Below are 72,089 nucleotides of genomic sequence, written 5' to 3' on the forward strand. Positions count from 1 at the left end.
AGAGTGGCTCGTGTGCTGGTGCTCGTTATCTCACAGCACTGCGAAAGACGGAGGTGGCTTGTGGAGACGAGTAGGTTAATTATGGCCGATGATAATTGAAAAAGGTGAAAAAAATTAGTACTGTACTTTATTTCAAGATGTAGAAGAAAAGTTCATTCAACCGACTTCATAAATTATATCCACCGCTTCCCATGCTTGGAAACATTGCTTACCTTCTAAAGTCCATTTAATTGTGCATGTGGGTATCCATGGCACTGTTTTTGAATGTATGCGAGCAATGTGTAAAACTTTTTTTTTAATTCTTACAATAAGCGGTTGATGCCATGGAAAACATTACTTCACCATGCTTCCATGTGGCACTACTTTGATAAAGGCCACGGGCATGGAAATGCACACGTAGACATTGCTTGAGTTGACGTACACACACCTACGTGGGAAACCAGCTCTTCGCCAAGAGTGGCGAAAACTGCGATTGGCAAACGTGATCTTTGGGAGAGAATTTTTTTACCCACGGACGAAGCATAACGGCAAAAAATAATGGGTGGAAAAAACCCGATTTTTCCAGCGGCAGGCATCGGGTTTTTTCTTTAATACAATTAAACCCGATTTCGGGGAATTAAAACCTGGTTTAATGAATACGAAACTGATAGGATTAGGCTGCTTCCTCGTCGGTGCTGCTATCGTACTCGGGGCCGTCGGGCACGGGGTAGTCGTAGAATGAGGGCAGGTTGGTCTTAATGAACACGAGCTTCTCCACAATCGTGGGCGCCAGTGAGTTCCTTAGCTTGGAGTGGATTAAGCCCATCGTTGAGAAGTTGGCGAAGTGCGGTTCTGCAATTAGAACCAATTAAACCGGATTTCTCCCAATCTCAGATGATCGGGTTTAATATAAAAAGACAATTAAACCCGATTGTAAAAAACCCGACTGTGCCACCCTTGCAAAAATTAGCAATCTCCCGCATGCTAGCGTGACCAATGTTTTTACAACCAGAGCACAAGTTTGGCAACACGGATACGGATAACTGTTTGGAAAGGCATCGCCGTGATCTCTGTAATTAAGCAAGCGAGCCCCCTGCGAAGATTATAATGAGAGCAGAGCTATACGCGTCGCTACCAAGAATAGCGGCCACATTAATGCGTTTCGCTCGTCAGCCCGCGGAGGCTGTTACTTTGAACCAAATTGTGTTCGCTACGATACAACGACTTGTCTCAGATTTTAAGTGGCATTTGCCTATTCCACCCCCCCCCCCCCGCAAAAAAAAGAATGCAGCAGCTTTGCAAACGCCGATAGTGAAATGTAATTGCGGCTCATGTCATCACTCTTGTTTCTTGTTTCAAAGGAAATGTACTGTTGTAAACGTTTAGTTAAATAACATGAATCTATTGTTAACGTTTATACACGTTTGGATGAGTTTAACTCTTTTACAGTGTGCATAAGTGTGCAAGGGTGGAATGGGAGGCCAATGATGTAATTTGGTTTGGTAAAAACATACAATACTGTACACCATTGCCACGTATTTTCTGTAAAGCACTGCCAGCAGATGTTTCCTTACCTTCCTGTATATTGTGAGTTACTGTACATCCATAACTTTCCAGTGGAATGAGTGTCCCACATGTGCCCGTTCGCCAGGAGGCCAACGTGCAAGCCCCTGCAACGAATTTCTCACGGCTGGTGAAAGAGCTTCCACTAGAGGTCGGTCTTGAGTACCCGTCTAGAGAGAATTTTGGTCGACTCCATCACGCTGGTCAGAAGTCTTCGAAAATGTGGTTAGGGGCCGTCCATAAATGACGTCACGCGATTTTGGACGATTTTTGACCCCCCCCCCCATCGTCACACGGCGTCACAAAAAGTGAGACCCCCCCCCCCCAAATATAACGTCACAAAGCTCTGCCCCCCCCCCCCAAAAAAAAAAAACATGCTTCAAATCGCTTTAAACTATTGTCATTGTAGTGCGTATTTGATGTGGCGCTGCACTCTGATGTTGTAGTAGAAAACGTGTATTAAAAAGTCTATTTAATTAAGTAGAACGTGCTATCTATATTTATTAAAAGTTGCGCATTTTGATGTGACGTCACATTTCTCAAACCCCTCCCCCCTCTCGTCACATATCGTCACAAATGTCTGACCCCCCCCCCAGGTGCGTGACGTCATTTATGGACGGCCCCTTACTTTGTCACACCGTAGGGCACAATTTGCCGATCGATTGTGGCTTACCCATGCACATATTGCTGTGTGGACAGAGTTGGGGGTACTGAAGGAACTTGCTCATTGTTCCAACTTCCGTGCGCGGAGTTCGACCCGGTTAATCTCCGGGTGTGCTCGCCATTAAACCACTGGCAGAATCCCAGTGTATGTATGTATATTCATATCGAGTGCAGTACCATTCATCTATTGTTTTATCCGTTTGTGTATGATGTGTTGCATGAAGTCTTGTAAATGCATGCTATACTGTTGTTGCCTTCTGTGTGAGCAATTTCCACCAACACAATCATACGTTGTAATGTACAATGCAAATCAATAATACAGAAGTGAAGAAGAAAATTGCTTGCAATTATTGTGTTATATGTTTCAGTGAGCAAATACAATTTTAATATAGTTTAAACTTATTTTAGCTTGATATATGTAAACAAATGCATAGTGAACGGGGCACGATCCTGGTTCTCATCTGTATTTCCAAATTGTGCCACTAAATTGCAAACATATCACGTGATCAAAAATGGCAACGCCCTTGCACAACTGCACATTAGAAGAGCAGCAATCTGCTTTTCATGTTTGTGTCCCCTGAGGGTATAACGACAATTCATACTTTATTTAAGAATCAACATGCAACATTTAAATAATCATGCGAACTGTGGAAACATTTACAAATGGGTGCAAATGGCTGCTTTGAGATAAAAACAAATGCATTGATTTCACACACAAACATAGTCAATGAGACACCACAGATACAATTCCTGTTTTCTTTATGACCTCACTCGTGTAATGTTTGACACCTGTTGACCACACACTTCTTGGTAATTGAACTTGTCATGGATTACTCAATCAACTCTGCACACACGAATCCGCACAGCCACTGATATGTGCTTAATTTCGACTTGTCCGTCATCTCAAATCATCCTGTCAACACAATGTTGAAGCTGAACCACCAACTGGCCTCCCACTTATTTTGTCATTGCAAACATGTTCACATGTGATTGCAGTCATTCCGCCCATTTGTAAGTGTGACCACAGTTTGTGCAGTGATCGCCCAAATCGCAGTGGACAAAAAACTAAGGAAATAATGTTCTTCCAATGTGTGGTTGTAATTCGGGCTCCACCACCATCTTTGATAACATGATACAATCTGCCATCTAAGTGACAAAATCTGAAAGAAAAAAAAATTGCAGGAGCAGGGTCATGCTCCATTCACCAACCATTTTTTCAAAACCAAAATTGCACTCACTTCGCATATAGAATATATTAAAAAAAATATATCTACCAATGAAAGCTCTATCAATGATTTGAAACCACATTATACTGAAAAATCACAGCACTGCGGGACTGCAATGCATAACTGCTTTTAAAATTATTCACAACATGCATTACAAATAGGTTGTGCGCCTCGAGTCTGGCTCGGAGTAATTGCAGCATTAAACAACGGATCATCTGGTGGCATCGCCATGCTGCCATTGACAGATAGAGTGCCCGTGTCCTCCTCCACTTCCCATTTATGAAAGTGTGCTCTCATTACTGTACGCTCAGCGATTCCTTGCGACGTGGCATGAATCAAGGGCTGCTTGTGGTTCGGGCAGGGCCTCGGGGATTCCTCTCGGGGGCAGCGCTAAGGCCTGAGTTGGCAGGCACCGGGGCCTCTCCCTTTGAGACTAATTTTAAACTCTGGCTTGAAAATGTATCCGTGTGTGCCCCGATCGAAAGATGACTGATGTCGTGGTAGCTGAAGGCTCCGTGAAACTCAGGGAAGGGAAAAAGGTTTGTTGCGTTCCTTTTTGTTATTACATTTCTTATTCCTTTTTTTTGTGAGTTCCAATTAATTTTTCAACAACGACACTCTCCCTCTCCCTCGGTAACTCTGTCTTGTTCGTCCAGTGGAAAACGCGATGGGTCGTGCTGAAGAAGCCCTCGCCCGTGGCCGGTAAGTCAGCTGCGCAGGGAAAGATAAATCCGCCTTGGGCTGTTGACGCTCGCCTGCTCGCGTCTGCGCCGTTACCGCTGCATCGCCTTCTTCTTTCCAAGGGTCGACGGGGATGCGACAACGTCGAACATTGTGTGCCGCGATTCAAGCCCGGTCCGCTTTGCTTTGGCCGGCGTTTCTTTCGCAGAGCCAGGATTTGCGACAAAATGTATTTCTCGCCGTGGAAAGTGCGCGGATTAGGAAGGCGGTTTTTTTGCACGCCGCAAACGCGCTTTCACATGCGCGAGACTGGGACTCGAGAGGCTGAATAGTGCTGTGTGAATGTGGTTTCTGCTGGTCAGGCAACTTACTTGCTGTAGGTTTGCTGAATATCATGTGTTTTTTTTCTTTTTAGCGCGCGCATGTACATAGATATACTTAACTATTTCACTGCGACTCAACTGAAGAAGAACACGTCGGAATGGGAAGGACACGGATAGCGCTGTATTAATAGCGTGAGAAAAGCATTATATAAGTGCGATATTTCTTTGCTATGATCGTTAAAACCTGATGATGTATGGCACAGCAAATAACATTTCTTTAAGTGACTTGTATGCTTGCCGGCCAATTAATGTTTTCACATTACATTATATAAACACACGCAAAATAACTGCCTTTATATATTCATGAAAATAAAATGTGTTTTTTGTGTATTCCCGAATCATCGTCATACAAATATATATAAAATTATTTAAGTGATAATTTACAGGTGAATAAATGTAATAAATGCACTAATGTTTTGTAACAACTCCTTTGTTAAAACAATAATACATGCGTGTACTATTTAATGTTTGAAAATGCACGGCAGAGCCGTGGAAATCTCTACCTGTTTACATGCCACGTGTGTTCATTGCGGATAGTTCTCGATTATATTCCAGCATGATTGATTGAACATGCCAACAGCTGGTCAAGCAGCATGACCGGTCGTACATGGCTTTAATGAACCACGAGCGCTGTTCACAAGAACAGATGAAATGCATTAACTGGAAATAGGGTTCATTTTCATAAAGGTGCCAGTATTTTGTTTGCCTGCTGTGCCACTAAAACATCATTCACATTGAAGTCCCGATGCGAAGAGAATATGCTCCTCACACTAAACTAGTAAAACATTGCAGCATGTTAACTATGTATAAGAAACCCCATTGCGAAGGCGTTCGTGGGTATGCTGTGTGCGAAGGGGGTGGCAGTGGTGCAGTAGTTTGCACTCTGTGCTATGAACCTGGCAATCTGAGTTTGATTCTCGTCCATGGCTAACATCAGCGGCGGGTTATATTGGAAACGGTCCTGGACCCCTCCTTTACCAACCCGCATTGAACATCGTGGTGAAATTATGGTCAAATAATACCCATGACACGGTGTTACAAAAAAAAAACATTTATATAGCAGGGGATTGACGGCAAAGCTATACCATGAACTATATACAAATGAATAAGTGGAAAACAGACATGTCAATTTTCGGCGGAAAGTACCTTAACATTTAAATTGTGTAACAATGGTGTAGATTTACAACACCTACCAATCAATACAGCGGCAAACACGATCAAAATATTTCGGAACATGAAATGTAATAAATAATGGCATGTTACTTTTAAATTTCTATACATCAGGAGAAAGGTATAGCAACAGTATTTTATATTAATGATGGATAATTCCCCCAGAATGTGGAATTATTTGTATGATACTGTATATATTTGTAACACATTATTGCGTATCATCCCATAAGATAATTGTTTTTTTACCCTTCTATCTGGCAACAAAACTGACACCTTTGCCAGATAGAAGGGTAAAAAACCAATTATCATATTTTTTACTGGCAAATGAGGTTCCAATGGTGTAAAATTCCATACTTTCACAGTACTATATGCCATATATATATCAAACTTCCAGGCTCATATACTTTTCCCCTCGTGTTCGATAGCTTTCTTAACTCGCACAAACTGTGTGTAATAAAATATTACTTTTAAAACGACCCGCCATGGAGATGGAACGATGAGATGAGCTCACGTGCGGGTGCAGATGGATCATCATATGGCAGGATTCTATGAAATGGGGGCGGCTTGGGAAGGCCTTCATCGAGCAGCGGATTTACTCTGGCTACTGATGATAATGATGATACTTCATTCCATGTCCCAAGATTAGAACAGAAAACAGCATACTCTTTGGTTTTATCAGTAAAGTCACGTAGGTAAGGACGCTTGTGTTGCGCCCGAAACGTCGTGATTTAATTTATTTTTTTCATTTTTCATTTATTTTAGATTTTTTACCTACGTGCCTTTTACCGAAAAAACCAAAGAGTATGGATCCTTGCAGTCACGAAAACTTCAAATCTAAAAAATATATAAAACAGCACGTTGTGAGATTAATCTTGGTTGCTGCGTAAGTTGCGCTTGAGAGTACGTAAGGTATTCCACGCGTTACCGAATGTAATTTTAAGACCCAAAATTGTGACATCGCCTCTCAACAGCCATGCACATGTATGCACACTGCAAGGGTTTATGTTGACGGAGGTACGTTTCAATGTGAACAAGGGTTTTCCTTTTTTCCAAGTGGTGTGGCTGCGTGATTAAAAGTGTGATGCCCTGGCCGCAGTCCACATTTCTCGGCCACGTGATTACAAAAAATCTCGCTGGAGCCAATGAGAGAGGTCCAGGAGTCCTGGGAGACGGTTCACAGGACTCTGCCGACGGGAAATTACGTAACATAATAATTGTTATTTAAAGTCGCAAGGTGCAGCGTGTGTTTTTGTAGCTGCATCTTAGTTTATTAATAGATAGGAAAAATACAAGAGGGGGGGGGAGATCTTACGTACTTGAAAAGACACGCGTGATGGTGACCGCTTCCATCGGACTATTTTCGTCTTATCAGCCCCAACACTTTGCTTGAGCTATCCGATATTAATTTACCCGATATCTATGTCGCTTGCATTCTCATTATAATTGGTTTATTATCAAGGGAAGAGAAAGTGGAACAAACAAAAAACCCAAAGGTGATGACACTGAGTCTATAACGTGACAACACGATCATGTTCAAAAATATAATGTTGAGAAGACCGCGTGATTGCCTTGAGCAAGTGGAGTTGTGCAACACAAGTCTATTAGGTCATTCGAACGTAATCGTAATAAGATGTACTGGCGTTGTGTAATTGAACACGTTGACTGCCATACGACCCGCATGTGGGTCGTATGGCACCTTCTCTGTGGGGTTCATATGACCCACCTGTGGGTCATTTGCCACTTTAGATTTGAAGGGCTCTGTATTTTTCTCACCCTCACTGTGTGGCTTGCATAATGGCCCATTTAGGATGTCGACTTCCGTTAGAAAAGTATTTTTTTATTCTGTCTTCTTTTGCTCAATTATTCACGACAAAGTAACGTATGTTACTTGTGACGGGTACAAATGTGTACTTTAGTTTTAGTTGTATAAGAGGAGTGCCAATCCTTTTGTCTTTAACCGAAACGATAAATGGTAGAGCACGCTTCTTATATATTAATGCGCTCGTGGAACATTAGCACGCGAAATATAGAGCAAACCGAGCAATTGCTCCGCACGTTAGCGCTTCTCTGGTGACAACGATTTAAATGAAGACGAGCAGCCCCGTGTCCTCACAAGCTACGCTATGCTAGCGGCGACAGAAAAAAACCCAGTGTACATGTCCTATGTTGAGGGCCATCTGGAAAACCAGTGGGTTATATGGTCTCACAGTGATCCAATATTACTCAGAGGCCACCACCACTGTCAGTGTATACCAAAAGTTGGATTTCAAGATTTGGAAGCTTCATGGAAAACGTTTGCGCCAATAATGCACTGGTGGGCCTAATCATGCTTTTAGGCACGGGGGAGGAATAAAGGAACAGGCAAAGAGAGGGCTTGGCAGTCAACACTTTTACATGATGTGAAATATTACCAAATGTTTTTTTGTCACTGAAATATAAATCTGAATAACATTGAGCCTTTTCGTTTGTGATCATTTGTGATCATTAGACAGGTGAAATGCAATTGTTTTAACATTTTATTCGCAACGCAGGAAATATTCCAAGTTACGTAAATGCAGCTGAAAGATGAATGTCTGTGCTAAAATTAACATGGAAAATAAATTTTCTACGGACTGGGTAAATCAGTGATGCATTGTATATGGAAATGCAGCAAAAGCATTTTGCTAATTTATCCATATATACCACATAGAAGCTTTTCTGTCACGATATTTGACCTTGTTGCATTTGTGGAACAAATGAAATATCTGACATTTTCATGTGCACATATTGCTTTATCTGTAAGAGTAATGTTTATTGGGATATTATTTTCGTAAACATTGGCCTTAAGTACTAATAGTAAGAACAATATATATAGTTTTTATCACTGAAATAATTATATTCTAGTATACTTGTGTATAAATTATATATTTTAAAATATATAACTATTATGAGTGCACATATCGAACAAGTGCTCGTGTCTCCATTTTGGGGGAGCTGAGCCCACTCAGATTGCTTTACCACATTTAATCATTTTGTACGGACCATTAATTGCTTAATTAGAATGGAACTGCAGGCCTTTGTTTGTCCACAAGGCAGGCTTAATTGAATGCATTGCTTCTGCCAGAAAAATATTGGTTCTTTTAAAAGCCCCGTACTAGTGTATTGAACTGTATTTCAATGAAGCGATTAACCTCTGTATTCCAATTAACCAACTAAATACCTGCTCCTGATGCATGCAAATTAAAGCCTCCTCAGCGTTTGATCATACTGAAGTTCCCACCTACTATACTTCTGTGTTGTAGGGAAGATTGTTCCAAAATGTTCCATTTTTAAAGATGCAAACTGAACGTGTCTCTCTGCTAACAAAGTCACAACGCCTGATGCCACGTGACATCACTTTAAGAGGTAAAAAAACATGAAAGCGAAGTGACGTGAAGCTATTTCCCGTGACACAAAACATGAATATCTTCCAGAACCTCGTGTCTAGTCCCAATTTGAGGGACTTTTTTTCGGATTAATCCGAAAATTGTGAGCACATCCCCCCAGTCTGTTGTTTTCAAATAACCATGTCGACCACAGACTGCCTCAACCTCCTAGCCTTCAAGGACAGGCGAGACAGCTGCATCGTGGAGAGCAAGAAGGAGAGAGGCAAGGGAGAGCGCGAGCGGCACAAGGAGAGGGACAAGCAGAAGGAGAGGCTGGAGAGCGAGCGGGAGAGGGCTGACCTCTTCCTGGAGAGCGTGTGTGGCCTGGAGGGCGGCCTGTCGCTCGAGGGATGCGACCACGTGCTGGCCATCATCTCCCTCACCCAGGTGCTGCTGCTGGGCTTCGACTCTCCGCGCAGCCTCGCTGAGTGGGACGAGCAGCTGCGGGACTGCCTGGGAGAAGGTGCGGGGACGGTGGCCGCACTTGCAGCAGCTTTCACGACACTTGCGTCGTCGCTGTCGCGCTTCTGCCCTCCGACGCGTACCGCGGTCCTGTGTTCGGCAACATGTTCCCAAAGAAGCTCCCAGCCGGCACGTGGTGCGAAACGTTGGACACAGCGCCGAACAAAGACGCGGTTCACCTCGATGACACATTGGAGAGCTATGAGCACGGCTGTAAAAGCGTTCGTTACAAGTAGTATGCACGTTGCCAATAAATGTGTCCACGTTTTTAAAGAATTACAGATGGCAGTTTCAGCGAGGTGGATACAAATTGCGCACGCAATTTCTTGATAGTAAAAAAAACAGATACGTTTTAAATGGCCCTTATGACCCAGAAGAATATGGTCAGAAGTGAATTTTGGTTAAATAACGATGGGCAATGGACAAAAAGTGGAAAAGGATGGTTGGTGTTTAGCCGAGCTCGAGGAGTTGGTCATGATCGGCACCAACTGAGTCGTTCGCGCTGGTCCTGCTGGCGTTGTGAATATCACAAGAGAATCGTAAATTATGCTGCAATGTTTTTTTTTTACTGTATATCGATCATTCGTATCTTGCCGTTTTTCATTGAACGTAATTTTCACAGCGTTGCACCTTGTGACATATAATTATAATTAGATGAAATTAGTAAATGACAATGAAAGGCGGAGCGACACAACACAATTATGCAGCTTGAGCAAACGCATTAACTCAAAATACATAAACCACAGTAACACGCGCTCAATCAAATACGCAAAGCTTCCAAACGAATGCACGACAGGAAGAATAGGTTCGTACATAATATAACTGTTTCAGATGTCAACGAACAAGGTGAACAGCACCTAGGACACATCACATGGTAAAAACCCAATTTGGCATGGAAGGTGCTGGCAGCCACACGCCATCAATCAGTGACAAAGAAATGCATTTTTCCTAACTTGATCAATCAGAATCCATTTCGCAACATATGGGAGGTGCAGTCGTCACCATATCTATAATTGTGGTCTAGATTTATGGGCAAATAATGCCATAGGATTAATGACACAGCAAGCGTGCCTGGGAGGTCTTGGTTTCCTGATGGGGTCTGACCTCTACCCATGCCGTTAAACAGCTCCGATCAACAACTGACACACGGCAGACCTGCCATCATGCATTCAGAAGATGTCAGCACATTACTGTTATTATCATAGTTGGGAGACCTACGACTTTATATGGGCTCTTGCAATGAGCTATTAGCCTCGCCACCACCATCACCACATTTCATTTCTAAATCATTGACCCCACGTGCAACAAACTCATCAAATCTGTGCATTCAATCCTGCCCGGGAGCATTTCATTCACTGGTTTAGGGCACAGTGCAACGTCACGAATCCGCCAGGATATATTCGCCGTTCACACCCAGTGCCGTGTTGGTGTGGGGTGCAGCTAATTGTCTATGGATGTTCACAAATGCAACCTTTTCACACGCAGTAAATACCGTAAAGTGTCCTTAATGTCGGCGTACGTTTCGCTTGCTTTTAAAGCACAGGCAAACATTGTCCCCGTGTTTGGCACGGTTTTGTGCTGCATAATTGTCCAGTAACCTCTTTGTGCAATGGTGGTTTAACTGTCACTTGCTATGAATGTTCACAAATGCAACCTCTTCACACATTCGCAGCGAGTTGGATATACGACGCTGTGTACTTGCGACATGCGATGAGTGTGAGTGGTAGATTTACACAAAGGAGTGCAATAGATTCACTGCAATGAGCATCCGTGTGCATTCCCAATTTGGCAACCATACAACGTCAACACAAATCGACATCCTTTATCTACGTATGCAAGTCTACCTGGATATTACATCTGCCTATTGGTACACCAGGTATTTACATGACTGCTTAGTCATTTCATTGGCAAACACAAAATATTGGAGAGTAAGGTACTATATGAATTGCTGTTTGTATTTGATTGACTGATACATTGTTCAACTTTTAATTATAAACGAGACATATATCCCAGAGTGTTATGGGCATCTATTACCAGGCCAGATTACGCAAATTCAAACATTTATTGTTGTATTTGTGTAAGGGAATGTTCCAATTTCGTAATTGGTTTTATTATTATTTATACATGTTTTATGTAGGCCTCGATATGTGAGATATTTGATTAATTGCTTCAGTAACATGCTATTCACGATTGCTCACATAAGTGGTCAACTTGTGTAAAATTTCGAATAGATCTTAGTGGTATTAAGAGGGCCTAATTAAGACATAACGGTCTTGCAGTCATTTCAGAATATGACTTAAATAAACTCCCAATTGTATTTGACATTTCCTCACGGATGTGGTGCCCGTTATAGTTAATTACTTAATCGCTCAGATATTTTGTTGATACCTTTTCCAACATTTGCCATTTTCGTTGCTGTTGAATCTAAAGCATTTCACCGCCATTCTGTGGCTGTAATGAGTAAATAAAAACCTACATGATTGGGTGTGAATACAGGCACCATTTCACCGAACTAATATTCGGTTATATCCAATAAGTAGATGTGAAAAGTGTGATATAAATGTCATTATAAGATACAGCAACATATATTACAGTGGCCTTCCAGTGTATACTATATATAGCCTTGACTTTTCAATTGAAATAAATATGGAATTTATTCCATCACTTAATGCAAGGAGATCGCTAAAAGGCTTTTCACGGTGTCCCAAAAATTATGAAACGTAACTCAATATCCATGGCAGCGTCTTAATGAAATATGCATCGTAATTGCACTTTTTATCCTCGAATTTCTTTGATAAAAATATAATATATATAAAAAGCCACATCAACCAATCATTTCAATGACTCAACTTTTTATTAGAAGTTTCATATAATTATTATATAACTTCCTCCGTTGCAATAAAATCACACCAGTTTAAATCACACCGCATTAACCTATTGTGCAACACTAAAAAACACCCGCATATCACACTGGGTATGATCCAAAGCTCAATGTCATGTAGCCCAGGTTCATACATTAGGGATGAGAGTCTGCAGCTGCAAACACAGCAAATATATAATAGTATTTGATATCCAGTGAAGACCCCATTCCTGAATATATGAACCCAACTTCTTCGTACATTGGCATATAGTGCTTCTCAATGCCTCTCTGTTCAGTGTATTGCATTACCTATTAAGCGATTTTCTGTATTATTTAAGATTACAGGGATATGTATTTTCTGAATGGCATGGGATGCAATACAGTATATATTCTTGCGATGCAATACAAACCCTCACAATCACATGAATCGTATTTGCAATAGCTCTTGTTCATGCCAACAAAAAGTTCAAGGTGCAGTTCTGCATTTGCAGACAGGGCCTCCACTAGTGGGAGCTCTAGAGAGCACCTCTAGAGGGTATTTAGCCTACTCTTCCACGTTGAAGGAGGTTAGAGTACCCAAACTCAAGCACACGTGACCTACGGATCCACTAACTATGGTGTACTCATTTATTCTGCTGGGTGGACAGCGATTGGAGGACTGAACTCTTTCCCATTCCTAGACGACTGCAAGTTGCAGGGTGGGTCCTGTTCACCACAGAATCTCGGAACGTGCGAGCGGTTAGCATAAATGTTATATAGAGACGTAGCGCCGTTGCTTTTAAAGACATTGTACTCACCGCAGAGAACTGTATTGACATGACCGCACTCCAAACTGTGCCACACGCCCTCCCACATGGCCTTAAACTTTCGATTCCGTTCCGATGACGTACATGTACATACGTGCATGTATGTCTATATAACCGATGACGTACACGCACGTCATCGGAATGAGAAAGGGTTAAGGAACGTGTCCCATTGTTTAAATGCCAGGAAGATAAACTGAACCTGCGATTTCTGGATTGCAATTCCAGTTTGCCAACCAGCAGCAGCATCTCCCTCATGCCTCGTATGGATAATTAAATATACACATTGAAAACTGCCCTCAGCACCACTCACGACCTCTTACATGTATTACCTCACTCTTGTTCATTCTGCAGTCATTAAGCTGACATAGGTTATTCAGCCATCGCCTACCTTAATATTAATTCAGTAATTCACTCCTTTCCCCACGGTGCAGTGCATCCAATACTTCCTACAACCTCAGCCCCTGCGTTAATTAGCCACAGTCCACTCATAGGCATTGCAAAGTGCCCTCGTCAGCCATCACGAGTGAAGATAATTAAGTGATGAATAGGTTTTTTTTTTTATATACAGGCAAATTGCGTGTTGCCAATACTGGGCTATTAATTTAAAATATATTAAACTTAATATGCATTTACTCGGTTATAAAGAAAGTAAAAAAGAATACTAATTTACATCAATATATGTATATAATGCATATATCTAATAAAGATATTAATTTGTGCTGAATTTTTTTTGTTGCCTCCCATCATCACCAAATATTCCATATACACGGTACCTGTTCAGCAGAATACTAATGCATAACATACTGCAGATAATAATTGATACACTTGTTTACAATGCGTGTCGATATCACAAATAGGAAAAACTAAGTTAATGTAGTTAAGCTTCTTAAATAATTCTACAAAAAAACACATCAAAGTGCTCAAGAGTAACAACAATAGCATATTGATTTGGCTGCTATTGGACCGGCAGCAGAAATAAATCTCAACAAAGCACAGCCACGGTTGCCTGACCACCACACGTTTATCCACCAGGTGGTATTAATTGCATCAACCATGAATGGACAATAGGCTGAGTCATCCGTCCATGGCCGGGACTTTAACCCCTACGCCCTGATAATTTGGGAGCCCTACTGACTTTAGGTAAACTCAAAGGTATTTTACGACGCGGCTAGCTGCAGCGTTTGGGACGAATGCCACTGGGCTTACACAAAGGGGCCCAGGTTGTCACAAAGGAATATCTTGCCAACAACGAAAAACGATTGTTATAACATGCACAAAGTGAAACCGTATGTTTGTGAGTAGGCAATGAATTTCACTGACGTCACTTTATTCCCCTTAGCTTCACTCGATCCTTTACCCAGGTTGAGGCTGTTCGTCTCACTCACGCTGCAAGCCACATTTTCTCTCTGCCTCTCCTTGCACTGGTCAACTTCAGAATCTCCCTCCCATTGCCCAACTCATTGCCCAACTCATTACCCTACTCAAGGCAAAAAATGAAAACCGTATTCTCCAGATACGATTTTTTTTAAATGTCCATGCATTTTAAAGCAAAACTAAAGAGAGTGCGCTCTTATACTATGGTAGGTTTTGTTGTGATCAGAATTGTGGTATAATAATAAAACAATAATTGCACACGACTCGCGCGTGGCTGAACGTGTGGGGAGCGGTGGTGGAGCGGTTAGCTACGAACCCGGCGAACCCGAGTTCGATCCTCGCTCACGGCCAACACCATCAGTGACGATTATCTGAAACGGTGTCCTGGGCTTCCCCTAGGTCGGCTCAGCCTCGAACGAGTACCTGGTGCGGTGTGCAGTAAACATCGCCGCAGGGGAGACAAAGGCGGCCGGGAGTGGGGTTTTACACTCCCCAGTGCACCTTTCCGGCTTTCGTTAATTTGCGACTCGCTAACAACACTTGCCCCAACAGCTTGCGAAGGCTATAACGTAGTAAGGGGCCATCCACTTAGTACGCACGCATGGAGGGGGGAGGGGCGAGTTAACCCAAATGCGTTTCGCTTGCGTATGGGGGGGGGGGTCTACCGACAATGTACGCATAGGAAACGGGGGGGGGGGGTGAAGCCTCGATAATAATTTGTCTACATTGGCCTTCAAATGAGCCACAGTTCAGTGTCTTCAGCTGTCAGACAACGAGTACTAGCGGGAGAAGTGGCACTGTGGGAGAGGTGTCACTTCGTGTGCCACCGTGCCCCTGACTGCAGCTGTCACGCAGCTCAGCAAAATAAGTGGCCAAGGTGCGCGACTTAATTCCTTAATGCAGCCGACGGTGGACTCTCTGTTTGCTTAAAACACGTTCATATTTCGATTTAAAGCTTTCGTGACTGCAGGGATTCGTCTTCTTGGTTCTTTCGGTAAAGTCACGTAGAATGGAAATAATAAAATAATACAAATAAAACATAATAATCCTTGATCGTTTTTGCGTGGATTAAATATCGGCCGTTCTATAGGATTCGGGGGGGGGGGGGGGGGTCAGGCGTACGTACGCAAGTGGGGAGGGGGCGGTGTAAAAAGTCTACGTGCGTACAGAGGGGGGTCAAGTTTTGACAGACAGATTTTTTGCGTACCTACTCAATGGATGGCCCCCTAGATGGTTATTGTGATGGTTGTTGTTATTGGTGGTGGTCGGTGAATATTTTTTATTTTTGTGCCCCCCCCCCACGCCCCCCCCCCCCCCCGTGCCCCCCGCCACCCCCCCCCCCCCCGTGCCCCCCCACGTGCCCCACCCCCCCAGTGCACAGCTTCGCGGTGTGGGTGCCAGCGGGCAGCCGTCTGGAGAGTGGGCCGGCCACGCTGCACTTTCGGCACAACGCCTTCGTGCTCACGCGCCACGCGCCGCCCGCGCTGCTGGCGCACTGGCACCTCGCGGAGCTGCGCCGCTACGGCGCCGTGCCCGGGGGGTTCGCGTTCGAGGGCGGCACGCGATCAGCTGCAGGTCCCCCGAAAGCAATCGCCTCGCACCCACCCACCCAGCCAGCAAGCGTAGATCGTGATTGACTGCTTGGGGCAATTTCAATTTAAAGCTTTCGTGACTGCAGGGATTCATCTTCTTGGTTCTTTCGGTAAAGTCGTCACGTAGAATGGAAAAAATAAAATAATAAAAATAAAACACAACAAAACAACTCTCACGACGTTTCGGCCACAACGCAAGCAGCCGTCCTCAGGTGAAGAACAGGTCTGTCGAGAAGACATTCAGACTGTCTTCTCGACAGACCTGTTCTTCAACGCAAGCAGCCGTCCTCAAGTGAAGAACAGGTCTGTCGAGAAGACAGTCTGAATGTCTTCAACGCAAGCAGCCGTCCTCAGGTGAGAACAGGTCTGTCGAGAAGACAGTCTGAATGTCTTCTCGACAGACCTGTTCTTCACCTGAGGACGGCTGCTTGCATTGTGGCCGAAACGTCGTGAGAGTTGTTTTGTTGTGTTTTATTTTTATTATTTTATTATTTCCATTCTACGTGACTTTACCGAAAGAACCAAGAAGATGCTTGGGGCAAGTGATGTTAGTTGGGGGGTGGTTGGTTAGTAACCACGCCCCGGACGGCTTTGTCTCTGCCCCGTGGAGATGTTTACGCACCGCACGAGGTTACTATATTGAGGCTGAGTCGACCTAGGGGAGGCCCATGACCGTTTCAGATAATTGTCACTGGTGTTCGCCGTGAGCGGGAATCAAATTATGGTTTGTAGCGCAGTGTGCTAACCACTACACACCGCTACACACTACAACCACCAAAAAAATGTTTTGACAGAAATCATGGTATTTTTAGTGTTTTGCATTTTTCTCCCTTCGACAAGGTGACACAATTGCTATGCGTGATGATGATGGAAATCTTTAAATACACAGCAGCGTTTAGACAATAGGCTCACGAGCGAGTCATGGAGCTAGTCGTTGCAAAGATTTCATTTTAATTATGATACATCACCAAGTGGAGGGGGTTGAATTTCGTGGGTCTCCTGACTGTAAATCAAATCAAAAGCCAACGGGAACCATCGCGAGAAGGACTCCCCCGCCCCCCCCCCAAATGCCAAAGTGTGGCTTCAACTTCCTGGCAATTTCTGCCGGAAATTATAAAGTAAAGCAATTCCTAAACTATTTACCAGGTAAGGCCCACTGAGCTATATAGCTATTTTTCAGAATCGAGCTGGTCACAAATTATAGCTCAACAAAGTGGCTTATCATGTAGAAATGTATAACAGCCAAATAATCTAAACGCATGTTAATTCTAAATGTGGAGGGGAGAAACTGTAAGACTCGGAGAAAAATCCAAGCAACCACGGGGAGAACATGCAAACTCCAAATATGCAGCAGGCGTCACGGTTGGGGTTGAATCTACGGTCTCCTGTATACCAGGCGAGGTAGCTAACATCTCGCCCACATGTTTTTTATGTAGAATAATTCATTAATATGTCATACCCCAAGTATATCTACACTAGAATATAATAACCACGGAGTAGCCAAGTCTCTTTTGTAAGAGAGATTGAGTAACATCCAGCTGATTTGTCCTGGCTTCTGATTACTCTAGCTCAACGTTTTTTCCTTTCTTTCTGCAATTGAGACAGTTGAATTGATGAATCACAGGACTGGACACTGGAGAGTCACGTGATGTGACTTTCACATGCACACTTGTGCATGTGAACCCTCCTTTGAAATAAGCAGAACAAACTCTGCCCTAGTTCTGTCCAGTATGGGTGACTTAGCGGCTAAGTCTTTGCCGCTAAGCTCATGAGCGCAGTGCTTTAGCTCAGGCTCTTTCAGGGACACAACATCAGTGGATGTTTTCACAATCCTTGCATTTCACAGGTAACGCAAATATATTGAGACTAATTATTCACATTTTACATCTTATAATTTACCTCCCTGAATATAATTGATATTCTGCGCATGTTATACTGTGTTAGAATATTGGACTCTCGTCTAGTGTATAGTATTTAACTAAATGTTCATTGGATTGAGTGGATCTCCTTTGTGGCTTTTAATAAAATGCCGGGAAACACAACTTTGGGCACCCTGCAATCAAAAAGGACTCCCCGTGTTGAATCGTGGCAATGTGGGTAGCTTTCAATACCACTGCTGAGTGTGTAACTGCACGAATGCTTTCTCCAGGGTGATGTGTGCAAATTCCTAAGAGGATAAAAGTAGAAAAGAAGATGGCGAGCATTGGGAAAAGGCCTAGCAATGCCCCATGCCTTGGTTCCCCTGGTAGAATCAGCTTTCTCACAATGTAAATCATTCCAGCAACTACTGTCTCGTCTATTCTCTGCTTCGACGCAGCTCAGAGCACTAGGACAGCACCACCGTATAGCGCAGTGCAATGTATGTGCAGAATTTGCCACTGCCTCTTTATCCTGTTGTGCATGAATCTCATCAGTGCAATAAATGGTAATTGAAGAAACTGATTTTTAAATCCTTTTATGGGGTTCTTTGACAAATAACTTGCGGTGTTTCTCATGCAATGCTGGCACAAAATGGTTGCTTTTGCAAACAGTCTTGTGGGAGGTTAAGCATTCACAGGCAGATGACATAGCAAGGATAATTTCAATCTCAGCACGCCCACTCTAAAAGGGTAGTTTATTTGGCCATCGTGAAGTACCTTTGTGTTTCTATTGCCAGGTGCACTGTTAACTTTGTTATTGTTCAGTCTTGATTTGTTATTGTTCCTTGTATTAAACTAATGCACCATGCTCTGCACTTGGGGTGACGTTTGGGTAATGTATTTGGCTCTTGACTCAGGTGCCGGTGTGTTCTTCCTGGCATGCACGGAGGCCGATCAGATTTGCTTCCTCTTCGACTGCTTCGTCGCAGGATTTGCGTCACCAAGAACCTTCCGCAGGGCACCCACGCTGTCCGGTAAGAGGGCAACGGCGACCCTATGTGTGTGTGTGTGCGTTTTTTTAAGCAAGACTTGAGGCTACTTCCAGAGATGAGCTGCCATGATTGATGTGATGGTTAGCACACAGGACTTGCAATCCATCGCCTGCCAGTTCGGTTCATCCTCCCGGCAGTTGAAACAAAGTGGCACGTTTCTTATATCTCCCTGCCTCTGTCCACCCGGCAGTGCAAATATATACCCTACAGTTAGTCAATCAGCTGTTTTAGTGGGATAAATTGTGGGTACACCCACCTTTTCAAAGAAGTCTGCCCAGCGCAGAAGATGAGGCCAAATACCCCCTAGCGGGGCTCTGTAGAGCTTCCATATGCATAGCAGGACTGATTGTTTGGCTGGCTAGCTAGGCAAATTGTCATGCCAACTGGGAACTGCTAACCGGTTTACTCCGCAGTCTGCTAAAGGCTATTCCATGAACATCACATAGCGCTTGGCAGCCTAAGGCTAATACAGGAATAAATCCTCCCTTGGTGGAGGGCTTAATACGACACCAACTGAAAGTCACTTATCCACATCAAACGCTACCACATAGCTCTCTGATGGGATTTTGAGTCGTATTGTGTGTTCTTCGGTATCATGTCCGACGTTTCACTCTATCTCCAAGGAGCTTGTTCAGGAAGTAACTCGTAATATATATTGCTAAACAATGCGTGGCACAACCCGAAAACACATCGCATAGCTTGAGAGCTCTTGCGATGTGTATAATATACAACATTATTTCTCTTGGCTTTAAAGTATTGAACACTATATACATTTGTCCAGACAGTGATGTACACTTTAAAAAGCATTGCATAATCATCCTTCAGACATTCCATGCTTTAATGAAAATAGTATTAGGCCCAAATGGGTCATTCTGTTTGGTGTCAACATCTCAAGTTTGGATGCAGCTGGATTTTATAGTGTCAAATGGGAATTCAAAGTACACTTCAAAAGCATGAATTCGTACTTGACCACACACACATACAATCACAGTGTTTAAAGCATCTGTATAGTAATATAATGCAATAACAGTGGTCGCACACATTGAAATGCTGGCGATATATCACATGGTATAAAAGAAATCGTACACTATGACATAAAGCAGACTTTCTTTACTCAGCAACGCGTCTAAAGAGACGCCTTTTATTTCCTTCAGTCTCTTTCACATCACCAGTGACGCTTACTTCTCTGATTAATATAAATTGCTATTGATGTGTTTTGGAATAGTCATGTTTTAATTACTGGTCGGTGTGATGTTATTATTTTACTGCTCCGAGATCCAAGAAAAGCCTTTAGTGACTCCTCTTAAGGCAGTGTCGAGCAGCTTCTGCTTGGTATGAAATTTGGATAATTCCCCACTGAGTATTCAATCCTCATGTTTGTGTAGAAGGTACTGGTGCAGCACTGTAATTGTTTACTCATTCCACTGCTGGTAGAAGGGCCTCCACTTGACGGAGGTCTACATAACTCTTTTAAAGCATATATTCTTCTACGATATTTTAAAAAAACTATTTTTATTTTAGCAGGTAAGGCCCACTTAGTGATAACTCTTTTTCACAAGCAAGCTGGCCACAAATGATAGCGATACGAGGTGGTTTATATTGAAATTCATAGCAGCATATTTACTCTAAACGCATGTTTCTAAATGTGGACGCGAAAACTAGAGGATCCAGAGAAAATTCCACACGACCATGGGGAGAACATGCAGACTGCAAATATGTAGGCGTCAGGGTCGGGATCGAACTCATGCCAGGCGAGGGGATTAAAATCTGACCACAATGGCGCTGACTACATGTCTTGGAGTAACAACACTTTACCCCACTACCACACGTGACCTGCCACGCAGCTAACTGTGGTGGACCCATTTATATTGCTGGGTAAACAGAGGCAGGGGAATAAAATAAAAGACCATTATTTAAACTGCCGCACCGGAAGACTGAAATCAACGGCCTATGGGAGCACAAATAGAATATAAGATTGAAAGAGTTTATAATAAGATAGAGTATTTCAAATGCAGTACATGTCAATGTATGGAATGGGGCTCAGGCTATGTACAGGGCTCATCCCCCATGCTGGTGCACTGTGCAGTAATGCCCAGTTCCTTTCTCATCATCACATTGAAGCAGAAATAGCAACGTGAATTATAACCTCAACTTAATTAACACTGCACCCACTGGGGACAAGAGGAGTGTTTGACTCAATCATAATAATAATTACTTTAATTACATTGTGCGAAAAAGATACGTGTAAAATTCACAATAAAATATTGTAATGGTTAAGCTGCTGATGAATGTCTCATAGACTATGGCATTTCGTGCTTTCTCAAAGGCCATGGACTGCCGTTGATCAATTAAGGTTGAAAACAAGAATACATTGGCTGTGTCTATCCATCCTTTGTAGCAGGAGACCAAGATAACGCTTGTAAAAAATAACCAATATATACAAAATGTTAGTATAAAGCAGTGTTGCTATTAGAAACTTACCCTGTAGAAAACTTTGCTAATTGATTAAAGGGTGTCCCAAAACTCGGCGATTAAGAAAATCGTTTGTGGTCAAGACACTGATGTAACAGCATGCTGCTGGAAACCATTACAGGTTATATGCATGATTTTTATTCCTTGTTTAATGGATAAACTTGCCAGGCTATTCTTTCCTGAATGTCTACTGGGGCTTAACACAATTCTATGAAGTGCCGTGAATTATCCCCCCCAGACATATTTTACCACTATTTAATACTTTACTTCATCATTATTCTAAGAGTACAAATTCTGCAAAAAATATTATTGATTAAATTAGGACCCTTGTTGTGATTCATATCACCTATACGCTCTGTTGGTTTCATAGCCACAAATCTTAATCGCTTTTGCTTTATTATCCATCCACTACTGGATGAAGGCCTCTCCATGGTGGTTGTTTGAAATTATTTTACCACACTGGTCAGTGCGGCTTGATGAAAGGTGAAATGGCCAATACTACTGATGTTAGCCACAGTCAGAAATTTAACATAGGTGGCTGGGTTTACAGTGCAATGTGCTAACCACTATTGAAAACATTTACTGCGGTGGTTGGGATGTAGACTGAATATATTTAAACAAAACTATACAACTTTTCTTTTGCCAGGTAAGGCCCTCTGAGCTATATACAGTGAGGGAAAAAGTATTTGATCCCCTGCTGATTTTGTACGTTTGCCCACTGACAAATAAATTATCAGTCTATAATTTTAATGGTAGGTTTATTTGAACAGTGAGAGACAGAATAACAACAAAGAAATCCAGAAAAACGCATGTCAAAAATGTTATAAATTGATTGGCACTGTGGCACCCATCTTGGTGATATCTTTCCTTACCCATGATTGGTTAGCTAATGACTGTCACCACTCCACTCTATTGGATATAAGGCATGATCATGCTCGATAACTAATTCATACAGTTTTAACATTCATAATATAGCTTTTTTGGGTTAGATCATGGTAAATATAAATGTGTCGTTAAACCTGCCACCACCCGACAGCCAATTAATAAGGTTCGTCACATAAACAGAACATGCCAATTCATTACTTGTACAGCACACTGGTGTGTTGGAGAGCAAATCCACAACATTTAAAATATGAGTGTGGATTTACTCTAAGTGTGTTTACGTGACAAACTTTACTAATTGGCTGTGTTGGGTGGTGGCTGGTTTAACGACACATTTATATTTACGCGATCTAAACCAAAAAAATGTTATTATGGATATTGGTCGCGAAAGCCTATGTGTTAAACTGAGTTTTAACATTATTGTGTGTCGTCGTTGAAACTACTTTCCAATTTACAAAAAAAACATTCCTAACCCTTTAATATAAATGAACACAAATATCAAACAAGATTACGTTATTTATAAAGGGAACCTTGTTTTTACGTAAATGAAATTATATCTGTGCAGGATTGTACGCTCAGAAACAGAAGTAGAGGAATTGGCAGGTGCAGGGCTATATGTGTCTTGTGCATATGCCTTGGCGTTTAGATAGCAGAGGACTGGTGATCCTTATGAAACCCAACTCCTGGGAACTATGCAGACATGTTTGCGCATTCATTTTTAACAATATTCCATCCTTGTGTGCTGAGCCTAACAGCCTGTTGCATATGCTGATAAAATAAGGGCACCATGATGATGATGATGATCATCATCATTGTTAAAATAATTAACATCATCATCATCATTAGACCTCCTTTGCCAGTACCAAAATATAATAATCGAGGTTTCAGTTTTGTTGTCAGAAAAAAGGGGGAAAACCCCTATTATTATTATAATTAACATCACCATCAAAAGTACACTTGTCCTGACAACATTATGACCAGAATGGGACCGACCTAAACGGGTTTCTGTTCTTGTGTTGTTGGCTCGCCATATGGTCTTGGTTTCTAGTTGACATTTCAGTTCATAGGATTATGCAAGCTTCCCCAACCCCTGCCATGAGGTCGTGATATTGTCACTCTTACTTTGTCACTCGTACTTTCGCCTGAGCCTGCTCGTGGGCAAAGAATGCTTTTGACCGTGCTCTGGGTCGTAGACAGTTGGGGTCCAGGGGCTAATGAGCTGCATATCAGGTTAACAATACCAATTTTGTAAACCGTTCTAGATTAACGCTGCATCTTAGGCCGGTATAAACAATGAACAGACTCTCAGAGCAGTCTCTCGTGTTACAAATGGGAAACCATTCAAATAAAGTTATTCTGTTCTCAGGGTTTTGCTGGCTGTGTAATATCTCAAATTGAGCTTCAATTACAATAACACTGGTAATTGTGAATAAAATGTAAAATGCTTGCTTTTTTCTCTTTTTCATATATACTCTATACAGCGAGTGAGATTATTTCTTCTTGACATGCTTAACTGCCTCCTGTCACTAATAATAATGATGCAGTTTGCAATAGTACATCCATAACGGCCCTTACATGCATTGCTAAAATAGTTCTTCTCTGACATCTATTTATACTCTTATCTGTAAAGGTTTTCAATGTAATAATACACTTTGTATATAGACTGTAACACAATTCCTAAAATTTTCGGAGCGAGCAAAAGCATTATTTTAGTCCCTAGAGCGTTAAATCTCATGAAACTTTTCTTTGAACTTTACATGCTTGTGTTCATAAAACGCCTCTTTCCATGGTTTATCACGTTAGAGTCTGAAAACGTCTTCAGATAACTATAGCCCAATATATGTAGCCAATTTCAAATAAAGTAAACATTGTTATCCATGCAACAGATATGGCTTCAATTTAGATTACTCCAGTCGGTGTTTGTAACACTGCAATTATCAATATGCTGCCGAGCGAGAAACTTGATGGCTCACAAATCAGTTCACTCATTAATGGAGCCACTTAACACAAGTCAAAAGTTGGATTTCTGCTGAATCAGCAATGTCTGGTACCGTACAGTATAGTGAATACGTCAAAAAACATTTTCTATCATAATTGAGTACCGCAATCATAGGTATTGTCCAAATTCCAGATTTAAAAATGACCCACAAATGTGGTGCTCCAAGTATCCCTTGCAAAATATATCAATTGCAATTGTTGATAAATCCATAAGAGATTTTTTGTTTGTGTTAGATCACGTAAATATCAATGTGTCGTTAAACCCGTCACCACCCTTACGCAGCCAATTAGTAAGGTTTGCCACGTAAACAAAACATGCCAATTCGTGGCTAGTACAACACACCGATGTGTTGGAGAGTAAACCCACAACATTGACAATCTGAGTACGACGTTTCGCCAGTAACTACAACTAGCATCATCAGGCGACAGCCAGATTTGTGGAGAACTGTTTCGTTCTTAAATAGAGGGATGAATGCGATGTCACCTGTCAGCCAATCAGGTGCGGAGGCCGGGGGTGGGGGTGAATGTATGCATATAAATCAACACATTGAAGGGTTATCACTTGTAATCACCATCAGTTATGGTCTATCCACTTTTGGACGATGGCCTCCGCAATACGTCACCATCTTTCTCGATCATGCGATGAAGTGATCCACCATAAACCTGCATATTAGTTGATTCGCAGCATTGTTAGTATCGATGTACAGTATTCCAACTACAAATGTTTTACATGGTCATGCATTCCATTTGCAAATAATCACAATGCTCGGCCAGTGTTAGGCTTGGCAGGTAGTTTTTCTTTTAAAATACCATTTGTTGAAGAGGAGTGAAACATCATTAATCATATGAACGGTTTCCTTATGTGGAATGCCCTCGCGTGCATAAACATAGGCGTAAAAAGCCACTATTGTTCGCTTAACAGCTAAAATAATGCACACTACGATTCAAAATGTACATCAAACACAATCACAATGCTCTCTTGGTTTGTTTATGTTTCCATCAAAATAAAAATGTTTCCCCTTGGCCGAAATTCAGTGTGCACAATTAATCACGGATATCATTCATAGGCTACAGTAATTGGAATGCTGTGTCTCTTGGGGAAAGAAAAAACATTAATCAAAACAATCATTAATAATTCAGAAAGACAAATCATACTTGCAGAGGCCCGTCCTAAAATTGTACACAAAGCATAAAAGTCCACGTGGCCCATTTTTCCTATCGCAGATTATTCTCATAGTTTGTCGTACCGTTAAAGGTTTGTTTAAAGACTATGTTTAATAAAAAAAAAATTACAATTCAGTTCCATTTTTAGCTCATTGCAATGATTCATACTGTGAAGTAAGCTGCTTATTGGGACTTCGTATTCTGAGTTATGTTAGTTGCCATTCAAATACGGAATTTTTTCAGTAACATCTTTTTTACACATAGACTTTTCGAAGCTCACTTTTACACTCTAATATCGCTGCTTTCACAGAATTTATGAGCAGTGCAGATTATACTGTACGTATGGTAGGTGTACGGAAAGTACAATTTTTTTTCTACAAAAATAACATGGTTGAATTGTAACTTAAGCAATTGTCCAGGATGCGAGCCTAAACCCTTGTGTTTACGCACAGCTAATCACTGCTAATTGAGATCGTAATTACCCAGAAAACCCGTGCTTAGATGGCGTACAAGGCTATAATTTAATTATTTACCAAAGAGGTAAAGTCAGGCAGACATCCGTGGCATGCCTTGTCCATTAAGTTCGTTTCCTTGTCTATAAATCGCTCCACCCACCCCCGTCACGTTGCTCATGTCTGGAGTAAATTCCCCTTGCACATCCTCAACACAATGGTGCATTTAACTGCCAACTCTTGGCCTCCTCGGTGGTTGCTGCAATAAGTATCCTCAGTTATGAGCAATACCTCCAAATGAGCAATAAGGATTAAACATCTGCATGCAACTACAGTCCATTGTTACCATATTATTTGGATTATAAGATGCTCAACAAAGTGAGATGTGCGCCCCAAACGTGTGCCGCGGGTGTCATGAAATTATACAAATCTGGTCAAAGACACCCCCACACATATAAACCTACCAGATTAAAAAACGCACCCTCCTAACATTTTTTTCAAATATCGGGGGAGGGGGAGTGCACCTAATGTTCCAGAGAATATGGTACAGTTATATCAAATAGCATTCCATTTGGCATGCCGCCTGTACTACAGAGTTACTGTTATTTAGTGTACGTATTGCATCGTGTACCTTGTTCACAATCCAAGAATGTTAATATTTCACAAGAGGACTGGTTGAGACCTACGGACATACTCGTCTGTCTCTGCCCCACGTGGCTAGGCATAATTTAAAAATAATTACTGTTGTTTTGGATTTCCCATTTTAGACACCTTAATTACACACCTTAATTATGTGGCCACTTAAAGCCCCACAGGACATTGCAATGGACGAGTAAAGCATTCATATGTCTCCTTATAAAGCTTTTAAACTACGGTTAAACTCTCCGATGGTGCTGTGGTTATATAATAATCTGTTTTAATGAGGCAACTTCATTAATCCCACATCTTTTACCGACAAATTCTCCCTGCCTCTTGTACGAATTTGAATTGAGCAGCAACTATAATCGATGTCTTACATACGAAATGCATCTTAATTGAGCCGATGTATCAATTAACAATAATAGTATTAATTAAGGGGGTGGCACAGTGGCACACTGCACTCTGAACCTGGCACACATGAGTTCGATTCCCACGGTCCAAGACTAGCATCAGTAGTGAATGACATCTCGTACAGAGTCCTGGGGTCCCCATTCATCAACTCACAATGACCAACGTGGTGAAGTATAGTCAAGCAACACCTGTGACTTACATGGCGTGGGAAGGTCGTCATATAATAGGGTATCGATAAAAGGCCGTCAACTGTTAACGTTATTTAATAGGAAACCATAAATCATTCAAATATAAAGGGTTCAACCACTGCACCACTGCTCCTGGTGTTGACTCATGATCCTTTTCATTTTGCATATGGATGAAATCATGAAATGTTCTGGGCGGGGCCGGGGGGGAGGTCTGATACTCATAAATTGGTTCAGATTTTAGATTATTAACAGTTCAATATACACAATTAAAGTATTGTGTGTTCTAAAGTACTCAGTATACGTATGCTTTTTCTGCTTGTGCATAGAGAGAGAGTTGTGTGCGCTTGCAGTTTATTTAATAATGTGGTCATGCAGGACAGAATTGGGTCACTGCTCTGTCAGCCATGCTCCATGACCCATGAAAACGCGGGCGTGAAGAGTTGGTTTCTCGGCCATGTATCATTACTTTCCCATCGCTGAGACATCGGCCTTTGCGAGATTTTAGAACTTTCGTTATTCCGTAGCTGGGGCCCGCCACATCTGTCAAACAATTTAACCGTGCCATGTGACGCTAAATTGAGAGCAGGCGAATTGAATGAGCGGAAGGGGGGAACAGGTTTGGAAATATTTATTTTGCTTCCAGATTACTGTATTCAACATGGAATTGAACACTTGGTATGACAAGCGTGATGCCAACACAACAACTGCCATCCACCAGCTGTCACTGCCTCTACTGTACTGTTGTCACCTGAAATATTTGATCGCCCGTGTTGGTGATTAGGGGTAGCCAGTAAACACACATCTCTCTACGACGTGTGATTAAGCAATCATCCAGGCTGGAAAATCTGGCACTTTGCGTTGGGTTGAATCTCCATGCCTGTTACCTATTAAGGAGGAGAGAGAGATCGAGGACAGATCACTGTTGGATCTTACTCAGTTTTAATACAGTATGAATATTAGCACAAATGCATTCGATGTAACACATTCCCGCGGAGGGAGCTGGTAGGAATGTTGGGTTGCTTGGTCAATGGCCAGGGTCAACGGTGGCGTGGTGTATTCCGCAAATATGTCCGACTGTGAGGGCGGGCACAAGCCGGCGTGAGTAGGTTAAACGTTGAGTTTTATAAGGGCACCACGGGGTGACCATCCCCTCCCCACCCAGCCCCACCCTACCCTCCCCACCCAGCCCCTCCCCACCCTCCCCTCTCCACCCAGCCCCACCCCTCCCATTTTTTGATGCCCGACGGACGGACACAATAATCCCCTGTGGGTTGGTGTAACCAGGAGGTTCCTACCAGTAAAATATCGCCGTGCTGTGTATTGGAAGGAGGGCGACTTTAGCAACGACTAGGTAATCAAATCAAATGCGAAGTGACACCCGAGTAAAGTAACAAAAAAATTATTCAAGGCTACAGAAACTGAAATCTCTGCTCTGTATTTTATCCACTTCACACCCATCGTGTATTTGAATAGAATGCCCCACACACTGAATTCAACAAACACACGGCACTAGTCTTGCCTAAATCAACCAAACTCTGCAAGCAATATATACTGTACAGTACTAGAAACACTCGAATGTTAGACTAGTGTGAAATAATCAGAATACAAATGTAGATTACGTTGCTTGTAGTACACGCCCTTCGTGTGGGATTTGTACTTTTTGTTTTAACTACAGTTTTTTTTATAAATTACGTAATTTTAACTACTAGTACCTCGAATAAATCTGTCAGAATGGGCTGTCTTATTGCTTATATGCCAGCCATGCGACACTGTCCCCAAGAACGTCCTTTTGGCTGGCCATACCAATGTGATATATGGGATCTGGTTTCACATTCCAGCAACTCAAGGCTGGCCAAGGGGTGTCATCTCTGCTGCTGGGTATGAGCTGGCGTAGGCCTCTTGCTGTGGCACTAATTGAGCCGGATGTAGGCCAGCTTTGAATTGTTGTGCTTCGTGGAGTGGCCCACAAAGGGCATTTGGCACACATTCAAATAAATACATGGTTAATTAAGTAGGAAATTGCTGCATCCTTCTGAGGAAGAAAGGGACGCAGCTGCCAAGGTATTTGATGGAACTGTGGAAAAAAAATGGGCTGCGTCAAGACGGCCCCTCTGTGTATGCACACGAATTGTCTTCAGTCTTCCACAGGCACTCGGGGGGGGGAAAGAGTACTTTGGATCGTGCCACGGCTACATTATATATTGGCGTGGTGTTTTTCAACGCCTTTATATTATTGTAAACTGTTTACGGTATATATAGCTAGCATGATCATGGTTTAATAATACTCGAACCATCTCATGGGAATGCACATTTAACAGTTGAATACTTTTGTAAATAAAATGGGAGGGATTCATCTTCTTGGAAGTAATAAAATAATAAAAATAAAACATTATGTTTTATTTTTATTATTTTATTACTTCCCTTCTACGTGACTTTACCGAAAGAACCAAGAAGATGAATCCCTGCAGTCACGAAAGCTTTAAATCGAAATTTAAAATGGGAGGGAGTTTATTATTACACTCTGAAGCAGATATTTCCCCCTGCTTGGTCCAGGGAATGCACTTTCTACTGACATGATTAAAAATGAAGCTTGAGAATTGGTTTTAAAAAGTCAAAATATCCATCATTAAATATTTGGCAGGATGGTCTGTGTGATACTTTTATACAGGCAACCTCAGAGGTACAGCTGACAAGCACCACCAAGAAATGGTTCAACTTGTGGAATAAAATCCTAGAATTAAATTAAAACAGTCAGTTAAACTATTGCAACCAAGCATCTCAGAGCATGAATTCACATAAATGTTTATTTTTTCTGTCACAAGCTGTGAAAGTAAATGAATAACATTGGTCGTTTAAAGCCTCTGTGGATGAAAGGCCCTTCAATTATTGTCACGATAAAAAAGCAGCACACTGAACAATACCCACACTGTTTCAACGTCATCAAAACAGACCTGTCCGTTTAAAAGCATTCTCGAGAGCCAAGGCAATATAATGAGCAACACATTCAACTGTACTCCCAAAACATTGCAGCACATTTGCAAACATGAAAAAACTGCTCTTACAAAAAAAATCTAAACAAGTGCACACAACTGTTCAAGTTCATAGGGCTCTTATTTCCTCCTTCATGCTAATTTTACGCAGGGTTTTATACACGGGCCTTTCAAGCCTTTTCGAACACCCAATGGCTTGACACTTTGTGCTTGCTCGCCCATGAACCGCATCTTTGTCCTCCTGATTTGCACGCGTCTGTGTCTCATTTATACGAGGAGCAAATTCACTTCGGCCCGTATTCACGCCACAGAGACTGCAAACTGTCTGTGACACCCCTGGGTCCCCATGGCGCAAGGTTTTTGGGAACAGGGCACAGCTTATCTGCAGCGTTATGAATGCTGCTAAAGTCAGACACCGAATGGGAAAGCCACGTGGAATATTTCAGCGTCTGTGTGCACTCACACAGACGCTTGTGCATCTTGTTTAATTTTTTTGGCGACTGCCCACCTGTTCTAGTTTTGGCCGTACTGGAGCTTCAAGGGTACCGTTAGGAAATGGAGACTCTCCCTCTTTTTCATCCCGTGAACATCCCAAACTGCTTTGCGACACGCAAGCGTATAACAGGCATAGCGATGCATTCACGCAAGAACAAATGAACCAATTAATTTAGCGCCGTTTGTTTTTCTCTTCGTATTAACTTTTCCTGGAATTGGACACATTAAAATGTGTAATTTGTAGCTCGAACAGTATTCTTACGTGTAAACATGTTTATACAATACCAGGCATGGTGGCGCACACCTCCAATCCAGGTCACTTTGGAGGTTGATAAGAGCATGAAGATTTAACTATCTGTGTGACACTCCCAATCTGTTACAAGGCCAGTTAATTTCAGTGATTAAATAGCTTGTCGACCACCCACATGTATGCAGTTTTGAGTCCTATCCCCTCATAAGCACACATTTATCCCATTGCTCGAGTTGCCCCCATGCAAAATTCTCATTCAGGAATTGGCGCAATAGCCCATTACATAACGCTCATGTAAAATATCATTCATTATCGTTTATTCAAATGTAAATGAGAGCTGTCCTGTAATTTATTACGCCCATCATTCTTTCCATTCAGTTGCTCACGAGTCGTAGTATCATAAGCCTCTGGTAATTGAGTTTCCACGTGTATAAACCAACAAAGACACGGGGAAATTGCTGCATGAATAAGCTATCAGGCCTGCCAGGGGGGGTCACTACGCGCCATGTAAAGCCATGGCTTGAAGCACGGAGCGAAAAGTTCTCAGCATTCATCAAAGGATTTCTGAATGAAGGCACGCATGGCGATAGGGTTACATTGCACGAGGCCAGAAAGCACTTGCTTGGGCCGCAATTTTACTTTTTGACGCCGCAGGTTTCAAGTTGCGATGTCTTCACTCCCCCTGGTGAGCTAAATTGGGCCCCTGTTTTGTCAGGGGGAGCTGTAAACAGTGGCCACACATGGTGGCTCAGTTGAAAACCAGTCGCCTTAAGCAAGGCACCAAAGTTGTTTGTGTGTGCACAAAAACAGATGTCTCCAGAAAAATAACCGTCCCTTTTCACATGACATGGGAAACCTTCATTCGAACTTGTTTTTGCTACTCATGATGGTTTGTTCTCTAGAACCAGGTTTTAATACGTTCAGCCACCCCGAACAGAGTCGTGCCTAGATCTCACGCGCAGCTTATAGAGTGAAGGATGTTGAGGCTACTGGCGTTTGTAAAAACCCACTGGCTTATGCAACACTACACAGCACTCTTTGGAAGACAGGCTAAGGAAAATGCCTCGAGTTCTCCTGTGATGTACTCAGCTGATGGAAGTTGTGCCCGTGGCCAGATTAACTCTGGGGCTTGAGGAGCTGCAGCCCGAGGCCACAGATTTTGAGAGGCCTCCAAACAAATATTAGAACACCGTTTTATATGGTAATAGAGGAAACACCACAATAAGGTAGCACTTCAATACATCATATGGTAAATGCTGTAAAGTCATGGCATCACTGTATGTATTAGGTACCACCAGTCATGTGCCGAAATCTAAAGAGTTTTGTTTATTTTACCTTTGATTAGCTTTAAAAAAAGTAAACAACAACGGAGCGTTTTGCTTTGGGCATGGGTGGTGATAAAACAGTAAAGGAGGGAAGGAATTCAATGTACAGAACGGGGCCTCAAAACTATAACAGCCCCAGGCTCCCATCAAACTTAATCCGGTCCTAGTCGTGCCATGCTGAACATGGCTGTGGGTGTGATAAGAATGGTACACGATCTCAAAACAAAAGTGATACATACCGTAACCATGTACATGTTTCCTGTGAAAACATATTTTTGTTTGAGCCAATTTGTTATTTCTGTATCAACATACAAGTAGAGATGCAAAGGTTGATTAGAACTGAAATTCAGTTTGTACTGTCATATGAAATGTCATGGTAATCTAATCAGGTGCCCTTTCAAAGCCAGAACTTTATTTACTAATGAAATAATAATATTCATATGAGTGACTTTGGATAAATGTATTACATTAAGTGTGAATCTATGCACACTGTTTTTATATGCCTTCCTTTTAAGATTTTTGCCTGTTTCTTGCATGCATATACAATTTAATGTGTATGCATGGTTAGATAAAAGTCAAATAAATCTGTGCTTTTGTTGTGGCGAGGGTGCTAACACAATACTAACACAACACAATACTGCTCTATATACCTAGGCATGATAGATGACATACACACACACCATTGGGAAAAAGTCATTCAAGCTCAGTAATAGAACACGTGGAACGGCTCGAGGCTTCGATGAGACAAATCTAGTTAATCCCATTCTTCATTCAAGCACAGGTGTGACATTTCCCATCGGTGTGCTATTGCTCCTTGTTATGGAAGTTGGAATTCTTTGATGAATGGACCCTCGTGCAACAGCGAGTGACTTACATATTAGGGCACATTTATACAATGTCCAGTTGATAAATCACTTTTCAATACACAATGCTTTATTCAAAACTTCCCTATAATCGTATTGTCGTAGTTCAGATAACAAAGGGGGAATTATGGTGCAGTGAGTGTTCATCCTTGTTCCAGAACAGAATGGAAATTGTTTATCCTTGGGATGTAAGCATAACAATATTTAATACCCTGTCAAATATTGATATTAAAACTCTTTATCTACTTAAGATAGAGGAAAAATATTACATGACGTAATTCAAAGCAACGACTGCATTGCCAACAACTTTTCAGAAAGGGAGGTGTCATACAATTTGCAAAGTCCCATTGTTAATGCTGCCCAGTGGATTCTATTCTCATGCATATAGCCAACCTTGCTTAGGAACTAAACCCAAGGCACTGCAGAGCATCTTCATTCATAAGCCTGACACAACCAAACAATGACTTCCTTGTCGTAACATCTAAACTAGGACTGGCGAAGCTTCACTCTATTCTTTAAAAAAAAACTATTTTTTGCAGAGACTTGATTGTGTAAGACCCACAACAGTCTGTTGCCTTTTGGCATGTTATTATCTTTTTTAGAAATATCCACACCAAGACAGTGAATATATGTGTACGTTGTATGTATACTCTTAGGTTTTTTCGGTAAAGTCACGTACCGAAAAAACCTAAGAGTATGAATCCTTCCAGTCACGAAAGCTTCAAATCTAGCTGTATGTATACTCTATGCACTATTAAAGACACGAAGCATGCATTGTAGTGCCTGAACGAAGGTGGTTCCACAGGGACATTGATCCTCGTTGGCACAAATGTGCTCATTCCCCTGTAAGACATCAGAAAGCATCATTATTATATGCAACGTTGTGTATGACAGCATGACTGGGACAAGTGTCAAAGGAGTGAAACAATTCATCTTGTACGACTCATTTCTCATTAGTGTAACATTCCTTGTGCTGGAAATCCTAATAGGCGACCGCATCCCCATGGGATTCCAAGATATTCCATGCTGGCCCATGTCAAACTAGCTAGACTTTCATTCCCACTGCCTGAAGTGTGCCTGGCAATGTTGGTTGTTGCATGGAAATGCTGCACCTAACCACGATGGGGATGAAGAATTTACACCACCAGACTCAAAAATGTGAACACAGATAAGCACCACGAAAATCACAATTTGAGTATGGGAACTCATGTATTTGTTTGCCATGAGAAGTATAATAATTATTTATTTACCCAGAAAGGTCACACTGAGGTTGAAGGCTCTATATCTGGAGGATCTTGTAATATATCAAATCACCATGGAGTATGATTGTCTTCATGCAACCCAACAAATCCAGACACCATTTCAACACTGATTATACATTCACACATACTACACACATGTAACACAGGACACAAGTTGTATCATTAGCAGTATGCAGCTTAACATTTTCATTGGTATAACATCATCATAGGCATCAAGCTGCGCCAATTTTGGAAGTGGTCAAGTGGGAATTAATCCAGACACAATTAAGAAAAATAATATTCTAAGTGAATGTCGTATACGATTCTGGTTTGGAGCCTCTGAGCTCAAAATATAAAATCTGAATATTGTCTTCTTAATTTATCGAGGCTCTCATGCAGCGAATGCAGTGTTCTCAGTCCAGTCATTGAAGATTCACAATTGAATGGCCCCAAAAATTATGTGCTCAGATTTTGTTGATTAACAGTCAGTGTGATGAGTACAAAATGGGGAACAATTGGTGAACAGAAATTTTAATTAATTTGTCAGCCCAGTGGAGGGTGTTCACCTTTTTCAGAAACCAAGGCTCAGTATTAAGGGTAAAGCTTTTAAAATACACAATCTGTACCGTGCATACATAGGCAAAGCTCTTATTAAAGCAGCAATTGAGACCTCTTCGTAGCAAAGGTGGCTCAGAAAAATGTATGCACAAGGCATATCGAGCGGGAGAGAAAATCGCAACATAGTTTAATCTAAAAAACAATAACCACAAGACAAGGAGCATCCTTTAAAATTATACAATTTACAGACGTCATTCATCTAGGTATAAACCTTAGTTTTGCCTCAATGCAGTGAACTTCTATCTTAATGCTTATATATTGGTCGTTTTAGCAGCAGAGGGCCTGGTGATAAATGGGGGTGGATGCAAGAGTTACAAAGCAATGAAAATATATCACATGGATGTATCACAGTAAATGACTTTTCACAGATGCAAAACACATTGGGTCATCACAGTAATTTAGATGAGTGCACATTTGAATTTTTTAGACATTTTGCTTTACTACAAAAGGTTGTAGAGTTGAGCAGTGGCGCAGTGGTGCTCGCTCTCATGGCACTATGAACTCAGGGGCCTGGTGAAGTATGGTCATTTCCTGGCAGCGATTTCAGCCGCACCACCTCTACATAACAATAGGCTCAGTCAACCATTCTACACAACAAAGACTCATTTCCTGGCAGCGATTTCAGCCGTATCACCTTTACATAACAAAAAGGCTCAGTCCCATTTACACGCACCTTTACATCATCCGCACCTAGTTTACACAACAAAGGCTCATTCCTAACAGCGTGCTTCAGCCGCACCGAACCTCACAAAAATAATATCCAGGGCCTACCTTGGCTCCTCCCACCCTCAACCAGTATATATACAAGGACTGTTTTCTTGGAATTTCTCTCACTTGATACAGCTATTGTGCTGTGACGGTTCCACATGAAGACGGAAGCTTGTGTTGCCTCCGAAATGTCGTGATTTTTATTTTATTTGAATTTTACTTTTATTAATTTAAATTTTTTACCTACGTAACTTTACCGAAAAAACCTAAGAATTTGGTCAAAGAGCCCATGCAGCCGGCACGGTGTGGAGGACCTTCCCATCCAGCAATGGATTTATCGAGGGCTGGACATTTACATTGCAATAGAGGTTGTGTTTTGAAAAGGGATTTTTTTAAAAGCATTATTAACCTTTAATTTTAAGGATTTGGTGATGTAATTTTAATGCAATACGTGACAATAGGTAAAGTGAAAGTTAAATCAAAGTCCTCGTTGAAATGCGTGTCGGGCTGTGTTCATTACCAAGGTTGGTCTTGAGCCAATGTCTGTAAAGCCTAAATTGCAATAATCGGCATGGACTCGTTTATCCAATGGAAATCTATGCTGACCAATAATTGTAAGTTAAATCACATCCAAAATTCTGCCGAGGTTTACACACCAATTTTGCCAACTGTCACTGACACCCACACACGTGCATTCTTATCATTTTTTATTCTGAGCTCACTGTAGGTCTGTGCATATGAATCATATCTAGGGACTCTAATCACATAGCGACTTAACAAAGGGATAGATAACATGGCCATTGAAGTCGAATCAAAACTTTTGGTTAGAAGACATTTCTTTATTTCATCGAAGCCCTTTTTGAGATCATACTTTCGACGTTTGACATTTACATCCAACGATTTCATAGTCGCACGCACAATGAGCGACCATGGAACATAACAAGCAGAGACATTCAAAAGTGCGTGGCCACTGACAGCTTTGATGTAATTTACCTGAAAACGTAGCAGCCAACAGGGAAACGTTTCACTCAGCAGCAGTGTAATCTGTCACATTACCACCTGTGGTTACCCGATCGTGATGTGCACCGCTGGGTATTGTGATGCATAAACATAGGGCAGGGCCGCCCAGTCCTCGTTATATTTGTGCTACTGCTTAGGCTTTTTCACGGTCGTCCCGCGTAGCTCGCTCTCTCTCTCTGATCTGTTTTCAGGTTGTACTGCGTGTTCTTTCGCGTGATGTCCGACGTTTTGCTCCATGTGTTGAGAGCTAAAGCATGTGGTACAAAACGTCAGACATCATGCAGGTGCAACTCAAAAACAAATGAGAGTAGTTATATGTATATATACAAATCTAATAGATGCTATTTGTTTATTATTGTTGCTTCAGGGACCATGCAGGCTACTAAACTAGAGCCAATGTCCCAGGAAGGTCAATTTACAGTGGCTTAACATAGAAGAACGTTCATCAGAGTGCCATGTGACACCTAAGTTGTTGATTCATAACTTTGACTACCAAACTTAATTCTTAAAAACATGTACAAAAAACTGATCAGGTAGTACGTATGGTTAAAGTCATTTTGTATTACACTCAATGAGTGTGCCAGCTTTTTCAACATTGAGCTGGCTTCAGTGGACTTCAACACGTAACACACAGAGGTGACATTTTGCAGACTGAAAATCATCATTAACAAGCACAGCTTCCAAAACGGAATAAATACAAAGTGCAATGGGTAAATACAAATGTGGAAAATGGACTTGCTATATATATATTAGTATTACATTCAAATTTGCATAAACTTAGTAAAATTAGTTGTCAGTTCTTTGGTAAAAAAAAATTAGTCTATTCAATCGCTTGTAAAACGTTTAAGGTTGTTTGATTCATTGTTACCTTATAGGTTTCAGCAAATAGCACATTTGATCAAACTGAAATTTTTAGATGTTGTTGGAAATGGCTGAGAATAACACAACCTTTTAAAGAAAGATAAACCCACAGTAGTTTGTATTACATTTATTCAAAACAAAATGTAATTACTTCATTTACTGCATTCAAATGCACAATTATTGAAATGCAAAACTCTTTGAATGAGACGTACGCTATGCGTGAAAACAAAACAAGTGTTAAATCATTCAAATGTTATTCTTGGTTCTTTCGGTAAAGTCACGTAGAAGGGAAATAGTAAAATTAAAAAAATTAAACATAATAAAATAAAATTCTCACGACGTTTGCGTTGTGGCCGAAACGTCATGAGAATTGTATTTTATTATGTAATTTTTTATTATTATTTTATTATTTCTCTTCTACGTCACTTTACCGAAAGAACCAAGAATATGAATCCCCGCAGTCACGAAAGCTTTAAATCGACATTCAAATGTTGTTCATTTCCGCTGATCATAACTCCCATCATGACTAAGGGGCCATTTTTATCGGTGGGCATGAATAAGCAATGCGATAAGCGATGTAAATAGCTGGCACATCCATTTGAACTATAAAAGCACGTTTTGGAAAAGTGTAAAATGCAAATATGAATGTCTTTTTTTGTTTGTTCTCGTTTCAGCTGTTCACCCTCGTGCTAAAGCAGCGCGGGCGTTCACAGACAGCTCCGGCGTCTCCGGATCGGCAGACGAGCAGTCTGATGGCAGCCCGTCAGACAGCCTCATATACACCTCCATCCAGCAGCTCACGGCACGTGCCAGTCCCCACCCCCGCCGCCTCGAGGCAAAGAGGCTGTGAGCAGCGAACGAGCAGCAGTAGATCTGTTCATATCCACAAGGGTGATCCGTTTTACAGTATAGCCCACCCCACTAAGATAATAGGGAGAAATTACACAATGATAGATTGTGATTGAGGGCTGCCAAGCACGACATCCTGTGAACGCAACAAATTCCCTCCGGTTTCTTAGTTTTCCTTTTGCGCGCATTTTAATAGGAACCTTGTCACGGCATTTGAAATACTATTTTGTAATTCGATTTCCTCTGCGGTGGCGCACGACCGGATTTCTCCCCGGGAATGGATGGCCCGCGCGCCTCTCCAGGCGTGCGTGTGCGCGCGCCACAGATCAGCGAATGCGAACCACCGCCGCTGTCCTTCTCTGTCCCCCTGGACGTGGCGGAGCCGTCGCGTTCACAGTCACTCTTTCACCCGCTGAGAATGCACGAAGAGGATAATTGGAAATCAGTGGGATTTCGATTGAAAGCTTTCGTGACTGCAGGGATTCATCTTCTTGGTTCTTTCGGTAAAGTCACGTAGAATGGAAATAATAAAATAATAAAAATTAAACATAATAAAATAATTCTCACGACGTTTCGGCCACAACGCAAGCAGCCGTACTCAGGTGGAGAACAGGTCTGTCGAGAAGTCAGAGTCTGAATGACACACCCCAGGCTTGGAGCGACTATTTAGGCTGGGATGGAGGGGCGAAGAGCGTCTTGACAAAATAATTTGCATATCAAGAGGAATTTAGCATATTTATGGGAAATGCAGATATGCGATTAGTACTACAAACCTCCTACGCATTTCACAAGTAGTACTAATCGCATATCTGCATTTCCCATAAATATGCTAAATTCCTCTTGATATGCAAATTATTTTGTCAAGACGCTCTTCGCCCCTCCATCCCAGCCTAAATAGTCGCTCCAAGCCTGGGGCGTGTCATTCAGACTCTGTCTTCTCGGCAGACCTGTTCTCCACCTGAGGACGGCTGCTTGTGTTGTGGCCGAAACGTCGTGAGAATTATTTTATTATGTTTTATTTTTATTATTTCATTATTATTTCCATTCTACGTGACTTTTCCGAAAGAACCAAGAAGATGAATCAGTGGGATGTCTATGAATGGATCATCCTTGTGTTTGTGGCGATACGTTAATTACATCGCCTGCTATACGGGGAGGACGTGGGTTCGATACCGACCCTGACGCCTGCTGTATATTTGGAGTTCGCATGTTCGCACCGTGGTCGCGTGGATCTTTCTCCGGGTCCTCCTGTTTTTCCCGCCACATTTAGAATCAACATCACGCGTTTTGAGTATTTGGCTGCGATACATTTCCACATGATGGGCCACTTGTTTGAGCTATCCTTTGTGGCGAGGTTGCTTCTGAAAAAGAGCTTCATAGCTAAGTGGGCCTTACCTGGTAAAATAAGAATGGTTTCACACCTAGGCTTTCGCGACCAATATCATCCATAATAAGATTTTTTTTGGGTTACATCGTGTAAATATAAATGTGTCATTAAACCCGCCACCACCCGACACAGCCAATTAGCAAGGTTTGTAAATGTTGTGGCTTTGCTATCCAACACAATCGGTGTGTGGCTGTACTAGTGTAGGGCTGTTACAGAGAGCCCGTTATGCATGGCAGCCTATGGTAAACAAGCACAGTGGGCGGGGCTACGTCAGTGCACGGGCAGGTGCCCTCTACGACGTCCGCGCTTCGGACGTTACGATCCCCCGGGGCCCCACCCCTCAGGGAGGGGGGTGTATAAAAGGGGAATGTATCGGGAGGCTCGGGAGTGATGTTTAGCTAAAGAAGAGGAGGAGGAAGACGTCTGAGATAGAGCCCTGGACTCCCCCTGGTACGCCGTCCTTATCAGGACCGCGCAGGCTCGAGCCAGTGGCGTGGTACCAGAGCCAGAGCCAGTGCTGGTCTGGACTCTGGGTACCGGGCCCGACTGACCAGTGTCGGGCCAAGATAGCCTCCCCTAGCCCATTAGTGGAGGACTCAGAGGCAGGCTAAGGTTAGCCTAGAGGTGTGTCCTCAGATAGACGGGTGAGGGGGCCGATACCCCCTCAATTGTGTATGTCACAAAGTTGGTATTCAAATAAACAAGTGTGCCTCCAACTCCGGTGTCAACGAGTCGTAAGCGTTACTACATCTGGCGTCAGAAGTGAAACAAAGTACGAACATGGATACACGCCGGACGACTCGAGTCGGAGTACCAGGGGCGGAGGACACCGCTGCAGTTGGAGGGCCCGAGATGGCTGAAGATGCCATCGAGCAGCCGGGGCTGGGTGCATCCACGCCACAGCAGCTGGAGGAAGGGGAGCCGTCGACGGAGGGGCTGAGGCAGGCGCACGCGAAGCTGGCCGAGCTGCTGTACGCCGCAGCCGCCATGCTCGACAACATCACGCGGCTGGGGGCTGCGGGACCGCCACGAGGCGACAGCAGCCAACGACCACAGCGCCTTCCCGCCATTTCAACGGAGCAACATTTTGAAACTCCCGCCATCGCCGCAGCTGCTGTTGAGGGCGTGGCCGCTCTAAGCATCGCGTCCAACGGCGGGAGTACAGTGCCTGCCGCGTCACCACGGGTGCGACCGGCGATGCCATCGCTGCTTCGGGCCGACGCTGAGTCGAGTGAGGGAGACGAGGGAGCGCGATCGTCCTCTGCAGCCGCTGCCTTACATCAGCGACTGCCGCCGCTCAAAGAATTTGTGGGCGAGGAGGGCGACTGGGGCGGCTTCCAGCGGCGCTTCCTCGCTCACCAGGAGATGGCACAGTGGACAGACGCCGAGGCTCTCCGAGCACTGCCAGCACTCCTCGACAGCGACGCCCTCGCCACACTAACATCGGCAACGAAGGAGAGGCGTTCCACGCTGCGGAAGGCGATGCAAGTGCTGTCCGCTGTGTATGGGCCACCATCGGACTGTCGTCAACTCTTTTACGATCGCCAGCGGGGGACGAAGGAGTCGCCCCTGGCGTACCGTACAAGCCTCCTGGCGCTGGCAAAGGAAGCCTTTCCACGAATGGACGACGAGGGGATCGACGCCATGGTGACAGAAAAGATACTTTTGCTGGCGGACGACTTAGACATCGTCATTGTCGCACAGGACGATGCAGAAATGTGCTCCCTCCAAGCGGCCCGTCTCCTCCACGCAAACCTGTCCTCTCAACGACGGAAGGCCAGCAAGGCGGCGAGCGGGCGCGCCGTCGCTGCGGCCACCCTCCCGGCGGAAGAGGTTTGCACCATCAACCATCGACGGCAGCACGGAGCGGGAGCGCGGGAGGACCGGGCCGGTTCAAGCCGTCTACAACGTCCATCGTCGCCACCAGCGCTTCCACGCTGTTATAACTGCGGCATCCGGGGCCACGTCGCCTCGGGGTGCCGCTCTCCTCGGCAGCGCGGGACGACACCTCAACGGGACGCCGGCCCTCGTCACAAGCTCCACCATCATAATCCGGCGAGTCGCGGCACCCCTCATGTTTGGCCCACGCACACGCCCGTCACACACTCGAACACCGCAGCGGAGGGGGGGCAAATATCGCGTACCATGGCACCAACACGCACCGCTCTGGGTACTCACATTGAACCCAGCCAGTGGTCCGTGTTGGCCCATCGGGTTGTAGCCGCGTCATCGGGGTCGTCGGCCGTTGTGGGTCACATCGATGGGGTCGAGGTGCGCATCCTGGTCGATACAGGGGCATCGGCGACCATTATTTCGGAGTTGATTTATAACATTCTCCCTGCCCAGAGCCGTCCTTTGATGCCTGTTAATGTACCATTCTTTGCTGCTAACAGGGGTTCACTTGGCATCATCGGACAAATTCGAGCCCAGATTTGTGTCGGGGATATTAAATTATCTGGGCCGATTTTTGTTTCCTCCTCGCTGGCGGTTCCGTGCCTGCTGGGGACGGATTTCCTGGCCAAAATGCCGATTAGGATATTAATCGACCAGGGATGCATTGAGCTCCCATCGGGCCGACGCATGGCGTTTCTGCCATCCCCCGCTACGAGCCGGACGGCGTTCGCGACGGTGCCGGCGTTCGTAGATAGAACGGTGCGCGTTCCTCCGGGGGCGCAAATGTTAATTCCTTTGAAACTTCGGCGGCCCTTCGCTAAGGGCATTGGGGCTCAAGGGGTTCTGCTGGGACTGTCTAGGGCCGGGGTCAGTGGACCTAATTTACTCCCGGCCCAGACCATAGTGAGAGGGGAAGGAGAACCCTTCATCGCGGTCCTCAATGTGGGCTCGCAGACGGTGGTGGTCCCACAGGGGACCGTGCTTGCTCACGCAACGCCGGTGCCCTGTGAGGAACCCGTCGCGAGTCATGTCGGTGCTGTCCCTGCACCGCGACCACATTCGGACAGCGATGAAGGGTGGCTCGAGGCGCTTTGCGCGGGATCGACGGACCTGTCAAATTTAGAGCGCCAACGTCTTAAGACACTACTGAGGGAATTTTCCGACGTTTTCAGTCGGGATAAATACGATTTGGGCTGCACTCATCTGCTGCGTCACCATATTGATACGGGTGACAGCGCGCCAATACGCCAGAATCCTTTTCGGTTGAGTCCCGCCGAAAAGGACCATGTCAAATCGGCTGTTGATGACATGCTAGCCGCCGACATCATTTCTCCCTCCAACAGCCCTTGGGGAGCGCCGATCGTCCTGGTTAAGAAGCAGGACGGTTCGTTGCGGTTTTGCGTTGACTTTCGGCGCCTTAATAAAATTACGGTTGCCGACGCATACCCGCTCCCACGGATGGACGAATCGCTTGACGCCTTGGCGGGAGCGCGATTCTTCTCCACATTGGACTTACTTTCGGGATTCTGGCAGCTTCCTCTGGACGATGATTCAAAGCCTAAAACTGCTTTCCGTACTCCGCACGGCCTGTTTCAATTCAACCGGTTGCCGATGGGCTTACACTCAGCGCCGGCAACTTTCCAGCGGTTGATGGAATTGGTTTTGGCTGGATTGCAATGGGAATCGTGCCTGATTTATTTGGATGACGTCATTGTCTTTGGCAAAACTTTTGAGGAACATCTCCAGAGGTTGCGGGCAGTTTTCCTAAAGATGCGGGCTGCTAATTTCAAATTTAAGCCCCAAAAATGCCATTTGTTACGCGAGTCGGTGCGTTATTTGGGGCACATCGTGGGGCGCTCAGGTATTTCTACCGATCCCGCCAAAACGCAGTGTGTTAGCTCCTGGCCGACTCCCACCTCAGTGGGAGAGGTTAGGAGTTTTATTGGGTTTGCGTCGTATTATAGACGCTTCGTCGCTAATTTTGCGACTATCGCCAAACCCCTACATGCTTTGACATCTAAAGGGGTTCGGTTCTGCTGGGGTCAGGAGGAGGAAGCTGCTTTTTGCTCCCTTCGGGACGCTTTGGTAAACGCTCCTCCCCTGATTTACCCTGATTTTTCAAAACCGTTCTTGCTCGACACCGATGCGAGCAACACGGGTATTGGGGGCGTGCTCTCCCAGGTGGTTGACGGCGTGGAACGTGTGGTTGCGTACGGCAGTCGGGTGTTGTCTCCAGCGGAGCAACGGTATTGTGTCACCCGTAGGGAACTGTTGGCAATTGTCCATTTCGTCCAACAGTATCGCCCATATCTGTACGGTCGGCATTTCACCGTCCGCACAGATCATGCGGCACTGCAGTACGCCCTGAGGGTTCAACAGCCATCGGGACAATTGTCCCGATGGTTGGAGGTCCTCCAGGATTACGATTTCCAAACCACATACCGTAAGGGCGTTCGCCACACCAACGCGGACGCTCTGTCACGCTTGCCAACCACCTCCGAGTGTGCATGCCTCCTGGGGTCTGGACGTTGCAGGCCTCCAGGGGACACATCGGTACCTGTCTTGGCGGCCGCCAACGACGACGATGCAATGGTTCCTAATTCGATCGAACAACAGGGCAAAGATTCCCTGTTGGGGTTGCCCGTCATTGAATGGGGGCGCCTCCAGATGGAGGATGTCTCCCTCCTCGGGTGGCGACGTCGCGTTGGCGGTGCGGCGGGGGGAAAAAGAGGTGCTTCCGACGCATGGGAAATGTGCCAAGGTCTGCTAATGCATTGGGACGGGAAGTCACGTCGACATCGGCTGGTTGTCCCTACTGGGTTGCGGGGTAGGGTGGTATGGGCCGCTCATGAGCGCCTCCTACACCTGGGGACCCAAAAGACTCTCGCCTTGCTGCAACTTGATTTTTACTGGCCTGGCATGACGAGGGATGTTGGGGATTTGTTGGGATCGTGCCCTCAATGTGCACAACGCAAACCGCCGGCACGGGAGTCTAACCCGCCCTTGCAATCGATCAAAGTGTCCAGGATAAACGAGCTGGTCGCTCTGGACATTTTGGGACCATTCCCCGCCACCCCCAGAGGGAATAGATATTTGTTGACGGGTGTCGAGTATTTTACACGCTGGCCTATGGCCTGGCCTCTGGCCAACCAGTCGGCAGCAGCCATCGTGGAGGCCTTTGTTCAGGGTTATGTCCTGGACAAAGGTGCTCCGGAGAGGCTGCTGACCGACCAGGGCAGAAATTTTTCCGGTAAACTACTCAGACAAGTCTGCGATCTCCTGGGCACAAAGAAAATTCGGACCTCCCCATATCACCCACAAACTGACGGGATGGTCGAACGTTTGCATCGCACCATCTCGTCCATGTTATCACAACAAGTTTCGGACTCGCAAACGGATTGGGACCTACAAATTCAGGGGGTCTTGGCGGCGTACCGGATGGCACCCCATGCGGCTACGGGGTTTTCTCCCTTTTACCTCATGTACGGCCGAGAACCAGACCCGCCTGTTCGTGCCCAGTTGCGGATCCCTGTGCCGCAGGGAAAAACTAATCTGGCTGACCACGTTAAATTTAATCTGGACAAATTGACCGAGGCACGGGATGCTGCAATGCAAAACTCTGACCTCCGTCAGAAGGCAAATGAGCGCCTCAGATTGAGTCGAGCGCACATGCTGCAGTGGAAGCCGGGGGACAAGGCATGGTTGCACTGCCCCCAGGTGCCACTGGCAACCTCCTCTAAACTGGTGCGGCCGTGGCGGGGCCCTGTGGAAGTGGTGGAGGTGTTACGTCCGCAGTGCGTGCGCATCAAGTGGGGGAAGCGGCGATGGTTCGTGCACCCCTCCAGATTAAAACCCTTCGCTGCGGTACACAACCCCACTTCACACGCGCGTGGCCAAACATGTGGGGGGTCGGCCGACTTGCTGGGTCCGTCTCCGTCGCTCTCACCTAATGCCTTGCCGGCTGTGCCACCTTCAGGAGCATCAGGAGTGACGGGCTCACGCCCGATCACCCCTCCTGCGGATGCCGAGGGTCACGCGGAGTCAGAGGAATGCTCACCTCAAGACGGACAGTCGCCACCTGATGGTCCGCCACGCGGGGTTACCCCGTGTGAGGGGCCCGCTGCAAGGACGCGCGCTAAAATGCGCAAACTGTTGTGAGGCCGGAAAATGTGTACATAGCTGTTGTGTTTATTGGGTGTTGTGTGGATGGTGTGTTTCCCGCTCCTCGGATGTACATATGTTGGGTTCACCGTTTGTTGTGTGTGCGGGGTGGGTTCCCTGCTGGTTGTATATTAGCTGTTTTTTTTACGGAATTCGTATTTATTCGGGGGGGTGCGACGGGTTGTTTCTCATCTTGTTGTTGTGTCTTGTTCTGGTTCCTGTTATGGTTCAAAAAAAATAGTGAGGCACACGTGAGGGGGTGAAGGCACCTTTATTGTCAAATTTTTGTATGTTGGCAGCCGGGACGGCTGCATGCTATGTGGGGGGGAGTGATGTAGGGCTGTTACAGAGAGCCCGTTATGCATGGCAGCCTATGGTAAACAAGCACAGTGGGCGGGGCTACGTCAGTGCACGGGCAGGTGCCCTCTACGACGTCCGCGCTTCGGACGTTACGATCCCCCGGGGCCCCACCCCTCAGGGAGGGGGGTGTATAAAAGGGGAATGTATCGGGAGGCTCGGGAGTGATGTTTAGCTAAAGAAGAGGAGGAGGAAGACGTCTGAGATAGAGCCCTGGACTCCCCCTGGTACGCCGTCCTTATCAGGACCGCGCAGGCTCGAGCCAGTGGCGTGGTACCAGAGCCAGAGCCAGTGCTGGTCTGGACTCTGGGTACCGGGCCCGACTGACCAGTGTCGGGCCAAGATAGCCTCCCCTAGCCCATTAGTGGAGGACTCAGAGGCAGGCTAAGGTTAGCCTAGAGGTGTGTCCTCAGATAGACGGGTGAGGGGGCCGATAACCCCTCAATTGTGTATGTCACAAAGTTGGTATTCAAATAAACAAGTGTGCCTCCAACTCCGGTGTCAACGAGTCGTAAGCGTTACTACACTAGTAACGAATTGCCACGTTCTGTTTACGTGACAAACCTTACTAATTGGCTGTATCGGGTGGTGGCGGGTCTTAACTACACATTTCTATATTTATGCGATCTAACCCAAAAAAAACCTGGATTATGGAAGACATTGGTTTAATTTAAATATACACACACAGACCCTGGTTGTGGCAATTCTGCATGAAGCTACCTCATTTTACAACTAGGATCATTGTCAAAGCCAGCAACGTGCACTGCCTGAGCGTTCATCTATGTAATTGATTGCAACTCCTAATGTGAACATAACGTGTTTTAAATTGCCTCTGTTTTTTTATTGGCAGAAAAAAACCTCGTGTAAGTATTTGTACTGTGCAATGAGACTTTTACAGCAAGATGGAGCACAATCTGCAAACAAATCGTTTCTATCTAATTATGACAAAACCAAGACTACAATGCAATACCCTCCCAGGGTTCAGCAACCAAAATAACATGAAGAGGCAGTTTTTTTTGTGAATTTGGTAAACACAAAAGAATACTCAGTATTTCAAGAATCACATTGCACGTGAATACGAGACGCAATGTTACCGACTGCTGATCTAGGAGGATCTGTGGGGTATTCACTCTGGAACTTTCCTCAATACGTTACGAACAGGAAGTAAATGCTATATATAAATGAAAGAAACCCATTTGTCACAGATAAAGACGAATATATACGTTTAAGTTTTTTTTGGTTGTTGTGTGAATTTTACCCTTGGTATTTCCTAATAACTGTGTACTGTTATATTGCTGCACAGATGCCACCAGAAGCAAAGATAGCCAGGTCCCCACTCCTGCATAGAGCTTCCGCTGTGATTACTGACAAGTCCAGACTTCCCACGAAGCCCCACCTGCCATCGCCAGTGACAGAACCATCCCGGAGGATATCATCAGACAGCGGGATAACGACAGTCACCCGCTCGGGCTCGGGGTCTGCCTCGGGCAGCTTCTCTTCTTGCTCTGGCAGTGCCGGCGGCTCGGCGAGTGACGAGTTTGAATCCCTCTCCATCCCAGCCAAAGGGCCAGAGGCCTCCTCAACGATTCCACCGGCCTTCCACCAAGGGGCAGAAAAGTCCGAGTGCCGCTTTCCGTACGTCACCAACTGGTGGTATGCCGTGCCGCGCAGGGAACTCCACTCGAATTGCCCCAGCACCTGCCTGTACAAGGAGAGGCATTCGCAGCAGGAGGCGGGGAAGTCGGCCCCTTTGAGAACTTCAGACACGGCGCAGAGGATGGATGCTGCCACGGCAGCAGAGCCGGTGTCATTAGAAAAGCACGCGTCAATCAGAGCAGGCGACGTTCCCGTCGCGACGGAGGCTTGTACCAGCTACGTACAAGCCGCCAGAGCGCACGTTGGAAATGTGACTGAGTCCGGAGATTGTCAAAGTGGACACCGTGCCGGCTCTTCGAAGGAGACCTTCCAGGGGGATTTGGCCGAGGCAGCTTTGCAGAGGCTCATGAGGTGCTCCCTGGTGCAACCGCAACCTTCAGTGTCCTCTGCAGCGCAGGAGGCGACCGGCGCCACCGCATCTGGAGCGTGCGCTCGAGGGAGCCACCCGATCGCATCGACAGATGTTGCGGTCCATTCCGACGAGATGCCGCAGACGGAACTGGAGCCAGAATTCCAGTGCTCCGCTGTCCACACCCTGACGCAAGATTACAGGGGACCCCACAGGATGCCAAGCGGTGGCCAGATCACCGCTGAGAAGGTAAGATGATAAGCAACTTTTTTTTTCTACCTCCACTTGCGATTATGACAACTTGTAATTAATTGCTTTGCTCTGCCAGATGCCTCAAATGTGAACGTGTCCTACTTTTGAGACAGAATGTATGGGACACTGAATGTCTGAGTTATCTATTTAACAATTGTTGAGGTTGGTACATGTTTCAGCAATAGATATAATGAGTACATTTGGAAATGTTGACATATAGCACAAGAAACATTTCTGATAAGTATATAAACTAGTAAATTTTTGAAAATGTTGCGCTTACAGTGTACGTCTAAAATAACACTCATGAATACGAATATCTATGCAGCATGTGTATGCCAAAGATAAGTCGTACAAATTCGCGTCTGCATTGGTTAGATAAGGAGATATTTAGGCAGTGCAATTGTGGCAGTAAAAATGAATTTATTACATATCGTGCAGCTATTACAGATTCTACATCACGAGATAAAATATCTAATCCAAGGTTAGCAATGCAAAAAATGTGCACAATTCCAAGAAGACTGGCATGTTGCAAGACTATGGATACAATATACTCAGATACGAAAGATATATAACAATACATTGTAATGCTTTTCACTAATTTGCATACAGAAACACTTTTGCTGTTGCTGTGTGTAAAAATATACCCATTTTTGTCCTGCTCGTTCAGTGAGATTTGTGGCAAACAAATTCAAAACCCAATCTGAGCAGATTGGAGCTTCTAAGTTCAACATTAGTTATGAATAGGCGAAACTCCGAAAGCTTGTGCGTGTTGAAAAAAACATCCTGTGTACCGAGTAAATTGTGCACGTAAGCATGAGCGTTGGGTAAAAATGTTTTGAGAAGAAGACAATGATGTCACACACATCCCCCTATTCTGCGGCTCGCTTAGACGACAAATAAAAAACAGCTGACAGGTGTTTGTGTTGAGGGTAGTTTAATGAAAAATAAAAAGTAAAAATGAATATGGCGGTATGAACACTTATACATAACCAATTCTCAAAAAAAGTTCGGCTCTCACATGTACACAAAGATACAGCAGAACATATAAGCGGCCGCCCATAAATGACGTCACGCACCTAGGAGGGGGGGGGGGTCAGACATTTGTGACGATGTGTGACGAGGGGGGGGGGGTTGAGACGTCACATCAAAATGCGCAACTTTAAATAAGTATAAACGACACGTTCTACTTAATGAAATATACTTTTTAATTAATGTTTTCTCCTACAACATCAGAGTGCAGCGCCACATTAAATACGCACTACAATGACAATACAGTACTATGGGAACCTCATTTGCCAGTAAAAATATGATATGCGCCTTTTGGCGTCATCTGGTCCAACCCATGTGAGACTAGGCTCTAAGGAAAGCTGTCTCGGGTGTGGACCAATCAACTTCAAGGACAGTGCACATTATCAGAGTTATGTATTTTGTTTGTATTATGACTGCAGGTATTGTGGTCTATGCAAACATGACTCCTTGAAAAAAAGGTGTCAGTTTTGTTGCCTGATAGAAGGGTAAAAAAAACAATGACAATACAGTAGTTTAAAGCGATTTGAAGCATGTTTTATTTTGGGTGGGGCAGAGCTTTGTGACGTCATATTTTAGGGGGGGAGGGTCTGACTTTTTGTGACGCCATGTGACGATGGCGCGGGGGGGGGTCAAAAATCGTCAAAAATCGCGTGACGTCATTTATGGACCGGCCCCTAACCTGTGCTCATTATTGAATAATTTAAATTTCCCACAGTCATTGGCCGCCACATTTTGTATCGTCGCGATTATTTGAACTAGAATATCACGCGATGAAATGTGACCCGCGTTGTCTCGCCCCTTGTTACGACGGCATGTGCATGCGGGACTTCGGGATGTCGACACCGCTGGACAAATTGATACCACAGGGCGTTTACTTCGACCATTGCTTTTCCCATTAGTTTCAACCCTCTTGTGCAGAGAAACTTGCTGTAAAGTCGTTAACTTTGAAACATGCTAATTGCCTCCTCTAAAAAGAAATGCACAAAACACCACGATTAAAACAGATGTGCAGTAATGATTTACCAATTAATTGTTTTTAAAGACCTCGCGCCTTGCTAGTCTCGTTAACGCGGAAATGTGGGGCCTTGGGATGGGGTGGGTAAGTTCGCAGGAAGCATCACAGACTGTTTGTCCAACTAATATTTGGACCTATTCTGTGGTGTTTCGATTTAAAGCTTTCGTGACTGCAGGGATTCATCTTCTTGGTTCTTTCGGTAAAGTCACGTAGAAGGGAAATAATAAAATAATAAAAATAAAACATAATAAAATATAATTCTCACGTCGTTTCGGCCGGCTGCTTGCGTTGTGCCCGAAACGTCGTGAGAATTGTATTTTATAATGTTTTATTTTTATGATTTTATTATTTCCCTTCTACATGACTTTACCGAAAGAACCAAGAAGATATTCTGTGGTGGTTATAGATAGAAATGTAGGCAGCAGCATTGCATCGACCGTGTTGACTCAAAGTGCTGAAATTTGAATTGATGACATGTAAATGCACATCCGTGGACTCGAAAGACAAAACAGACTCCAAGTAACTCGACCCAAACGCGTACACTTGAGTACTGCTTTGCGGCGAGTCCGTGCATGAACCACCACACCACACTGAACCACAAAGATAAAGATCCCCTGTATAGCCGTCACAGACTGTTGGGGTAAGTGCTCTTAGCGAGCACCTATGAAGGCCATCACGGCACACGAGGAGGTGGGTGGCCATCACCACGCCCGGTCGCCTTTGTCTCCCGAGTGGCGGTGTTTACACACCGCACCAGGTAGACATTTGAGGCTGAGTCGACCTGTGTGTGTGTGTGAACCATACACAACCACCCCCCCCCCCCCCTTTGGGAAAACAGGCACACGCACGCACCAATGCATGCAAGGGCACAAGCTAATGTGCAGGCTCGGAGGTCATGCATGAGCGCACATGCATAAATGCACTCAGATGCAAGAAAGTGCCTTGAGTTTGAGTTACATCTTTTTTTGCCAGTGTGGCAAAAAAAAAGTTTTTCTTCTTCCACCAACTGTGACTCCATCTTATCTTGTTGTTGCTTATATTTTTGATTGAATGTCTTTTTTGCATCGGTGCTATCCTGGTATACAATATTTTGAATAGGGGATAAGAAAAAATGGTACCACAGTATACCAGATATATTGCATGTGAATATTCTGTGGGTTTCAATCTACGATCTGCACGTCGATATATACTTGTACTCACTACTCTATACTCTATGTACAATATGTGAATCATGTATACAACTTTATAAGTCACATTTCTATCTAAATGCATTTTAAAAATATATTTGCGTGTATTACCATAAGCCTACTCGAAACACAATCTTTATTACAGTGCAGTTAATATAATTTGAAAAGCGCCAAGTTTACAACTTTCTGCAATACTGCAGGGTAAAGAGATCTCAACTTGGGCATTATCAATACTGTCCGCCTGACTTTGTAAATAATACAATGGTGTGGTCCATACATTTATTGCTGGGTGAGTGATTAGCTGCGTCCCTTTTCGAGGTAAGATTAACAGGCTTCTTTGTGTGCTTACCCACAGTCAGGATTCTTAGGACACCCTGAAGGTCCTGGAGCCAAATACAGGCACTCTGACAAGACAAACTGACAAGACACTAGCACATTGACAAGACTGCAGTCTATCACTCACAAGACAGGACAAAAAACGGTGGTAACAGAATGCTCAAACATTTCCACACTCACACCAAAAAAAGAACAAAATAAACTTAATCCCATGGAGAAAGGAAAACACCGTGTGCAGAAATTAATAAGTTATTGGCCATTGACTCTTCTGCAAGAGGTAGCTACGTAAATATAATATCCAGTACACATTTCAAAGTGTAAGAACAAGAATATCATGGTGGTAGTAATAATAATGTATGTTTTATGTGTTTGTTTTTATTTTAACGTGCCAATGTAATATGTATTGTTTTTTAGAATATACTGTGCAATGCGAAGTTCAAATGGAAAAATGTATATCCGGTGCTGTATTATATATATAGTAAAGATACCCAGTTGAAGCTGCAAGTGTATTGAAAAGGCAGTGGTGTGCCCACAACCTGCATGTCCTTGGTGCATTAACAATTTAAACATCCGGGCAATAACTTCTTGTGTCAAATGCAAGCACAGTAATAGCAATTGTTCATATCTGGCACAATTATTTTCCCACGTACCACCTTCCGAGGGTGTTACACAGCCATTACCGCTGCCTCCATTTCATTATGAGCTTGTGCCATTACGTTTGTGCTGTTTGATTCCAGTCTTTCGCAGCTCGAGGCTAAATATTGCACATTATCGCAAGGTGTATAATTAGGGGCTGGTTTTCTCATTAAAGATAACTGAGGGAATGGGTAGGCAAATTAATAAATGTGCAGCACTGGCAACTAATGAAGTACATGTTTTTTTTAACAGCGCATGTGGATATAAAGTAGCGCATGCCTGTCACCCGGCACTTTGGTGGCAGGGATGATGGCTCACACAGATGTCGTGTGAGTGACACTGCTGACCCGTATGAGTACTGGAGAATGATTCTAGTTGAGATAGCTTTCTGACCTATGCAAATGGTTTATAAATCGTATCCTCTCATATGCATATTTTTCCCTCCCTGGGTAATTAGGTTTCCCCTGACACAAAAAAAGACTTAATCGGGAATTTAACCTTATGGTGGTATCCCAGTGTACCTTAGTACCCCGGCTCTCGCATAATGTCCGTGATGCAGTCACTTTCAGTCTATCGATGGTCGGCGATGCGGCAATCGACTCATCTCGACGAGCTGTACACGATGCACCACTATGGTGCGTACGAGCGTTCAGGGTTTCGGCGCAATCGTCCTCGCTGCGTTTCGACATCGCGGAGTGTGGCACTGATTTCGGATTGATTGGTACCCCAGTCGCGGAGTGAAGTACACCCCTGGAAAACATAGTGTCCCAGAAATTAAATATTTAATTGCCTCGGCCCATTTTGTATTATTTGGTAACCCGGGGTACCGCCATAAGGATCAATTGGCCAAATATCCCAAGTGAAATGCTCATGAACAGGTCTTGAGACTCAGCGAGGCTCTTTAGGGTTCAATCCGCAACACACATTTGTTGAATGAACTGTCAGTAGCCTCGCTGAAGATGTATACATTATCATGGAAAGTGGATTTACTACATTTATTGCCAGTGACTTTCATTTCATTTTTTTAAGGAGAAGTTTCGACAGGATTTGAAAAGTTAATGTCATTCTGAATAGCGTGATTTTAAAATTGCTATTGATCAAACGCCATCATGAACTGTAGCAATATATTGAGGAAAATATTTTAGATCTCATCGCCAGTAAAGGCATTTGTGTGACGGATAGCATTGGCAATGTAGGACTTAACAGATAGCCAAATTGATTTAACATTATTACAACTCGATAGCAAAACTCGACGCATGCTTGTAATAGCTGAAATCAATGTTGCATAAAACTCTTTACAATGTTTGGAACGCAACCAGACGCATTTGGAAACAGCATTTACAGTGATGTAATTGCAGTACTGCAGATATTCGATAACGAAGTTATTCATTTGCATTCTTGGTGATGTAATTATGAACTAACTCAAAGCATATTGGCTATTTATTCACTAATCACCACACTGCCGACCTGTTAAGAGAGATCGATGGTCATTACGAGTGTAGAACTTCATATCTACCACCGGACGATAACAGTGAGAGCAATTGCCTGTTGTATGTATATATGTCGAACCTCTTTCGCACCGTACGTAGCCAACCGTGCTAATCGGAGGTGCGATGCACAAGGGTAACACAGTGCATGGCCAAAGCTGTTCGTGACACCGTGCCTCGCCAACGCTTTCACTACCCTCCTCCAGCTCCCACAACTGCTGCGCAGTGGTCACAGAGCCTCCAAGATCTGCCCTAACAGTATCCCACCATCTGGTCTTAAGGTCTTGTCCCTTGGTTGTCACTCATGGAAACTATTCCAATGCCTACGTTTGCAGCTGGCCCACCTCAACATATCTGAAACATTCACCTTGCGATGTTCTCTTCTGCATTGCTCATCTTGTCTTACCCACGCAATTCCTAAAACCCTTCGGAAAATATTACTGAGTGTATTGAACATTTGTTTATACAGTACGATGTCATGCCTTTGTGTTTGCTATCTGTTAAAGAAGCAAGCTTGTTTTTGAGACAGAATAAAATGTTGACAATTGTTTTTTTTTAATCCTGTTTCTATTTTTGTCCATGCCTGAAGCTACAGATAAACCATACAGAGAAACTGTACACACGAGCTTTCATTAAACAAGAATGAGATGCTCTCTGACAGCATGCCAGGTCAAATTTCTGAACATTTCGGGTGGCATTTTCTAAAAAGAGCTGAACCACTGAAAAAGAACAGTGCTTACAATATTTTGTTCACTTTAAATTTTGCTCACCATGTAACATTTATACTCTTTGGTTCTTTCGGTAAAGTCACGTCGGCAGAAAAATAAATAATAAATCACGACGTTTCAATCGCAACACAAGCAATCGTCATCAGGTGGAAAGATACAGCAGTAGAACTGCTGAACAAGACAGGGCTGCTGCAACAAGAGATTATACTGTATATAGGTTTGAGGTGGGTGTCACCCAAGGGTAAGTAGGCGGGGTTAGAGATGGAAAGGAGTCCCGTCGCCGCACGCATGCACAACAGCTGCGTTAAAGGGAGAGATTGGCATGTCAATGTAAACGAGTTTAATGGGAATATAGCGTGTCTGTGTCAGAGGACCGGGCATATCGCCACCTCGTGGGCAACATAAGCTGCGGCGTTGGCTGCTGCACAGTGAGAGGCCAGCGTATCAACGCAAGAGAACCACCGTAACCGTGGCCATGCCAGTGAGACATACAGCCTATTAAACAGCGAGAGCCTCTGTTACATCGAGGCAAAAGGGAGCAGCGGTGGCTATGTTAGTGAGACCTTAGTCTGTTAATGTAAATACATTTAACAAGGTGATGTAATTCAGAGAGTAGGAAATAACTGCTAAACAATTGCAGGAAGGATGGAAACATCACAGCAAGTTATGACTTTACCTGGTTAATAACATCCTTCCAATGATTGCTCAGTTTGTACCCATCTTCTCGGTTGAAATTGTGTCTGTGTTTATATATCTGGATGGCTTCATGGACAAATCTTTGATGGTTGCCCGAAGGTTTGCGGAGTACCTTGGTCTCGGAAAAAACAATATTGTGTGAACCCACAGCGTTAAAACGTTGCTTGTGTTGCGATCGAAACGTCGTGATTTAGTATACATTTTTCTACCTACATGACTTTACCAAAAGAACCAAAGAGTATGGATTCCTGCAGTCGCGAAAACTTCAAATCAAGATCATGTTACATTTATTATATCTGTAAGAGTTTAAATTCATGTTTATTTAATGCGTCAGTCCTTGATCTACACACTCGCTGAAATACTGTAATATTTTACTCTAGTTAACTCATCATTGCTGTCCATCCCATAGTTGATGTACAGGTTGTTTATGACGTTAAAAGCAATGGGTGGTTTTGTCTTAAAGTAGCCCTATCAATGTGCGAGTCTGCACGTTACCAGAAAAGTGGGGGGGTGATTATTGTCATGGCTTTTTTCTTAAATAGCAAGGATGAAACTTTGCAGCGGGTTGAAACGTTCCACTTGGAAAATCACATCAAGGTAAACTTCTTTGACTTACCTGTTGGCAAATGATGAGCATCAAATCCCCTGTGAAGAAAGCCAGTCGCTCCTCTAAAATCGCACCGGGTTGCGAGAATGAGCCTCTGTACTTCTGGCAGAGTGGCCTCGAAACTCATGCCCAATTATTTTTAAAATCAAACACTAACCATACTCTCTTTAACTGTCAGGCAAATAGATCCAATGCTTTACAGCTTAAAAGTTACATTTTTTTGTGACATGCATCCAGTCTGCAGACAGCAATTATGGGTATGGTGTGTTGTGCTAACGTGAAATATGAATGCAAAGAGAATCCTGCTTGGTTTTAATTATGTTTATGTACCCGCAGGAACAGCTAATTGTACAACAACACTCAACATTATCTAATTATTACCAGCACCGTGTAGCTGAGGGATGAAATGTTAACAGTTAAATTGAGAAAATTACGCGGAGCACTTAAAATATGCGTGTGTGTGTGTGGGCGCTATCCGGCAAAAACAACCCCCTACCTCCTCGTTGGTGCCGGGCAGCAACGCTGTGGTGGGCAGTGCCATGGGGGTGAGGACCAATTTAGATTGGCCTTTCCCCTCATGGCGTTTGTAACCACCACAGCAGCCAAATGGTCGCTCTGGACGGGTGCCAGGGGCTGAACCTACCGTGGAGCTGATCTGCCCACTGACCATTGACTTGTCAACCTTCAGTTAATTACCACCAAACCACGTTTAAATGTTTTTATTAAGCTTGTGCCAGAGGCTCTGGGAGGACAGGCGTCTATGATGTCTCCTGGCCAAACCCCATTTGGCGGAACCAGGAGACTGAATCCTTACCCTCGGGGCTCCTCCAGAAACAGCAAAAAACCACTGCAGATGGCCACGTGGAATGTTCGAATGCCCACTGTGGAGAAGAGGCTGCCACTCCTCTGTTGGGAACTGGACCGGTACCGCCTGGATCTCTGTGGTATTCAGGAGGTCCAGTGGACCGGTTCTGGCGCCTGCGACCATGAGGGGTGGACAGTCCTCTACTCGGGGCAGAAGACTGCCAAACAACAGGGAGTGGCTTTTCTTCTGAACAAAAAATTGAAGGGGGCGTGGGAGTGTGGCGGTGAGGTGTAGGAAGCGGTAAGCCCCAGGCTACTTTGGGCTCGCCTTCCCATCAACCAGAGGCGAGGAGTGGTGGTCGTGGTTACTTATGCCCCCACCGAAGATGAACATCCGTGGAGGGATGCAGGCAAGACCGATGAGTCAGATGCCTTCTATGACGTGTCACAGGTGCTAGCTAAAGTGGCCCCTCGGGATAGAGTCATTTTGTTGGGTGACTTCAATGCCCGAGTTGGTCATGATGCTGGCACCTGGTCTGGAGTGATTGGAAGGCATGGGCCAGATCAGCTCAATAACAACGGTAGGAGGCTGCTAGATTTTTGTGAAGCCCATGGCCTTGTGATTACCAAAACGCCATTCCAGCATCGGCGCATCCACACAACATCATGGATGCATGCTGCGTCCAAGCAAGAACATCTGCTGAACTACATAGTGACGAAACAGCGGATGCGGGCCCATGTCCTTGACACCAGGACCTCCCGTGGAGCTGATCTGCCCACTGACCATCGACTTGTCATCTGTAAGATGCGCCTGCCATTCTTCCACTCCGGTGGTGGGTGTACACCCAGGACCCCATTCAAACCCAAAGTGGCCTGGTCTCAGCTAGCTGATGAAAATTTCAAGCGAGAATTTGATCATCGCTGGTGTTGGCATCGTCTCCCACTCCTCTAGATTTCGAGGGGAAATGGGCGAGATGGTTTAGGACTGTGGCTCATGCAGTTGCAATGGCTGCCTTGGGTACACGGTCCAGACCTCCCCAGAGACCCTGGCTGACATAAGAGGTATTCAGGCTGGCTGAGAAAAAGAGACAGGCCCACTCTCATCGTCTACAGCATCCCACGTCAGAGAATGAGGAGGCTTAACGCAGCCTTCTCTCAGAGGTTCGGAGATCCGTGAGGTGCTGCAAGGATGGGTGGTGGTCGCGGGTTGCTGAGGAGATGGAGTCTGCCTCAATGGCCCACGATCACAAATCGCTCTTTCACTCCATAAAAAAAGTAACCTGCAGCGCCACACCTATTACCATCATTAGGGGAAAAATTGGTGATCCAATCTCTGACCCCCAGGAACAGGTTTGCAGATTTGCTGAGCATTTCTGTGAGGTCCCGGGGGAGGGGAAATCCCTCAGCCTGGAAAACATTGTGGGACAAAGTGGGGATGACCCTGCTGAGGCTGTGGTGTCTCAAATATTGGAAGAAGAAGTCACCCCCTGTGAGTGGCTGGCTGAGGTGACATCTGTTGAGGAATTACAGAGGGCGATCCAGAGTCTGAAACCAGGAAAGGTACCGGGCAGAGATGATCGCCCAAGCGAAATTCTGAGGGAGGGTGGCGTTTGTGCACAGACTGCCCTACATGACATCATGACAACAGTCTGGACCACTGGCCGGGTTCCGCAGGATTGGAAGGATACCCTGGTGGTCCGCCTCTTTAAGAAGGGGGACCGCACAAACTGTAACAACTAAAGGAGCATCTCACTCCACAATGTGCCGAGAAAGGTCCTCGCAAGGATTATTCAACATCGCCATGCCAGGCACGCTGAGGAGAGGCTTGCGAAGCCCCAATGCAGTTTCAGGAAAGGGCGGTCCTGCACAGATGCCATATTTTCTGTCCGTCTGCTACAGCAGAGGTGTAGGGAATTCCAACAAAACCTACATCTCTGCTTTATTGACCTGGTCAAGGCCTATGATACCATCAGTCGGCCTGGGCTCTGGGTTATTCTTCGTGCTTTCGCAGTCCCTGACCCTCTGCTCATGATCATTAAGGACCTTCATGATGGTGAGCGGGCCCGGGTAAAACTACGTGGCCGGGAGTCGGAGCCATTCCCTATTTACTTGGGGTACAACAGGGATGTCCTTTGGCTCCCACATTATTTAACATATTTTTCGACCACGTAGTTCATGAAGCCTTCGATGGCTGTACCGGAGGAATTTCAATCTGGTACAGATACAATGGGAGGCTGATCGATGTTCCGGTGCGATCAAGGGATGGCTCCCTATTGGTCAACCACGTTATGTATGCCGATGATCTGGTAATTGCCGCTCACTCAGAGGAGGAGTTGGAGGCGCTGCTGCTGAACCTGGAGCTTGCCACTAAGAGGTGGGGCCTTACCATCAGCCCCACCAAAACTAAGCACCTGCCTGATTATTTGGTATCATCGGAAACTCCACCCCCACACCTCCCAATTGGTGATGGGGCTGTTGTGGAGAGAGTGGAGAGATTCCCATACCTGGGCAATGTGCTCATGACCGGCTCCGGTTTGACAGCAGAGGTCTCACTCCGAATCAGTCGAGTGGCATTATCTTTTCATTGGCTGCGTAACGCTGTGTGGAAGCTACCTGGTCTGTCGCTCAACACAAAGCTTCAGGTCTTCTCGGCCATGGTCATTCCCTCCCTTCTCTACGTTTGCGAAACGTGGACCCCCCTAATGGAACATCTTCGCCAGTTAGAAACATTTTGGCTGGCCTGCCTATGATCCATCCAGGGTTTAACCAGGCTGGATTGTTTGACGAGCTCACATATCCTTGAAAGATCTGGACAAAGTCCCATCGGTGACCTCCTCCAGCAGGCAAAGCTGCATTGGATGGGTCATGTAGCCCGCATGCCCAGCCACACGGGCTACATGCATAAACAGCTTTTGTTCGGCCAGATAGAGGGGGCTAAACAGGTGCGGCATGGGCTGGAGAAGAGATGGAGTGATGTGGTACAGGAGGACGTGGAGCTGAGTGGACTTGCCGATGACTGGTACCAGCGGTGTCAAGATTGGCCTCTGTGGAGGAGGCTCGTGAAGGATGCTACAGGGCAGTTGGAGGGCAGTTGCCCTCCAACAACAACAGAGGGCGGAGGAGCGACGCTCACAACAACGAGCGGAGCACCGGGTGGCTAAAGCACAGCAAATTGGCACAGTAGGGGGCACAGGTGGTGCATCAGCCAGTCATCTCAGCCCTGTGACCTCCTGCCAGCGGGCGTTCGACACTTCACGTGACCTCAACGTGCACATAGCCCGGCACAAGCGTTGTGGTGACTTCACTGCCACTTAGTGGCGAATGGCGGTTGTTGTTGCTATGGTGGTGAGATGTTAACTACCTCGCCTAGTTTACAGGGGTCGTGGGTTTGATCCCGACCATGAAGCCTGCATGTTCTCTCCGTGGTCGTGTGAATTTTTCTCCGGCTCCTCTGGTTTATCCCTCCACATTTAGAAACATATGTTTAGGGTATTTGACTGCTATATATTTTTACATGATAAGCCACGTCTTTGAGCTATAATTCGTGGCCAGGTAGCTGGTAATAGTTTACTTTATTATGTCTATCTAATAGACATAGCCATGATACTCTTTTTGCTATTCTTAAAAATTTGCTTTCATATTGATAGATGGATAGCTCTGTGGATGAGTGTTTATTTGGCAGGCAAGTGGTCCACAGTTTAAGTGTTCTCAAAGCCAAGGTCAAACTTCCACAGGAAATGCTGGATCTCATTGTGTTCTGTTCTGATCATAATTCACTCATTCCATCATTACCCTGAACCCAAAAACTGTCTTTGGGCATTTTGCCAGTTGTCATGTACGAGGATTCACGCCTCGTCGCAAACTCAGATCTCACAGAATGAGATTTTCCTGCTTGTCTGCAAAGCATCGTAATTTATTACACACTGCTTCATTTCGTAAACATGTCCTTGTCTCCTGCTCAACTTGTGGCATCCAGATTGTTAGTTCCTACAGCTCCAGTACCCGCAGGACATTTCTAACAGAATACACACAATTTGTCTGCCAAAAATCTGGATCAGTCTACCTTTATTTTTCTGCCAAATATATATATTTTTTAATTGTGGGTAATTAGATTTGGTAAAAGAAGAAAAGGTGCAGACCTGCAATTGCTTGCTCACGCCACTTGCTGGCAGAAGGACTTCTCACTCGAGGAGGAAGTTTAGGAGAACACCCTGTAACCCACCAAACCTCGATCTGTAGGGTACCCATCTACACTGCTGGGTGTACGGAGTGATGAGTGAAACAGATCACATGAGTATTCTTGGTTCTTTCGGTAAAGTCACGTAGAATGGAAATAATAAAATAATAATAAATATAAAACAATATAATTCTAACGATATTTCGACTGCAACACAAGCAATCATCATCAGGTGTGAAATCCACAGCAAGAAATTTTGAAAAAATTTGGCGGTTTTAAAATTTTCTTGCTATGGATTTCACACCTGATGACGATTGCTTGTGTTGCAGTCGAAACGTCGTGAGAATTGTATTGTTTAATATTTATTATTTTATTATTTTTAGGTTTTTTTCGGTAAAGTCACGTGACTTTACCGAAAAAACCTAAGAATATGAATCCTTGCAGTCACGAAAGCTTCAAATCTAGAATTGTATTACTTCCCTTCTATGTGACTTTACCGAAAGAACCAAGAATATGAATCCCTGCAGTCACAAAAGCTTTAAATGAAAAAATCACATGAGTGTCTGTCAAGCTGTTTTCTTCATCCTCTGGGCAAGTTGTGTATTTGTTGTTTTATGTGTTTTTTAGGGCAGTATTAAAGGTGTTAAAGATAATGAATGCTGCTGTCTGTTAAGTTCTCAGAATCCAGCCTCCAGCATTCCGTTCTTAAAATAAGAATGTCAAATTACGTATCGCTTTGCCAGCAGTAATGCCAACCCTCTCGATTGGTCACCAAAATGTGTTGTTTTTGTTAAGTTCACACGACTGCAAAGCACAGAAACTGCTATATACGACCAGGTAACAACAAATTAACTGGTAACCCAATATCAGCAAACATTATTATACTTTTATATGCTTATTAGCAATACCAAAAGACCCAAAAAATATTAATATTCATACCAAGACCTTCCATATATACTGCACATGTATATTATCAACAGTGAGGGCAATACTCGTTATTTTATTGAATACACCATCTCGTTTGCATTCGACAAAATATTTTAAATTCTTGCACCCGTGCCAACAATCACAAATTAATTATACGCCAAAGTGAGATCTGCAGAGAAAATGCTTTTTGTGAGTGCGGTCGTGTCAGCCCCACTATATCTGCTCTGATTGCAGTAGGTTGAACTGCATTGTTGGTTTCCTTTGACACTTTGCATGACAAGTTTGCCACTCCCTCCCCCGCCATGACCCCTGGAGTTCCCTCTTTGTTGGCTGCTCTCCTTGAGTGGGAGAAAAAAACCATCCTGGAGTGTGTGCCGGTATCTTATTTTATTTTAACAAAAAAAAGTTGAAAGTTTGTTCTAAAAATAATCCCACAATTGTTTGGCAGCATTACAATCACCGTGCAGTATTTTCAGATCTTTGCATTGTGAGTTTCAGTAGCTGTCGGTATTTCAGTGCAGTGTATACATAAACACTTCACTGCTCCAAACGTTCTTTCAAAATAATGTCCTTACACTGCTGGACCACCTATGCACTGATTTGCCTGCAGAATGCTAATGTGAAGCAGATGTATCGCCCTTGCTGGATCGACAGCTGCAAAGCATTATGCACATTGTCAATGGTTCATAACGCATCGGTGCTTTTAAAGCAGTAACTTCTCAACAGCCAGCTCTTGTACTCTTAAAACAGGGGGTCCTTGGAATGTTAACTAAATCAACCAGAGTATGTATAATACAGTATATTAAAATAAAACAATAAGCAAATGTACAGCCCTTGCAATTGCTTGCACACGTAACTGTTGGCAGAAGGACCTCCACTAGAAGGAACGATAGAGCTCCTTTATAGGGTATTTGGCCTACTCTTCCATGCTGACCAGATGTCCGGGAAGAGGTTGGAATACACACTGTACCCCACCACATACGATATGCTGATCGATACTGCGGGGTGGACCAAGGTAGGGGCATTTAAGAAATTTTCCAATTTTTTTACTGCCGTGTCACACGGGAGGTCGGATTGAACCGCTGAAGTCCATTGCGCCAACATACCACAGCAGCAGTCTTTAAAAAAAAAACATTACAGTAATGGAAAAAAATCGCTAAAATCCTCCCCAAGTATTGGAGGTTGTTGTCCTCAATATGACTCTGGGACTACCGACTAAGTCACACAGTTAATCCAAGTAACTTCCAAAGTTCCACTTTGGTTATGTAGAAAATTGCTTCTAATGGCTCAGAAAAGAAAATTACGTTTAGCTGCCTGTAATTATGTTTAAGAACGTTAATGTCACAACAGTGACATTCTGATAATAATTGTTGTAAATGCGATGACTACTGTTGATAATACTTTAACAAAAATGTAATAACTATTTAAAATGATGTTTCCATTCTTTAAATTCAAGAATGAGAATAAACATTGGAGTTAAAGATTCAAACAATACAGCAACTTGTACCATGTTCATATTTTATTAGTCATTTGTACTTTTTTTTTGTTGATATGTAAGATTTTTGTTCAGTATAATGCTTAATTTTTCAGTTCACGTACGAAGTTATGGCTTCAGGTTTTTTTTTTACCCTTCGTGAAAATGAAATACACTACGTTGTGTAACATTATACACAGTACCTGAGTGCAAGTGGCAAAACCAATGTCATCAAACACACACACACATACGTAATGCGTCTTTGCCAGTTCCACCACAGGTAAGATTGCTGATGCTTCATGCAGGGAGGGACTGACAAGGATTGGCTCTCACTTAATGGACACCCTCTAGTGGAATATTATAGAATCGTAAAATAAACTGAGGTGTGGCGTTGGCTTTCAACAATGGCTTTTCTGTTTGAGCATTATTGAGTCACCTTAAATCCACAAAAGCCAGCATATGGGACATTCTAGTGGAAACATAAGTCGGTCTTCCTGTGGTCGAGCAAGTATCGACATTAAACGACCACTGCTGACTCCCCACCCAGTGTTACTCACAGTGTGGTGCCCATTTGACTGACCCTGGACGGGTGATGAGCCTGACCAGAACCGAGATTTCCACTCACAATCCAGTAACTGTATGAGCCCCCGTGCTCTGCTATGTGAGCTTGGAAAGTGTGTGCATTTGAATGTCCATCTAAAAAATTGTCTCCATCCGCTTTATTGGCGAGTGAGCTGCACCAAAAATTGTATTCGTTGTGTAAACCTTCACACAGAAATGTCGTTTTTGCTCCACGTGTGAAGGCTACTTTATGCTGAGGTCACTGCATCTGGATGTGTGGAAACGTCCCCACTGTCATGCCAACAACCCTCTCTCTGCATAGGTAATTCATACCAGTGTATATTGCATGTGGTTGCTTTCACTCCAACAAGAAAACCTTGCTGTGCCATAACCCCCCACCCTCCACTGTAAACGTGGTGATTAACAATGTGTACACTCCTGCCAGACCTATTCCATCTAAAATAACTCGTATAATGCTCGTGTACCATGCAGCAACATTGCCACATCGAGCATTAAGGAACACGGCCTTAATTTATGGCGTTAATAAAGTGCTGCTCTACAGCACTGATTGTTAGCACTTAGCAAGAATATGCGGAAAATAGCCCGAGGTGCCTGTCGCTATTATCGCGATTCCACACTTTGCAATTGCCGAGCTCATTAAATCCCATAGAGTTACAGTGGCCATTGGCGAATTCGGCAAGCACTGGCTTACCGTTCCAATGGGGTGTTCGGCTTGCACAGAGTTGTTCTGTTAGCGATGGCGAGGTCACTGGCTTCAAACATCGTCGTGGCCAAGCGTGTATGGCAAGAGTGGATTTTTTGCGAGGATGCAATAGTCAGCTCATTGTAAATGAGCCCCCGTATGTGTGATAGCTGAATTGACTCTTTATTCACGCCATGCTCATAAACATCACGGACCAAAAAAAATGTAGGCAAACACAAATAGAAATGTTCATACACAACGCAGGCGAGTGTGCGAGACGAGCAAGTGCGCTGGGGCAGGACGCGTGTCGCTCGAATGTTATGGCCGGTGGTCAAGAATAATGTTGGAGAGGCAGCCAAAGCAGACATCGCGCCTGAGAGTGTGTACACCCATGAGATGGAGGGATGAGATCTGCTCCCGTTGCTATTACAGCTTGCACGTATTCAACTCGAAACAGCAACGACAAAACACACCCTTTTTATGGTCTCAACGATATGTTTGGCTTTGATTTGGCCAAACCAATATGATGAAACGAACCCATACATTGGGTGCGTTTCATCATACCCATGTACACAACAAACAGCAAAAACATTTTTTTTTACATCTGAAAAAAATTAATATGCGTGCAAACACTCGAAAACACAACTAATGCCGACATATAACCATTTGAACTCAAACGGCCTCTTGCATACGTTTGTTTTTTAATTGTGTTACTCATCGGGCAAAAGGAGTGTGCAAGTAATTATTGGCTGTTGTGCTAGGTTAAGTGACCTTTGCACATTAACCCCCCCCCCCCACATTGTGCAAGAACGCAGAAGCGTGGTCAACACGTCTACGCCTCTATATAAGGAACGAAATAGGTGGACTTCTCCACAAATCTGGCTGTCGCCTGATGAAGCTAGTTGTAATTACTGGCGAAACGTCGTACTCGGATTGTAAATGTTGTGGCTTGGTTCTCCAATACACCGGTGTGCTGTACTCGTGACGAATTGGCACGTTCTGTTTACGTGACCACCCTTACCAGTTGGCTGTGTCGGGTGGTGGCGGGTTTTAACGACACATTTATATATTTACGCGATAACCCAAAGAAACCTCTATTATGGATGTTGTGTGTTGTTGGGGGCCACACATCAGGAGCCACACGTAAGGCCACCAGGGGCTGCAAGTGGCCTGCGGGGACTTGCATTGAAGAACACCGCTATAAGCAGTCTGCTCAGGAGTCTTCATTTGGTATTCTTGGTTCTTTCGGTAAAGTCACGTAGATAGAAAATAAAATAAAATACAAAAAATTAAATTAAATACAAAAATTAAATACAAAATAATGAAAGCAAAAAAAAACCACGACGTTTCGATCGCGACCGTGTTCGTGCACATAAGACAGATCTGAAACACGGTAGGACCAATACTTCTGCCGTGGTTGATCATTATTTTAATGTGGCTGGCTCACACGAAATAGATTTCTCGAAGACGATGGTACTTTGCAAGCCGACTGGCTATCAACAAAGATTCGTTCATAAAGCCATCCATAGATACAGACGCAGACACAATTTCAACCGAGAGGATGGTTATAAACTCAGCAATCATTGGAAAAATGTCATCAACCACTTTGGGTCATGACTTGATTTGTGTTTTCTTGTCAACTTCTACCGTCAGCAATGTGGATGTGTGTAGCGAGGTGCAATGCCCCCCCCCCCATCTCTACCACCCCTCTCTCCCCCCATCTCTACCACCCCTCTCTCCCCCTATCTCTACCCACCCTCTCTCTCCCCCTATCTCTACCCCCTTCCTCCCTCATTGTCTACTCCTACATTGTCACTGGCTGACTGGCTGCTGTTTACCCCGGACAGCTCTCCTCCCAGCTCTCGTCCCCTGCCAACTCACTTTGGAAACCCTTATAAGCAGTTGCATTTGGAGGCTTGCCCCCTCTTTTCTCTCTGCCTGATGAAGACCGCTTGTGGTGCGATCGAAACGTCGTCGGTTTTTTTACTTTTATTATTTTTATTTTATTATTTTTTATTTAATATTTTATTTTATTATTTTTATTATTTTTTATTATTTTCTGTCTACGTCACTTTACCGAAAGAACCAAGAATATGAATTCCTGCAGTCACGAAAGTTTTAAGTCAAAATTTAGTCTTCATTGGGCTTTGGTCTCTAAAATCCCTTCGGGTAAACAAGACAAAGCCAAATGAGCACTGCTCTCACACATCTGGTAACCACATTGCCCCAAATTGTTAAGGACAATAAGGCAAAGACCAAGATTCGATCAGCAGTGCACACAACTTATGCGCTGAAGAGCCACAGTTTTTTTTATTGTGCATAAATTTGCAAGCACCTAAAGTGTATCGCAAAATCTACTGCTTATAATTAGTTCTCTGTGATGTGTATAAGATTCTGTATAAAATGTAATTACTGTGTAGCTGCATAAATTTCAACCGGGAGATATATATTATTTTTGTAATTAAATTCTGTCCCGTAACACCCTAAATCTGACTGCACAAGCTCTGCTAAGCTCTGCTATCATAACATGTTTACACTTAGACAATTGATCTATTTATTTTCACGACCAGTTGGCAATACTTGATAAGTTGCAAGACACTTTGTTATCTCAGCACAAATAATCCATGCATTGTGTTGTTCTTTTACTTTAAACGTATCAGCACATCTTGCGACGACATTTGGGATACTTGCAAATGCGATGTGAGTAATGTGTGCAAAATATATCACGACATATTTAGTTCCCTGATTAACCAAATTTTTTTTAACAGTTCCACAGTACATGCTGCATATAATTCAAAGGAGAAAAATAATACATTGAACATTAAATAGAAAAGAAACCTCCAGGGTGTAATATTTTGGCAGAATGTTTAAACTTATAGGGTATGACCCTTATTCAATAGGGCTGTTGTATTACAGACCATGCTTTCAACAAATGCGATCACTGTTAAAACCCCTATGCCATGTGGCAAGATTTAACAATAATAGGGAAAGGAAATCTTACCTTTGTTCCATTTCTGAGCATTACATAGGCAAAACTGATGGCACTTCAAAGGCCCTGATGAATTGTCATGATAGATTCCTCAGATTTATTTCGTTTCAAGTGGCACTACTGAATTATTTACCCGAATGAAATTGGAGCCAGTAATACTTTTGACATTTAATGCATTTAATTGTTAATAAAAGCAGAATTGGGAATACCGTAAAGCAACGCGTATTTCTTTTATGCAGCATTGGCAACCCGAGTCCAATTACACAGTATAAGTCAGTCAATCTCTGCGAGTTCATTCTATTGTAGAAAAGGGCCATTGCTTGAAATGTTAACATATTTTTTGTTCCAAGGCATTGTTAATGACGGTCTGGTGTGTATTTTTATTCTAATCAAAGTTCAAAGTTCCCCCACAAGTTTGGACGACAGTGAAATTCACGTATTAACTTATATTGTGGTGTGATGTGACATTTCAACACTGTCAAAATCACGTTACTTTTGAATGGTAACCGCGTGACGCTTAGAGCACCCCATGTACGACAAAAACAGAACAAGTCTCCTGTATTTTTAAAATGTGGTAGCATGTACATGCTTGTAGGATCCTAGTCTTGAACAGTACAGTACTTGTATTTATATCGACGAGATAACGGTTGAGATATGAGACTGAATGTAGATTAGCACTGCCAAGCTCTAAGACCATCCAGGTCTAAAGTGCACCGGTTTATCAGGCTCTAAAATAATGGAATGGAACACCTCGCTCTTATCAGTGAGATATATTATCAAATCTCTACATGTTCCAAAAGCAACAACTTTGTGATGCTAATACTGTGCAGCTGTATTTGCATGGTGTGCTTTAAAGTAGGTTGTTATTTGATGTGAAAACTTTAATTATTTGTGATCCGTCTATGACTGCATGGTGATTTGTGCTGGTGTGCCTTTGTGCTTATCGTATTGTTTAGAGGCTTGTTACAATTCACCCACCAAAATACGGCATTTAAATTATGAGAAAACCACATCATAATGGAAAATGCGCCCATCCCGTTTCAGATTTGATGAGCTGTAACAAACTTGGGTTGCAGATTCCATTCAAGAGTCGATTCACAAACCTCCAGTGACTCCTAGGGTTTACATAAGCCAATAATATAAAAAACACACATTTAAAGAATATATATAATTATTTTCTATATGCACGATTACATGGATGTATAAATGAGTGTTAAAACTAAATTAATCAACAAAATGATGCAATATTACATGTTTAGCAACGTATTATTTAATCTACTTTCAAATCTAATGAAAATTTAAGGATTTTCACTCATGAGTTCTACCTTAGTAAATCAATAATCACAGTACTCTGAATACTTTTAATAATGTTCGTATCTCAGGCACATGATGGCAAAGACAATATTGGCTTCACAATAAATATTAACATATTTAATAAGCCTAGCTCGCACAATATTTCCTCAACGTTTAACACTTTTATTTTAATAGAGAACTAAGTTTTATCGTGAATACACGCAGTCTTTATGTTTTAAAAAACCTTACTTTATTCCAATCGTGCTATCGGCGTCATATTATAAGGCAAATCATGAATTGGGAACTTTCATATAGCAGTGAAACCCCCTAAGTTGGAGAGCAGTTCATGAAAGCAGATATCGCAGAACTCCCAAGATCCGTGAATGTGAAGTCTTATCCACACTCGGGGGTAGCAATTGACACTTTTGATTCTCAGAGCTGACTACAGCCAATTAAAGTACAAGAACGAAATAAATGATTTATTAATTTAACTTATTTACCCAAGAACGTCACACCGAGTCGTGGGACACTTTTTACGAAAGGGTCCTGCATTGGTTTGTTTTATTTTAAGATGTTTTAAGCCAATTAATCAGTATTTATACAAGTGGGAAGAAACCAATGTGCGGGTGGGGGGGAGCGGTCCACGCTTGCGAGACGTGGATCCCCCTAATGGAGCATCTTCGCAGATTGGAAACATTTAGGCTGGCCTGCCTAAGATCCATACTGGGTTTAACCAGGCTGGATTATGTGAGGAGCTCACAAATCCTAGAAAGATCTGGGCAAAGTCCCATCGGTGAGCTCCTCTGGCAGACAAGGCTGCGTTGGCTGGGTCATGTAACCCGCATGCCCAGTCACCGCATGCTTAATCAGCTTTTGTTCAGCCGGATAGAGGGGGCTAAACGGACGCGGCACGGGCTAGAAAAGAGATGGAGTGACGTGGTACAGGAGGATGTGGAGCTGAGTGGACTTGCCGATGACAACGGAGGGCGGAGGAGCGATGCTCACAACAACGAGCGGAACGCCAGGTGGCTAAAGCACAGCAAGTTGGCACAGTAGGGGGCACAGGTGGTGTATCAGCCAGTCATCTCAGTCAGTCGACCCGTGGCACCTGCTGGGTCTGCCCCGTGAGTTCCTGCCAGCGGGCGTTCGACCCTTCACGTGGCCTCAAGGTGCACATAGCCTGGCACAAGCGTCGTGGTGACGTCACCGCCACTTAGTGGCGAATAGCGGTTGTTGTAACACTATATCCGCACAGATGTAAACAGATGGCGATTAGTCCACTTTGCTCGACTGCCTTCTCCCGGCGAGCCAGGGAGTGGCACCTCCTGGGCGCCCACGGGATGGGAGTGTCACAACATCTGTGCAATCCACCAACACTCGCTGCCTCCAGAGTGCTGGATTACAGGCGTGCATAGCGACCACTGCCCATTTGTGTGCGTGTGTAGTCATTGGTGACCAGGAATAGACCGTCAACTTGCTCAACATCTTTATTGAATGGGCGGCGGCCCACATTCAAATCCAGCATCACAGCCGTGGCCAGCTCAGTGTTCAGACCACACACCTCTGAGCCATCCAGCCGCCTCTAATTGCTGCATTATTAAGGTTTTTCATGGCACTGTCATTGCACCACCAGACTGCTGCTCACTAGTGGCATGGCTACTAAACATGCTTATGAAGATAACATTTATTGCCACTCATGGCTAGCAGCTGTCCCATTTCATAAGGGACTGATTGAGCACATGCATATGATGCAGACGCACGTCATTAATTATGACAGCTTTTCTAGACAGCAGCTGTGTGCTGCACATTAATAATGCCTTAGCATGCACCACATCAATGCATGTGTTGGGGGAAGAATCACAAATTAACAGCTCTACTATTCGGGGGTCTTCGTTGTGCTGTTTGTTTTTAAAAGTGTCCTGACCCTTCACGTTCACGTCGGTTAACAGAACGGGGTGGGGGGGGGGTGCTTTTACTGTGATTGCTCGTGACCTTCAAATATTAGGCATGAGGTTCAGCACCCACCAATCAAACTCTATACTCCACCGTGCATCTCCCATTGACCTCTGCAAAGTATTTGGCTTCAGGAAAGCGAGAGGAGGAAGTTTACGGGCCAACATTTACAATGTGGGTATAAAGGAAACGTTTATAGTCACTCAGATGCGCCGGTCGATGATGTTTTAAACACCTCGAACTCATATCACCTACCATCACATTGACATAATTCACACGGGATTCTCATGTGAATGTCGGGATGGCTATTTTGGTGACCAGTTGTTGAGAAACGAGTTTCCTTCTGTCAATTGTCAGTGGGCGATCTTTCCAAAACAGATCTTGTACGTGTCAAATGTTCATTTCACAACCGTGTGAAACGCAGTATCCAATGTCAACGTTGCAACCACAGGTGATGAGTTATTTGTGCACATGAAATGTTAATGGATGCAGAATATTTCACTCTGGACAAGCACCGACTACAGAATTGCATAGCAAATAGTATTTTATGTTTTTAACACGTTGGTTGTGATACGTTGAAATATTATTGGAAGAATGCCATGTTGAAACCCCATTTTTTTTCATTCTAACTTTCAGAGGAACATTCCCATGGCCCAAGAACGTCTAGCTAATGCACAATGACCCACCCACATGCTGGCAGTAATTATGAATGTAATATATCCTGAACGCCCTGTGTGTGTGGGGAGCGGTAGTGTAGCGGTTTAGCGAGCCTTGCTACAAAGTTCGTGACCCGAGTTCAATCCCCGCCCACGGCCAACACCAGTGACAATAATCTAAACTGGTCCTGGGCCTCCGCCTCAAATGAGTACCTGGTGCGGTCCGTAAATATCACCACGAGGAAGACAAAGACGGCCGCGTGTGTTCCTGGCCAC

General features: G+C 44.1%; 1 protein-coding gene across 1 annotated transcript; it reads left to right on the forward strand.

The window, feature by feature from the left end:
• The first annotated feature begins 3,771 nt into the window (after positions 1-3,771).
• LOC144934276 (protein Dok-7-like) lies at positions 3,772-52,494 on the forward strand. Its single transcript, XM_078859956.1, has 8 exons — positions 3,772-3,970; positions 4,088-4,133; positions 9,224-9,610; positions 15,946-16,146; positions 18,940-19,056; positions 38,326-38,453; positions 47,602-48,552; positions 52,142-52,494. The coding sequence occupies exons 1-8, from the start codon at positions 3,917-3,919 to the stop codon at positions 52,205-52,207; spliced, it is 1,950 nt and encodes a 649-aa protein (XP_078716082.1). The 5' UTR covers positions 3,772-3,916; the 3' UTR covers positions 52,208-52,494.
• The last annotated feature ends 19,595 nt before the right edge of the window (positions 52,495-72,089 follow it).

This window comes from Lampetra fluviatilis, chromosome 9 (genome assembly GCF_964198595.1).
Source record: "Lampetra fluviatilis chromosome 9, kcLamFluv1.1, whole genome shotgun sequence".
NCBI classification, from domain to species: Eukaryota; Metazoa; Chordata; class Hyperoartia; order Petromyzontiformes; family Petromyzontidae; genus Lampetra; species Lampetra fluviatilis.

Coding starts and splice junctions, on each gene's coding strand:
- LOC144934276 (XM_078859956.1), top strand. CDS start 3,917: ATGACTGATGTCGTGGTAGCTGAAGGCTCCGTGAAACTCAGGGAAGGG. Junction 9,611..15,945: donor GCGCTTCTGCCCTCCGACGC/GTACCGCGGTCC, acceptor CCACCCCCCCAG/TGCACAGCTTCGCGGTGTGG. Junction 19,057..38,325: donor CAGGGCACCCACGCTGTCCG/GTAAGAGGGCAA, acceptor TTCTCGTTTCAG/CTGTTCACCCTCGTGCTAAA.